General features: G+C 40.7%; 3 protein-coding genes and 1 pseudogene across 3 annotated transcripts; all 4 read right to left on the reverse strand.

Moving 5' to 3' along the window:
* Positions 1-5: 5 nt before the first annotated feature.
* Positions 6-14,118, reverse strand: LOC124104943 (polyunsaturated fatty acid lipoxygenase ALOX12-like; annotated as a pseudogene).
* A 2,500-nt stretch (positions 14,119-16,618) lies between these two features.
* Positions 16,619-22,176, reverse strand: LOC124104939 (polyunsaturated fatty acid (12S)/(13S)-lipoxygenase, epidermal-type-like). The gene is made up of 10 exons (XM_058584858.1): positions 21,644-22,176; positions 20,967-21,221; positions 20,026-20,169; positions 19,709-19,918; positions 18,612-18,698; positions 18,239-18,408; positions 18,016-18,138; positions 17,452-17,551; positions 17,179-17,346; positions 16,619-17,066 (listed from the first exon to the last, which is right to left on the reverse strand). Exons 2-10 carry the CDS (start codon positions 21,135-21,137, stop codon positions 16,887-16,889), a joined length of 1,353 nt encoding a protein of 450 aa, XP_058440841.1. The 5' UTR covers positions 21,138-21,221; positions 21,644-22,176; the 3' UTR covers positions 16,619-16,886.
* A 17,842-nt stretch (positions 22,177-40,018) lies between these two features.
* LOC124104941 (olfactory receptor 3A2) lies at positions 40,019-40,978 on the reverse strand. Its single transcript, XM_046461980.1, has one exon. The coding sequence runs from the start codon at positions 40,964-40,966 to the stop codon at positions 40,019-40,021; it is 948 nt and encodes a 315-aa protein (XP_046317936.1). The 5' UTR covers positions 40,967-40,978.
* Positions 40,979-53,794: 12,816 nt separating this feature from the next.
* On the reverse strand, positions 53,795-54,751 carry LOC124104940 (olfactory receptor 3A1). The gene has a single exon (XM_046461979.1). The coding sequence runs from the start codon at positions 54,740-54,742 to the stop codon at positions 53,795-53,797; it is 948 nt and encodes a 315-aa protein (XP_046317935.1). The 5' UTR covers positions 54,743-54,751.
* Positions 54,752-72,089: the final 17,338 nt, after the last annotated feature.

Consider the following 72,089-nt stretch of genomic DNA (forward strand, 5'->3'; position numbering starts at 1 on the left):
ACATCTTCCTTGGTAGTGGGTGGGGGCATCCGCATTGAGCATGGGCCATTAGGAACCCAGTAAAACCAGTCCAGCTTGAGGGGTGGTGGGGAGAAAAGAATCTGGAGTCACTCAAGGACTCTGAACTTCAGGACCCCAAGCTCCAGTTTTCCCCTTCAAGCATCCCGCTAGTCTAGGCACTTGGTTGCACCCACCTAGACCTCAGGGACCGTTGCTGTCAGTGGTCCCTACCTAACTATTATTGATGGCTGTGTGTTGGGCAGTGCATGTGAAGATGCACATGGTAAGGAAATGACAGAGTTGAAGCCAAGACTGAAAAGAGGCAGGGAAACCTAGGAGAAGAAAAAAATTTTTTAGAAACAGAGCCCCAGAGAGGATAAAGAAATGCAGACTTAACTATTAGTATGTGTTCATGCATTCATTTATGCATTAATTCAAAAACCCTGGAACTCTATGGACCAGGCACTGTCAAGCCATTGGGACTACACTGGTAGGTACAACACATCAATATCCCTGTCCTCTTACAGCTTAGATTCTAAAATGGAAGGAAAATAAAATAACAAAATTATGTTAGATAGTAGTAAGATTAGAAATAAAACAGGGAAATGGTACGTGAAAACTCAGGAAGGGTTTTTCATAATTTGATTGATATATATATCATGGAAAGACTATCTGAAAATCACCTGTGACGTAGGGAGTGCTGTGGTCCAGAGCACAGGCTGTGGCATAAGCCCTGGGTCCCAGTCCTGGCTCTGCTGCTGACCAGTTGCATCAGTTGGACCAATTGATTACCTTCCTTGAACCTTAATATTTTTCTCTGAATATGGCAATAATAATAATCAACAACAACAATAATAACAATAATTACCTTATTAGTGAGATGATTACATAAATCCCCCCAGTACATGGTAGTTATTGCTCTTATGGTAAGATTTGGAGAGTAAGGAGGTAGAAGAGGTTCTTGGTCAAATATCTCCTTTTATAAAAGTGGATAAAAGTCAGTAGGATGAAGACAGATAAATCTTAGGAAAATGGGCAAACGCTTGAAAAAGCCTTTCAAAGAAGAGGATATCCATATAGTTACTAATTCTATGAAAAGGTACTCAGCTCCACTATTCATTGGGGGTAATACAACTTAAATATAAAATGTAATAAGACTACCTACCCACTAACATGGCTAAAGAGGAAATAATAGAATTCTCTGTGGTACACTTAAGAGAAAATGAAATGGTTATAACTTGTCCTAAGCTAGAAGGAATTAATATTGGTACAATTGCTTTCCCAAACTGTCATAAACTATTTAAAACAATTTCATTTTGTTTATATAAATTTCCAGTTTTCCCAGCACCATTTGTTGAAGAGGCTATCTTTTCTCCAATATATGTTTTTGGTACCTTTGTTTAATATAAGATGACTATATTTATGTGGGTTTGTCTCTGTGTCCTCTATTCTGTACCATTGGTCTACAAGTCTATTTTGGTGCCAATACTATGCCATTTTTGTTACTAGTTTAAGGTCTGGTAGAGTGATGCCACCTGCTTCACTCTTCTTGCTAAGGATTGCTTTAGCTATTTTGGTCTCTTTATTTTTCCAGATGAATTTCATGACTGCTTTTTCTCACCATGCACAAAACTCAACTCAAAGTGGATCAAGGACCTAGGGATTAAACCAGAGACCCTTCACCTAATAGAAGAAAAAGTAGGCTCAAATCTCCATCATGTCAGATTAGGCCCCAAATTCCTTAATAAGATTCCTATAGCACAAGAATTAAAATCAAGAATCAATAAATGGGATGGATTCAAACTAAAAAGCTTCTTCTCAGCAAAAGAAACAATCAGTGAAGTGAATACAGAGCCTACAGAATGGGAGCAAATTTTTACCCCTCACACATCAGATAGAGCACTAATCTCTAGGATATATAAAGCACTCAAAAAATTTAACACACACAAAAACAACAACAACAACAACAACAACAAAACCCACAAATAAGCCAATCAATAAATGGGCCAAAAAACTGAACAGACACTTCTCAGAAGATGATATACAATCAATCAACAAATATATGAAAAAAATATTCAACACCTCTAGCAATTAGAGAAATGCAAATCAAAACTACTGTAAGAGTTTATCCCATTCCATTCAGAATGGCAGCTATTAATACAAACAACAATAAGTGTTGGTGAGGATGTGGGGAAAAGGCACACTCATACATTGCTGGTGGAGCCAATATGGAAAACAGTATGGAGATTCCTTGGAAATCTTGGAATGGAAACACCATTTGACCCAGTTATCCCTCTCCTAGGACTATACCCAAAGGACTTAAAAACAGCATACTACAGGGACATAGCCACATCAATAGCAGCACAATTCACAATAGCTAAACTGTGGATCCAACCTAGACGTGCTTCAGTAGATGAATGAGTAAAGAAAATGTGGTGGTATATATCCACAATAGACTCTTACTCAGCAATAAAATAGAATAAAATCATGGCATTTGCAGGTAAATGGATGGGAGTTGGAGAATATAATGCTAAGTAAGCCAATCCCAAATCAAATGCCAAATGTCTTCTCTGATATAAGGATGCTGATTCATAATGGGGCTGGGGGAGAACATGGAAGCAATAGATGAACTTTAGTTCGGCAAAGGGGAGGGAGGGGAAGGCAGAGGGTGTGAGGGTAGGAAAGACGGTGGAATGAGACAGACATCGTGACCTTAAGTACATGTATGAAAACATAAACGGTGTGACTCTACTTTGTGTTCAACCTGAGATATGAAAAATTGTGCTCTATTTATGTAATATGAAATGAATTGCATTCTGCTGTCATATATAACAAATTAGAATACATAAAATAAAAAAAAAACTATTTCAAACAAAACATGCATGTACTCTATGATTCATTAATCTCTCTCCTAGGTATGTACAAAGAAAAAACCTATTCAAAAGTGTTCACAGCAGCATTAAGATTAATAGCTACAAACTGGAAACAACCATAATTTCTATCAATAGCACAAATGAAAAATAAGTTGTACCATATTCACATAATAGAATATTATACAGGCGTGACAATGAAAGAAGTCCATGCTATATGCAACAGTATGTGTAATCCTCACATTGTTCAGAGAATGAAATAAGTGAGTTCAAGCTCATATTTCCATTTATATGAAGTTACAAAGAAATCAAACCAACCTGCATTGTGAAAAGTCAGGATGGTAATTGCCTCTGGATGGGTATGACAGGAGATTTTGAGAGAGCGGTAAAGTTCTGACTCTTGATCCAAGTGGTGATTATCCCCCTGGGCCACCTTAGTAAAAGTCCTTAAGTTGTATACCTATGACTTAGATCTTTTTTTCCTCTTGGTCTATTTGATTTCAATAAAATTCCCATCCCCCTAAACAAACACAGAAGCATGCCTTCTAATTTTCAGGCAGTTCTTATAGATGGCTGAATAATAATGCTAGGAAAAGAGAAGTTATTGTCTCATTTCAGATACAGGAAGTAGCTCAAATGTCAGCTATCTCACTCCACTCAATTTACAGGTGAATATTTGAAATATAGTTTCATTATTTATTTTATTTTAGTTTTTAAGTACTGGGGATTGAACTCAGGGCACTTTACCACTGAGCTCTGTCCTCAGCCCTTTTTCTTTTTTATTTGAGACAGGGTCTTACTATGTTTCTGAGGCTAGTCTCAAACTTGTCATCCTCCTGCCTCAGCCTCCTAAATTGCTGGGATTACAGCTATGTGACACCATGCCCAGCTATTTTCATTACCTTTCAGGTATGATGAGGCTAACAGAGAAGAGACGAATGCCATTGAAAAGATGGTTTATTATACTTACAGGTTCCAAAAGAATGGTACTTGCTATACCTTAGGGGGCCACACAAGGAAGCACAAGAGCCTGCCAGGGAACAGAGGGAGTAGAGGGCAACTGGAGCAAGAGCCTTTATTATGGTTTTCACAATAAGGAATGGGTAAGATAGAATAGGCAGTTTTAGGACTGGTTGCTTTGGATAATTCTGTCACATTTGAGGTGCAGTGGCTGTCCCCAACTGTCTAACAATCCTCTGGAATTCAGGCCTGGAGTGTGAGAGCTCCCTAGAGGAAGTGATTAGGAGTGTAGGCTCAGAATTTAGGCCTGGAGTGTGAGAGCTCCTAAGAGGAAGTAGTTAGGGGTGTGGGCTCTGGGATAGTTGGTTAGCACAGGAAAGACATGCACACAGGGAGTTAGCTAGCCCTGGGAAAGGCAGTACCTTCAGGGTCAGCAAATCCCCAAGATGTCAAAGCATCAAAATTACAGAATAAAAAGATAAAATTAGTATGGTGAGTCAGGGTCAAAAAACTTAGTGATCATCCCAAAGTCATCTACTGTCTGTCAGAGCCTGGATTCTCCTGTTCCATGCTGACCATATTGGGGAGGTATTTTTTTTTGGTGGCGTGGAGCCTATGATTAAACAACTCACAATATGCAGTCGACACATTTTGGCATTGTCACACATTTCATTTGCATCACAAAAGTTCGGTCAGGTAAGTAGTGAGGAGGGAATGAAAACAGTATGTGCATTTTAGAGAGAAATAAACCAAAAGTCAAAGAGAAAAAAGAATAAATAAATTGTTCAAGGTTGCATAACTAGGAAGAGGAAGAGACCGAAATTAGTACTTTAAATTTTGTTTAGCACATAACCTTTAACTGATGAGGTAAAGAGAACACTGAAAGATAAGGGAGAATAATGGGTGAATCAGAAGTTAAAAAATATATCTAAGTGTGTATTGTAAACCCTCTATATTTCATGGAAAGAAGAGAGCTATGGAAGGGAAGAAGGATCTCGATCCAAGAGGGGTGGACAAATTGGCCAAAGAATCTTGAGTCCCAAGGATAAGGGCATTGAGTCAGGTTTGAGCCAAAGCATGCATGGTACTGAGGTTGCATCTGGAAATGCCCTTGCACTCTGGCCTGGGCCTCTCTGCATGGTGGATAGTCACAGGCAGGAAGAGAAGAGAGGGGAAGCCAGAGGGGGTCCTTATAAGCTTTGGTGTGAAAATTTTCCTGTTTATATCTTCAGGCAGGAAAAGAGGGGACCATGAAGACAGAAGGTGAGACCCAGAATGAACTGGACAGAATCCTTCACTGGCTTTGGCCTGGTTGGGTCCCAGGACATGGTAGGTTATGGGCATCTGTGAGTGGGATGGGGATAGGAGTAGGCTTGATGATCAGGGTCTCTGAGGAGACAATCCTTGGGGTCTAGAATTGTTCTGAGCCTTAGGGAGCTATGAATGGAATTCAGATGCTTTCAGGTATGGTGGGAGTGGTGTCAGGAGAGGTTGGGGTTCTGTCTCAGAGGAGCAGAGCTGGGAAGAGGTTCTGGCAGAGTCTCCAAAGAGCTCCTGTCTCTGAGATGGATCTTACCTCTGTCCTGGGCATGGCACAGCCCCACCTCCATGATATCCCAACACCAGGCCTGCAGCTCAGGATCCCTCCTCACAACATCATCCCTCTGGTAGAAGAGGTGGACCATCCCCTCCACACACTTGCTCAGAGAAGGGAGCTGATATCTGTGATCCCAGAAGGCTTCAGCCTCTGACCTCTACTACTCTAATCTTGCCACTAAACCTGGGTCAGGTCCTAGTAGACTTGCCTTTTGGAACATTCCCCAGGTTTATGACACAATTGTGTAAAGGAAGTTGTAAGTCAAGAGTTCCAGGAATTCCCTACACTGCACATGGTTGCCAGACACTCTTCTTTAAATAACCCCTGATGCCACCAGATCTTATGATTTACTCACTCACAGCTCTCCTCACCTCCATTCCATACCTCCCTCCTACCCTCTTTGCTTTTGCCCTATGCTGATCTCAAGCCAGAACCCCACCCTCCTTCTCCCACTCCCACTCCCCATTTCTTAGCTGCTTCTTACCTACCGGCCAAGGCATCATGAGCATAGAGAGCACTTGGGATTCCCAGAAGACCCCGGTCAGCCAGGCCATCAGGAGGACAGAGGGAGCAATAGGTCAGCTGAGTCATTGCCCGACGGGCCAAATCTAGATGACCACCTCCACCTGTGCTCACTGCCTAGGATGAGAAAGTTAACAGGGCTTGAAGAACAGAATAATTGCCTATTATACAGGGATTCAGAAATGGGTTGTTCAGATTTAAAGTCATCTATGTGATGGAACAGGGCTCACGAGTTTAAGGATCAGGCCATTCATGCAGGTTGGTCTGGGGTCTTGAGGATGTCAAGAAGTTTTAGAGAGATGGATGATTAGGCACACCCATGTTCAAGTTCCTCTTTACCTTTGCAAATATTCCTTCATCTGAGTTAAACTGGATCTGGCCCCTGGTGTTGATTTCCATAGTGTTGTGGATATGGGGCGCCAGGAGCTGGGGTGCAGGAGATTGGAGGGGTGGTTAATGGAGGCCATGCTTGGGTTATTTCTTGTAGGGTCTGGCACACAGCATGGTGTCTTGCTCTCCTCTTGATGCTTTTTTCCCCTCTACTATTTTGATAGTCTGGTCTCCTGCTCCTCTAACCACTCACTCCCATATCCTCTAACTTCTATGACAGTTGGGCTTTGGAGCCACACAGAGTGGGGTTTGAGTGCACATTTCACTACTCACCTTGATACCTGAGCAACATAATGAACCCTCTAAGTGTCAGTCTCCTCACTAGTTACCAGGGTGTCTTATCTCAGATGCTGCAGTACTGCTTCTGAGAGTGACCGAGCAGCAGGTTTGGAACACTACCTGGCACACAGAAGTTCTTGAGATCATTGCCTTTGTTATATTCACCTTGAACACAGTTGTATTTTAAAGAATCTGCCCCTTAACTTTTGATATAATTGTGTTCTTTCTCTATATTTCACATCTTCATAACTTAAACAAGCCTGTGCTTATTTCAAAACCACACATCTAACTACTCATCATTTTCCTTTTTTTTTTTCAGGTCTTAATCAGGACTGAAGATGTCACATCAAGCTACCTGTTTAAGCCATTCCTAATTAGGCCCTATATGTCCCCTCATGAAGGCCACTTATCATTGACACATGCTTATTTTTATGCTAAGTGGGGGTTTCCCCATTATAACCTGATTGATATACAAGATTCACATAGTTTTCACATTTTAATTGTTTGATACTGGGCCAAGGGCAAGATTGAGGAGATACTCCTGGTTTTAAGGCATTAAGGCCCCTCATAACGGTCTTTTCAGAAAATTCATGGAAGGATATTGGCATCACAGAAAACATAAGACCTCCAAAATAAGGGAACAAAGAACCCAAATCAGAGCCCCTAACAATGAGGATGATGATGATAATTAATTATGATAACCCATATTTTATCATTTAATGCCTTACAACCCCATGATGGAGATCCTATTATCTCCATTCAGAGATGAGGACCCCAAAGCACACATCTGAGTAAGTACTGAGGCCAAGATTCATTATTCAGATGCTGGTAATCTGCATGCAAAATCTGCCCATATGACCTTTAATGATACCTCCGGTGGGTCCTGATAACAATGCAGCTGTTTGCCATGTGATGAAGTTGTTATATTGAGGTTAGGGACATATGGAGGGGCCAAACCAATAAACAGGGATTTTAAAGTATAAAAATGTACTTAAATAATTTAAGTTAAGAACATGGTGATGCAAAATATCATAAGATCATTAAATAAAGTTTCCATGAACTATATTAATAATTACTTTGCTTTTGTCACCTTAAAAAGCAGAATTACTACAGCCCAGATTAGGATTGGGGTGGGAACTCCAAGCAGCAATACAACTCAATTTCCTTTGTTTATTTTTGTACTGGGGATTGAAAACAGGGGTGCTTTACCACTGAGTTATATCCCCAGTTCTTTTTATTTTCTATTTTGAGACAGGGTCTCACTAAATGGCTGGGTCTGGCCTGGAATTTGTGATTCTCCTGCCCCAGCTCCAGAGTTACTGGGATTACAGGCATGTCTCACTGCATCCACCTACAATTCCGTTGTTCTGCCTGCCAAGTACTCACTCGTATATCTGACCAATACTTCAAACTCCCTGTATCTAAAACTGAAAAGTTCATCTTGGTCTCCAAACTGGCTTCTTTACCTGACTTTGCAGTTTCTGATCATTGCTCTGATGCCTAAGCATGCACATGTTTGCTGCCTTCTTGGCTATGTTCCCTGTATCAAAGTGACATGATTTCCAAAAATTTTTAAAGCAAGCACGCATCATTTTTTTCCTGCATTATGCTCAGCAATAGATAATCAGACTCACTCTTTTTAAAAATAAGGTCTGTACAACTCACCCATATTGAGGACTCCCAGGTGTTTCAGAAGCACAGACCTCTAACCTTGCCTCTCCAGTTTTGCACTCAGGCATGCTGCAGTTACTGTTTCCCACGATCACCATTCATTGGTGTCCCTCCCTCCCTTCTTCCCTTCTTTCCTCCCCTGCTCCTGATACCACCATGCAAATGCAGCTCTTTATCCACCTCACTCTTGGGCAGGTTCAAGCGACCTGTCAGGCTTTGCTCTCCCTCTGCTCTCTTTGACTCTGCCCTTTGATCTTCTGCTTATCTGACTACTTCAGTTATGGTGGAACATCTCCACTAATATTATAGCACCTCTCTATGTCTCTCTAATTCCAGAAATTGTTGTCTGCCTTTCCACACAAATGATAAATCTCCTAAGGCAGAACTAACATTTTGCTTTAACAAATTATATTCCTACTCTATTCCTGACCCATTGCCAGAAAGTTTCAAAGAGCTGACTTACAATGTGTACTTAATTGCTTGGCAGGCAGAACAACGGAATTGTAATTAATCCCAGTATTTGACTTCATAGTGTATTATTTCTTAACTCATGTATATCTACAATTATCTCAAGATAAAAATAATTTAAGCATTAAAATAAAATCAAGGTCAAGGTCTTGCAATAGTTATCTGTCTCCTTTCTCTGCCTCTGTTCATAAGACACTATGAAGATTCTGTTCATAAGACACACAGAATCTTCATAGTGTCTTATGAACAGAGTGCCAATCATCAATGTCATGGTCATATCTTGAAGACTTAGGCTTTTAAATCCCATACAGCTGATGATTTTTTCCTCACTCTGAGGTACAAGATGGGACCTGGAGGGTGGAGCTTGAAGACAGGGTGCAGTCCTGGGAGGCACCTCATGGTGGCAACAGCAATGACCTCACCCAGCAGGTGAGTGTTCAGCAAATGATACTGGAGCTCATGCAGTTGGAAATCTGAATTTCAGACCCAGGACTTGGCCAGGAGCCAGGCAAGTGGAGGATCAGAGGGCAGGAACAGTGTTGGGGTAGGAGAACTGGAGGTGGGAAGTTGGAGCTAAAAGAAAGAAGAATCAAACATTCATTGACCTCTTGCCACATGCAAGACACTTTGCTCAGTATTTTGAGGGAAATGGAAATGACTGAAATCAAGTAATTTCTTCTGAGAAAGTGAAAACCAAGTAGGAGGAAGTAGGACACTTCCACATTGCCTGTCACTAGCCATGGTTCCATGTAAGTGTCATGATAGTTTGTGTGAATGCAGGTGAAATGGAAGGAAGCGATCAGTATGGCGGCTCTAACAGTGGTTTGGGGAACACAGGATGGGCGTCTGAGCTTTGGTGGTAGAATGGGAAAAAGAAGGTGAGAATGAGAAATTGACAGTATGTATCAATGACTGTGCAAACAGCAATGAAGATATTAAAATTAAGGAAGAAAAGATGTTTAAGAAAGAAGGGATATCCACCGCATTGAAAGATCAAAAGAGATTGAGTAACTTCAGCATGAAAACCAAGAGAGGCCATTGTGATTCTCAGGTATGCCCAGATAAGTAGTGACCAATCTGAAAACTAGAAGGGAGCCATCAAAAAGATATGAAGATAGTTCTCATTGAGTGAGGTCAGGGGTAGAGATGGAAAGAGAGAAAGAGCCAGGTTTCTCTGTTCTTGGGCAGCAGGTAAGATGAACAGAGAACAGTATTAGGAGTACTTCAGGGTACCTCACCTGGATGACCATAGGTAGCAGCTTCCCATTGGGTTCCATCTTCAGCAGCCAGGTACTGCTTCTCTCTTTGGATCACATTGGTTGGAATTCCATCCAGCAAGATAAAGACAGCCTCAAACAGTGAACCATTCTGGGGAAAGGAGAAATGTATGCATGGTTAAGATTGGAAGACTGGGGCTGGGGTTGGGCTCAGTGACAGAGTGCTTGCCTAGCATGTGTGAGGCTCTGGGTTCGATCCTCAGCATCACATAAAAATAAAATAAATAAAATAAAGGTATTGTGTCCTACTACAACTAAAATAATAATAATAAAAAAGATTGGAAGAATGCCCCCACAGCATCAGAACAAAGGAAAAGAAATGTAAAGATGTTCAATCTATCTTCATGCCATTATCTTATGACACTATTGAAACCTTAGTAGCAGACCAGAGAAAGTATCAAGAATATCTAGTCCAAATCATCTCACTTTACTGTGAAGAAAGAGGCCCAGTGAGGGAAGGCTCCCTAGGAACAAACCCTTCATTGTGCAGAGGTAGTTTGGGACCATACCTGTCCAATCTACTGTGAACCACAGGCACACTAAGTTCTCCCTTTGTCCAAATATCCAGGGTCTGTTTCCCATCATATCCTTAAACACCTGCTACCTGTATTTGGCTCTCACCAGTTGTCAAATGTTTTTTTCTTACATATTTTATTCTCTCTAGATCTTTCCAGCACAGTACTCTGCACCAAGGACAGCAGGTTAAGACAGCATTCCTCCCTCTGACATGCATTTGGTCTCTTAATTTCACTACATCTCTGGGCCACACTGCCAAGGATAGATCAACTGAGTATGGGAGGAAGTACCTGGAGTTCTTTTTTCAACTGGGCCCCCAGTTCCTCTGTCCCTGAGGGAAGCACCAGCCTAGAGGGCAGAGAAGTAGAGCGTCTCAACAGTATGGGGTTAGCACCATTGAGGAACAGGTAGCCAAACAGTTCATCCTCTTTCCAGTGCTGATGAACCTTCTCTGTGGGGTGGGGATGGAGAATGGGAGGAAGATATTTACCTGGATATTCCTCTCTTACAAGTTCTATCCCAAGAATTCAGGCATATGATCATACCCTACCCAGCCCTCATGTTTTCATCCTCAGGCCTCTCTTAGATGACGAGTTATAATTAATTCTCATCTGGCAACAAGATATGGGAGACTCTCAAGTGCAAAGGATGACTTTGGAAAAAAAAGACCTCAAGGGGTCATGAAGGCCTGGGGGAACCACTGACCAGCCAGGGCACTCTTCTGGCCCAAAAATATCTGATCAAATTCTTTGTTTGAAAACCACCTCCAGGGCCCTAGGACAGCATCAGAGGAAACAATCAACTAACCAAATCCCTCCTGATTTGGGATCCACTAGCCCCCACTCCATTCTGACCTTCTCTTTACCCTGTCTTTGTGTCCATTCATAGTCCAGCTTCTTGCCCTCATGGAATCTCATGTCTGGGGGCAGATCATTCTCTGTGTCTGCAGCTATTTTCAGGGGTATCCCTTCCTTCCAGATGCCCCAACTAGCAGATGGGAAAGAGTTGAGGAAGAAATAGGGTCAGGAATGGAGCAGGAGATAGGAAGATGTGGAACAATTAGGAGGTATAAGGGTGGGTGTTCACCGGTAGGTCTGCTGTCTTTCCTCCAGTTCTTTCTTTCTATGCTTCTGAAAGATGTCCAAGGCATTGTCTCCTGCCAGGTGAGCTAGGGAGATGATAGATCACAGCTTTGTCCAAGCTGGTGCCATTCTTGGTTTGTTCTCATCTCTATTCTTGATTGTATTACAGTATACTGTCCCCTTTTTCTTTGGCTCCTCCTCCTCTGATTTGTCTGTGACATCATTTATCTATTTTTGTTCACACCTTATTCCTGATTTTCACCAATCTCCTAAAGCAAATATCCCATGTTTACTATACTTTTTGTTCTTTAATTCACATTCGTCTACCAGTCCCTACTCATCATTATCTCTGAATCCTCTGCTTAATCTCCTGCCATGTCCATACCTAGCCTGCATAATCACATATTAGTTTGGTACATTTAGCCAGTCCTGGCCTTTCCCTGTCCTCATCTTCCCCTCTCTCCTAAATGACATATTTCATGTTAGCTCTACTTATATACACTACCCTTCTCCACCTCCACCCTTAACTGTTCCTGATTACAAGAATTTCTGTGCATGTTACTTTCAGCCTCTTATCCTACCTGTGAGAACAAAAGGTTCCAAGAGTCTATCAGTCTCCCCATCCCATAATTTATATAAAACTAACTTGTTTCTGTTCTCACCTGTATTTAACTTCACTTGTTCTTTTTTTTAAAGGTATTTGTTAATTTTTTTAAAATTAATTAATTAATATTTTTACAGTAGAATGCGTTTTGACATATTGTATGCAAATGTGAACAACTTTTCTTTCTTTTTTAGAGAGAGAGAGAGAGAGAGAGAGAGAATTTTTAATATTTATTTTTTAGTTTTCGTCGGACACAACATCTTTGTTTGTATGTGGTGCTGAGGATCGAACCAGGGCTGCACGTATGCCAGGCAAGCGCGCTACCGCTTGAGCCACATCCCCAGCCCCTTCACCCCCTTTACTTCTTCTTCAGAAGCACATATTCCATGTTTCTATTCTTACCATGTCCATATCCCTAATTGTGTCACGATGTTTTTCTCCTTTTTTCCCATGGTAACAATTTCAGCTTTTGCTGTCCTCATTCATCCCCATCTTCTGCCTTGTCTCCGCTCCCCACAGTTGAATTCCCTGTTATTCTACCCCAAACAGCTCTCCAACATCGTTGTCATTTGTTTCCATAGCTGTGTCCTGCTCTCAAGTTACTGACCACCTTTATTCCATGGGCCCCTTTACCTGTTGCTGCCCTAACATAGAGGTATCCTTTCTACTTTGCTTCTCTGTTTTCCTTCATTGCTGCATCCCACTCCCTATCCTCACCTTTTTGGAAGAGAATCTCCAGAATCTCCCTCTTCAGCCTCACTCACACCATCACTTATTCTGGGTAAAACTTTGGGTCTTCATAACTTCTTCCCTTTTCCTGTCATGCATCCTGGAATCCCTGCACTCCACGTGCCTCGGGGTCTATCCTTTCTCTAAGCACCACCGACCTTACTCAGTCCTTTTCTGCTCCTCTGCCCCCAGCACTTCCTGAGGAGGACTTGCTCCCACTTCCCCAACGCTGCCGGCTCACCAGTGCCCTCGGGCAGGCTCAGGACGCCAGTGCCTTGCACCCAGCGGTAGCACGGGAACGCGGTCTCTGCGGTCTCCGCGGAGGTTCCCGGACCTTGCACGGTGATGCGATCCATCGCAGATCACAGAACCACGCGCTGTCCACCAGTGAGTGCTGTTTGCGCAGCTTCACGAACTGCAATGGCCCCAGATCCTCTGGAGTGTCCAGAACAAACTCCTCCTCCTGTGGGGGCCAGACCCGCCAGACTTAGCTGAAGGACCTGGAGAAGCCGTTCTGAGGGCAGAACGGGCCCTTCGTGGAACTTCAGTTTATCAGGGCCTCGGAAGACAGTATCACCTCCCTTCCTCCTCCGCATGACCTGTCCCAGGGGTCTCTGTTAGGCTCTATTTCAGCGCGAGCAAGCGGGGGCCCGCAGTGCATTGCAAGCAGTGACTTGAACTGACGATGGAGCATCATCCTTCACTGAGGATCGTGCTTGCAGGAGCTTCAAGGCTGACCACTGGTGGCATAGTTACACTGACTCTGGGGTCATTTGGAGATGGAGTTGGAGGCCGCCAGGACCAGGGTCGGAGAAATGAAGAAGGGGGTTGAGCCTAATCCGGAATTAGGACTCCTAACACTACCCGCTTCTCCGGGGACCCCCTTTCTCCCTACGCTGCGGAAGTACCACCCCGGGCTGTCCTGTTGGAACTCTCCCCTAGTCTCCTACTGCTCGCCCACATCGCTCTGCAATCCTAGCCTGGCTGATGGCAGGTATCCGGGCTCCCACCCACTGACCTCGCCCCGCCTGGGTCGCAGCTGCTGCTCCAGCTCTGCCTCCCGGTGAGCCCCCACCAGCCACAGCTGCACGCGGTTATGCGACCCTGAGAAAACCCAGGCCCCAGGGGCCAAGCGGTTGCGGTAGCAGCCCATGGTACCCCCGGCCTGCTGCCTCTGTAATAGCTGTCCGTTAATAAGCCTTGGGAAAGGTCTAGGGGACCTGCTTTTGATGCGTTGCCTGAAGGACCAGTCCCCAGCTTAATAAAGTAGGGTTTTGTGTGTCCGCCCACTGTAGGATTGGGGCGTTTCAGGTACCCACCCCAGACAGGCCTGAACCTGCAATTATCCCCATGTGGAGGTGGAGGTGGCTGCTCCTCTCTGTGGACAAGAGCGACTTTGAGGAAGGTGAGGGGCCAAGCGAGGGGGCACGAAGAAGGGGAGTGGGGACAGGCTGAGTCCATCAGAGTTTCTCTCCAGGCCTCTCTTCTTCCCCTCCTGTTTTGATACTGAGTAGCACAGAGTGAGCATTTCCTGAAAGATCTTGGGTGCCAATGTCCATTCTTTACAGCCTTACCTTGTGCCCATGTCAACTGTACCCACCTTCCTTTCTTCTACCAGATTTTGCCTCCTGAAGGGCATTGGGATTGTCCTTTTTGGTCACAGAAGGCTCCTTTTGAGGGACAATCAAGAGTTCAGGGGGAAATTATAGTCTTCACTGTAATATGATTTTATATGTTGATCCACTTAGAGAGGAGCTGATTTTAAAATTTTCTATCCTTCATACCCACCCCAAGAGAAGTCATTTTTTTTCAGTAGTCCATTTCGATTCCTTATTTCCACTCTTTCCCGTTCATAGAATTACTTATATGTTGTTTTGTATGTAAACATGAGGTAACATTAATTTTTTTTTCTTGGAACTTGCTTTTCACAGTACATGATACAAATAACAATGCATGATGGGAGAGAACTCCATGATGGAAATATTCAGATCATTAGGTAGAGATCTAATTGTATTCACTAACTTTTAGGATTCTCCTCTTGGTGAATCTTTATGGTGTTATTAGTAGTTATAACCATGATGAATGCTTTAAAACACGCATACATATGTGTGTATACACATACACATATTTACAGATATGTATTCTGAATACACAGAGCTTTTATATTATAGGTTCTCAAAAATGGGATTACTGAGTAATATGGCATCCACATATTTTATGCTCATATTGTAAATTTGTTTTCCAGAAAGGTTATTATATGGTATCAAAATGTCCTGAGGGGGTATGGGGGGTAGGAAAGATGGTGGAATGAGATTAACATCATTATCCTAAGTACATGTATGAAGATATGAATGGTGTGACTATGTACAACCAGAGATATGAAAAATTGTGCTCTATATGTATAATATGAATTGTAATGTATTCTGCTGTTACATATAAAAATTAAAATTTTTAAAAAATGCAAAGTTTTTTCCTAGCATCTTTACCAACACAAGGGGTTATCACTTTTTAATTTTTACTTGGTAAAAAGTGAACAATTAGGTGGATGGAAGGGTCTGGAATTTTACATTTATAAGCTAATGAGTTCATTAATGGGTTAGCCCATTACCAGTTGGAAGAGGCTGACAAAATACCCAAGACCCCTGGTTCAGAGAAAAAGGATTGAATTATTCATTGCTTCATGTTCACATCAGCTCCCCCTGCCCGCAATTCCATGGGGTGACACAGATGGGCCTAGATGATCTGTGTTATAGGAGAGGACCACTGAGTTTGAGGGACTTGTAAATAGAAGCAAGTAGTAAATAGAAGCAAGTCTGTTCTGTGTCTGGGAGAAATCACCTCATTCTCCAGGTTTCTTGCTGCAAACACAACTCTTAGACACATCCTGAATAAAGTTGACACAGGGCATTGCATTCCTGGCACAATCAAAAAAATATGCTGATTTGAAACTTGGGAAAAGGTGCCACTACCCATGTAGAATCAACAAAGGATCTTGAGTAGGGGTGATGGGAGATGTAGAAAAACACAAAGAAAACACAGAGACATTTTTAAGTAAAGATGGGGCCAGGTGGGACATTGTCCTCTGATGGAGGAATAATGACATAGCATATTCTAAGGATTGAAACCATTTAGGTCATTTAATAGCTGTTTTGCAAAATTGGAAGGAGATGACATAGGAATCTTACTTTTCTGTATGACTTGGATGTAGTGGTGCAGTTGTAAGAGATTTAAACTGTATTAAAGGAAGAGTGAGATGCCGTGAAAAGGGACAGTGGCAGAGGGATGCAGGGTTGGGGAAGTCACACAGAAAATGTTACTGTAGGTGGCCCAAAGGTCATGTGATTGAGGATTTAGAGAAACCTCGAGCTAAACACCACTGTTAAAAGCCAGATCCCTCAGCCCCATGGGGCTCAGTGGGCCAAAACTTCTGTCATTTAGGTTACGGATGCTTAAGGAAAGGCTAGAAGTAAGTGTTGATTCCTGGAAGAATTTTTTTTTGTTTCAGGAAAACGCCTTTCTTTTATCCCTTGGAAACTGAATAAGAAGGCAAGAAACAAAGAAACAAAGTAAGGTATTTTCTCTCACCTTCACTTACCACATAATCAACATGACAATTTAATCAGGTCTTTTATTTATATATAGACCAGCTCTTTTGGGAAAGGGAAAGAGGTAAGAGGGATGAAAGGTTAAGGAAGCATAGAACTTGTAGACATTAAGGTAGGCAAGTACAGAAGGTCCCAGGTTTCAATGTGCAATGGGAACAACATTGTTTATTCCCCAAATTGTGTAATGGGCAGCTTCAGGCACCTTGATGACACAGCTTTTGGGGGCAGCTGTTTAGCAGAGAACATGGGCATGGAGAACAAGAGTACAAGGGTGTGTGGGGACAGTGAGCTTTGGGACTGAGATGGGCAAGACCTCTCAGATGGTCACACTGTTTTCCACCATGCTAGGTTGAAGGTATTCATAGGGAAGGTCCAAGCCTGCATTCCGGACCTTAATCTCCCTGTCCATGACAGCCAGCTCCTCCTGGAATTGCTGCAGCACAGCCTGGGGCCCAGGGCCTGAGAAATATTTCTCCTTATGCTGCCCCAGGACCACCTGGGGAGAGAGAGGGGAACAAGATGGCTCAGTTCCTTGGGCCTCTCAGCCAAGATTACTGCCCCTCCCTCTAGCTATCACCTCCCCCAGAACCCAGGCATCTGTTTCTAACCATGACTGGCTGACATCTGCCAAGGAACTTGATGAACGTCTTCTGCATACGGGCCTGGTGGAGATCAGGCAGTGAGTCTACTATATCCTTCTCTGTCACAGCCTTGGAGATGGGTGGAGGCTTCCTCATGGTGCATGGGCCATTAGGGATCCAGGAGTACTCGTCTAGCTACAGGTAGAAAAGCCACTCAGAAACCCAGGTTAATGGCCCAGGCATTTAACTCCCCTCATATTCTAATCCCAGGAGTCCGTGGGGGATGATCACACAGATTACCTGTCCCAGGTGGGCCGAAGCATGCTGACCAGTGCATGTGAAGATACACATAGTAACAATGTGGCAGAATTGATCCAGGGACTCCAAGGAGAGGGGGAACCTGGGTGAAATGAGAATGAGAGGATTTGAGACCAGGACATGGGGCAGATATTTGGACATGAGGGAAAGATATTTGGAGATACATTAAAGAATTTCCTATGGACCTGGACTCTGAATTCTATGATTCACATAAAATGTGAACTCAAATAGGATATACTTGGGATAAACTTTAGAGCTATGGGGGAAAGAGTAGAAACAAGTAAGGAAAAAATATCTAAGCGAAGTCATGTATCTGATTCTGGAGAAAGTTCTTCGTGCATAAGGAGTAAAAGAGTATATGAGAGGATGATAAAGGAAAGGAACTGGGAAAATCAGGAGTGATCATTAAGGTTTCTGGATACTGTGGAAAAGTCCAGGGAATTCTCAGGGTCCTCAAGGAAGGGTGTCTTATGATGTTGTGAGGCAGGGAAAGTTGACAGGTGGGTGGGTGTTGACACAGGTTACTGGGGAGGATCCAGGCCTTACCCCCGGTCCTGGGCACCCTGCAGTCCAGTTTCAGTGATCTCCCTGCACCAGGCCTGCAGCTCTGAATCTTGCTTCACGGCTTTATCACTCTTATAGAAGAGTCCCACCATCTCATGCACATACCTGTTCCCCATGGAAAAGGTTGTTGTGACTCAGCCAGCCAACGTAGGACCTTCTGTACCTGTGGTCCCCCTCGTTCTATCACTCTCTATATCACCCTCACCTACTGATGATTTCCCACAGCCTGAGGGCATCTTGGCCATAGAGAGAAGATTTCACATCCAGGAGCCCATGGTCAGCCAGGTCATCAGGAGGGCAGAAGGAACGATAAGTCAAACAAGCTGTGGCTCTCTGGAGAATGTCCACATGGCCTCCACTACCTGTACTCACCACCTGAGGACAAACCTAGCATTAGCCAAACCAGGTGAAAAAGCGAGGGAGATTTAGGACCAGAAGACTCTTCAGGTATGATTCAGATTAGGGAGAGGCCTTTGGTAGAGAAAGCAGATTATGGGGGAACAATGAAAGAGGGATACAAACCTTGGGATCCTTCCAACATCGAACCCTCCTCCCTCTTCATCCATCCCTTTCCATACCAGATCAAAAATTCCATATTCAGAGACAAGATTGTTCCGGGCCAGGATGTTGATCTCCATGGTATAGCGAAAGTGGGGGATCAGGAGCTAATGGTAGAGAAAAGACATGGAACGCAATCAAATAGAGCTCCCAGTGTCCATATCTTCTGGAGAGTCATGCGATGTCTCTACTTTCTCACCTCACAGTTTCCGCTCAGCCCACACCAATCAGGGTTCTTGCATCTCTGCTTCCCTGAATAGCATTTTTCAGTGATTAACCATGTTGACACACCCAGATATGCCTTCTCTTTAACCATGCAGACCTCTCAATAGCATCGGAAACATATAATCCTACCTCCCTGTTGAAACCCTGTCCTCTGATGGCCATGAGTTACACACTTTTCTTTTTTGTTTCCCCCCACCTCAGTGGCTGACCCTTCTCTTGCTACTTTTCTCACTCTACTTTTTCCTCTGAGTTTCTAAAGGTTGAAGTAACCTAGAATTATATTCTGGGTGAAATGTTCTGCTGTGGCTACAAACCACAGAGAATCTTCCCTAGTATGATGGATTTAGAGACTTTTGTTTCCTAATAACCCTAAAATCTATATCTTCAATTTTTTCCAGGAATTCCAGGCTCACATATCCATTGCCCTCCTGACATTTTCAAATGGATGGATACCGGGATTGGAAACCTTGCAGGGTCAAAACAGAGCCCTTGCTTCTTCTCCCCATCAAGTAACATGGCTTCCTTGCTTATTTTTTCTCACTTACTTGTTCTATTACACAACACTCCAATCATTCACAACCCATGCTCCTTTCATTCCTCTCCTTTACAGATCAGACTTGAATGTCCCCATCCCTTTCTACCCTTGACAACCTCCTCAGTCCAAATGTAAACTCCTTTGTAAAACCTATTCTTACCTTCCCCACCTTATAGCAAGTGTGTGTCCTGGGTATTTCCATAGCAGACTGTGTGTGTGTGTGTCCGCGCGCTTGCGCGTATAAACTAAGATTGCTTCTAATATAACATGCTACAAGGTTAAACCCTGGGCCTCAAAGGCTAGGATTGTGAATTACGAACAACGATCAAATGCAGAATGACACAGATGCTGAAATACCTTGTAGATAGGATGCAGACTGGGCAGGCTCCTCATTGTGGCCACAGAAATAACCTCAGCCATCAGATGTCCCCTTAACAGATGTGACTGTAACTGGTGCAGCTGGAAATCAGAGCTACGGACCCATGTCTTGGCTAGGAGCCAGGCCATGGGAGGATCCGAAGGCAGGAAGAGCAGAGGTGGGGGGCATCCATGTCGAGGTGGCTGGAGCTAGAGAAGGAGGGAGAATGGGAGCTAAGAACTATGTATCTAAGTCCCTAAATGGATCAATTCTAAATGGATCAATGTCTAGGAGAAAGACACCTGGGTCCTCTTACCTGGATAACCATGGGTAAGAGTCTTCCATCAGGTTGTAGTTTCAGCATAACCAAAGGGACTGCCACATATTGTTGCTTAAAAATGATGATGTTAGGCTTGACCCCATCTAGCAGGGTATAATCAGCTTCAAACAGAGATCTAGCCTGTAGGGTCAATGTCAAGGACACAGAAAGGGGTTGGAGTCATCCTGAACCTGCCCTTCTCTCATTTCCCAAGGTGGATCCTTCCTCTATCCATCCAGGCTTTTGCTTTAAGCACCAATCACTTTCCCCAGAACCAAAGGCCCGAATGAAAGTTTTCATGACCAGTGTCTTCCACCAGACTCCAAATCCCCTGAATTGACTCTCCACCATGTGCCACACTCTCAACTATTGTCTTCCTGCTTGCTGGCTTTAGTCAAATGTGGCACAAAATATTTCCTTTATCCCCTCTTTTAAAATGTAAGTCTAGTTCTTCAAGGCTTTGGTCAGTCTTTTTGCTGTTTCTCTTTAGATCAAGCTCCTGCCTGAGACTGAGGCTCAGGTCCATCTAATGAAGTAGGAAACCAGGAAGGTGGAGATGGAAGAGAGGAAAGAAAAGGAGACACAGGAGATTATACAGATCATGGTTCTCAAGCAGGGGTGATGCCCCCCTCCCCTAAGAACATTTGACAATGTCTAGGGATGCTTTCAGTTGTCATAACTACCAGGGCAGAGGGTGCTTCTGGCTTCTAGAAGGTAAAAGTCAAGGGTTTCTACTAGAATCCAAAAATGCACAGGACAGTCCTCTACAGCAAAGAATTATCTGGCTTATAATGTTAATCGTGTCAAAGTTGAGAAATTCTAAGTGTACATGAAAGAGATAATGGAGGTGAACATGAAAGAGATAAGGGGAGGAAGAGATGGCAGGAATGGGAGGCAAAATGGTAGGGGGATGGCTGGGGTGGTGAAAAGCACAGTACCTGGAGCTCTTTGTTCAGTTGAGTTCGGAACTCTTCCATTCCTGGAGGCAGCACCAGCCTGGCTGGGAGACTCGTAGAACGCCTCAGGAGCATGGGGTTTGCACCATTGAGGAACTGGTATCCAAAGAGGTCATCATCCTTCCAGGAATCATAGACCCGCACTGAGGACATCAGTTTGGGACATGTTGTGTGCTCCTCATTGCACTGACATCAGTTTTCTACCTTCTGTCACCGCTCTTTTGTCAGATCCCTGAGCTGGAAATATATATACAGGTTTTAGCAGGTTGTGGTAACTGACCCGCCAGGGCAATCTTTCCACGTGGGAATATTTTTTTGTAATCTTCCAGTCTATGTACGCAATTTGCAAGATCCAATATCCCCTTAATGGCCAAGTTCTTCAACCTGTGTAAAGAATGACATGCAAGAAGAGTAAGAAAAATCTCACCTTACAGCCTGGGAAGAAAGTGCCTAACCTCAATCCAGCACTCTCTTTTGAGATACCAGGGGATTGAATTCATGGTGCTTTACCACTGAGCTACATCCCAAACCTTTTTTATTTTTTTGAGACAGGGTCTTGCTCAGTTTCTGAGGCTGGCCTCAAAGTTATGATTCTCCTGCCTCAGTCTTTGGAGTAATTGGATTACAGGTGTGGGCCACCACCCAGACCTGGCACTCACTCTTTTGTTAGAGAGAGGGTGAAATCCAAATCCTTATCCTATAGAAATCGTTCATTTCTGGGAAGGTCCCTCTGCGTCTTCCCTGCTACAGGCAGGATTAACCCATCCTTCCAGGAGCCCCACCTGGAGGAAGAACATAGAGTCGGGAGTAGGTGGAGCAAGAGGTAGTAGGGATCAGAAGCTTTCTGGGACTCACCGATAAGCCTTCCTTCTGTCCTCCAGCTCCTGTTCCCTATATTTCTTTAACAGGTTCTGGGGGTCATCACTCACGGACCGGGCTGGGTAAGGGGGAAACAAAAGACAGGCGTCCTCCCTGGAACCCCCTCTCACACTCAGCCCCACGGCAGGGCCTTTCCATCAGTTCTCTTCCTGAATCCCATTCTTGCATTTCTTACCTCTGCATCTTTCTCCTCTTTCCCTTTTATATCATAGCATCCCCTATCCCGACTCCTGCTTTCTGAAGGAGTCACACCCTTTACCCAGAGCCCTCACCCGTGCCTTCGGGTAGACAGAGAATCCTGTCGTCCTGGATCCAGCTGTAGCAAGGGAAAAGGACCTCTCCTTGGTTCCCCGGGCCCTGCACCGTGATCCACTTGTAGAACCAGTCAAAATTCAACCGACTTTTGTGCTTGTGCAGCTTCACCAGCAGGAGGCACCCCAGGTAAAAGGGGACATCGATCTCCACCTCCGTTTTCTGTGGAACAGAACATTCCGCAGAGGCGGGTATGAGGTCCTTAGCGAGGACAGTGGAGTCTGGATGCTTTCGAAGAAACTTGGCTCTGTTTGTCCCTCCGGGGACACCCAGGGAGAGACCTGAAGCAGGCAGCCGTGAGGAGGAACAGCTAGCTCTGCGGGGCTCCAGCCTCCAGCCTCTAGTCGCATCTTCCCTACTCCTTCCACCCAAGCAGAGAGATACTACTCTATTTTCTCTCTTCTCACTTTCCTTTTTTTCTATCAGGCACCCAATCCTGCACCATCTCATTCCCCCCCCCCCCCCCAGCTTCTGGCCTAGAGGCTCCAGAAGGTGCGGACTGCTCCTCCTCACCCTGGCTCCCAGGCTCTGCACTCACCTTTTCCCGCAATGGCAGTAACAGCTTCCCCAGGTCCGCCTCCCCGTGCTCGCCAACTAGCCACAGCTGCACCAGGTTGGTGGAGCCCGCCAAGAGCGAGTCCCCTGTGGCGACGCGGATCACATACTTGCCCATCTTGCCTGAACCAGGACAGGAACCTGGAAGAAAATCAGCACTTACGAGGATCTGAGACCCAGCTCCCAAGGCACCACACCCAGAGGAAAGCCCCTATTGTGTGTGGGTTGAAAGGGCTCCTCCTCTCACCTCTCTCACTCAGACGCAGGTATCGGGTTCACTATGGTTTCTGCACCCAGGGTTTCTTCCAGCTATCTTAGAAGGTACAATGTTACCTTCATTCACTTTGCAAGCATTCCCTAACGCTCAGCCATGCAGAAGATAACAGCTAAATACTAAAACACCCCCAACCTAATTGTGATGTGAAAAATCAATGAGAAAGCAATGGATCGTACAGAAGAGAGAGAGAGAGAATATCTTGAAGTGTGGGAGTATTTTTCAGTGGAAAGTGAGTAAGCCATCTTGGCAAAGATGCAGAGCTTTGTGTTGAGGTGGAATACAGGTAGTGTTGCACAGGTGAAATAGATATGTTTGTTGTCCAGATTCAGGAGCCAAGAGGGGGAGTTTGGAATTCCCCTTCAGGTTTAATCATGAAGTTTCCATTGGGTTATCCTGAAACAGGGTTTATTTGAAGCCTTCACCACAGGCTGAGCACCCTTAATGTGCCCCATGGGTATGCTCCCTTCAGAACTAATCCTTTCCCAGCCTGGGTCCCAGGATTTGGCCCTCCTCATTCTCACCCTGGCAAGTGCTGCCCGGGTACACATCTCAACTATTCCATCTTTGCATGTCCATGCCTACTCTCCCAGCCCTGAGCAATCCTGCTCATCTAGGCTTACTATTCCCCGAACTTCCTGCCCTATAGTGAGCAAAACTCCTTGAATCTATACCTTTTTGCATAGATGCTCCATTTCTGCATATTGAAATAGTCATTCAAAATAGGTAACGGAAGTGGGAATCTGAAAGTATTCAGATGTACCTTAAATATTTGTTTTAACTCTGACATCCTAAATGTAGAGTCATTCATGAATTCTTTTCTATAGGGCCAAAGTATTTTCTTTGAGTATGGGTCCATAACAAGCTCCCTTAGTTCTTCCCTACATAAACCACATCCAGGTGTGTTTACATTTATTTAAAATGGAGCTAAAACCTAGAGGTTGTTGTGGGGAAAAACACCAAAGGCAGCATCTGTCTAGACCTTTTGCAGTTTTCCCCAAACCTTTTAGCAGTTATCTTGCCTACTGCTAGTCCATAATTTGACAGCGATTTTTTTAATGGTTGCTGTTTATATGGTCATAAAGTATTCAATTTGACTTTAATAAAAAGAATACCTGTAAGTTTATATTGCTATTCCACCATTATTTCCTCTATAAGTTGCATAATAACAATAACCAATTTAACTGATGTAAAGAGTTTTGAAAGCTTACATGACTATTCTTGATAAACACAAACTTTCAACTTGTGGAGTTCAAAGTGCTGAGGTTGTCATAAATTACCCTCCTTGTTATCTGCATTTGGCATGCTGTGAGCATGCCAGGCTTTCTGGAGGGCATGTACCATGTCAGTCACCTGGTAAGTGGGCTAAGTGCAGCCAAGATTTGGAAACTTCTACTGTAAAGTCTGGTTTTTCTCTGATGCCTCTCTGTTCACGCCCACATCTCCCAATACTCAAGAATCCTGGGAACATAAGTGGTCACAACTCTTCCTGCTCCCCCAGCAGCCATCTGTTAGTGACCCTCTTGTGAAGTTCACACCGTTCACCACAAAACCCTCTTTCCTTCCTCCTCACAATGAGAAACTCTCCTACGCTCCCCATGGACCCCAATCTCTCACAACCTTTGACCTGCCACCGTCTTCCAGAGCCTCCATTTCTATTTGAAAAAGACCCTTCTTACACTATGGCAACATATTCCCTCCATGATTCCCTCCCTGTGAATACCCATTTTTCACATTTCAGATGCTCAGAGTCCAATCACAATTCAGAATTCATTTCTTATCACTTAAAATTCACCTGTAGTATATTGTACATACTGTGATTTATCTACTCAACCCATGAGCCATTTTCCCTTTCCTGAAGATTGTGACTAGAAAGAGAAACTGAGTTCCTGAGGATTTTCCAGGTCCTATGAGACCCAGTTCACTTCTTCTCCTTGGGTTCTATGAGACACCTAAGTGTCCTTCCAATACCCCCCCTTTATTGCTTAAGTTAGCTTGAAATGGGTTTCTAGAACAATCAATTCTGCCATATATAAGATCAAAATTATCCTATTGGGAGTAGACTATTAGTAGTAGTATCTCAATTCAATTTGTAAGATTATTTCTCTTAAAACTCCCAACTCAGGACCAGCGGGACAACAGCACGCTGCAGCAGGCAAAATTGAGCGCTATGGAGTTCTGGCAGCATAGAGAAGCAGAGTTTCAGATCCTGTGGAGATCTGCCACCCACGCCTCCACAGGGTACCAGACAGAGAACTGAAGGGGGGACTTAGTGGAGAAACGGCCCATGTCCATCCTCCTCACCAGACACCCTGGTGTGGAAAGGGGCGGTCACCATCTTGGAAAATCGACTTCAGCAGCTTTGGGTGGATCTCATGGCAGAGAGTTTGGCGACAGATCAGGTGTGTGACCCCCAGCCCCCCCTCCACCCAGCTGGGATAACTCAAAAACTTTCTCGCCAGCTCTCTGTGGGCATGAATATCAGAGCTGAGGGAAACTGAAAAGGCACCTGACCTCCAACTCCCCCTCCCGCCAGCAACAAAAACCGAAACCTTTCTCGCTAGCTCTCAGTGGGTGTGGCTATTAGAGGGAATCAGACAGAACAGGTTGCCAGTGTCCAACTCCCTCTTTCCATAGCCATGATGACTGGGTAACTAACAAAAATACAGAGCGCTCAGTTATTCAAGAGGGCAGGGCGGCCAGGGCAGTGCATGCCCAGAGTGAAGCTAGAGCTGTGGACAGGAGCCCCAGTAAGTGGGGCCTGGTGGGCAGGAGAAGTGAGGGGGCTAGAGACTGGGAGCAACCCAAAGTGATCGGGATTGGAGAGTCACCCAGCAGGGGAGGGAGAGCCACCTCACACGGATTGCTTCCTACATCCTGAGGGCAGAGACTTAGCCTGGAAAGCACAATGCTACCTACTGGAAGAGAAAAAAACAGAACTCTAAAAGTGCATTTTTTCTCTTTCTTTTTTCCTTTCTTTTCTTTCTTTCTTCTTTTCCTTGTACTTTTCTTTCTCCTTCTCTTTCCCTCCCAATCTCCCAAGCATTACTACTTCTATTATGTGTAATTTACTAAATGCAAATAGGTGAATGTTTCTAGGCTTTTTATAGTCCTCCTAAGTACTTAGCTACCCCCAAATACTCCAGTCTATTCTCCTGTTAATGTCTCCCTTCATTAGAGCTCTCCTCCAAAGCAGCTAAGATATACTAACCCCCAGATCCTCACATCTTTCCCCCTAAACATAAAGTCCTACAACCAAACCTCAGTTCTCTATATGCCATCAGAATCTGTATGCCTCTTAGGAAACTAATGAATTTACTTTAAATTACAATTGAACCCAACATATCTAGACATTGTCTCCCATCACAAAGGAGAGATCTCGGAGCTATACAAAAGCAAAACAAATTTATAGGAGAAAATAATAACACAGCAGTCACACAGAGCTGGAAAGAAACATGAGCATCATGAAAAGACAAGGAAAAAAAGGAACACAAACAATGTAGGACAACTCAACAATACAGGAGTTTGTAGCCACAGCAGAGAGATTGTCAGATAAAGATTTCAAGATATATATATATATATATATATATACTCAGATGTTATGGAGTCTTAAGGAAGACCTTAGACAGCAAATGCAGACAATGAAAGATCACTTTGACAATGAATTACATAAACAAATCCACGAAGCAAAAGAGCAACTCTACAGGGAGATAGAGGTTATACAAAAAAATCAAACAGAAATCCTGGAAATGAAGGAAATTATAAACCAAATTAAAAATTCAAATGAGAGTATCACCAGTAGAGTAGACCAATTAGAAGTCAGAACATCAGACAATGAAGACAAAATATATCATCTAGAAAAGAGTCTAGTCAACTCAGAAAGGCTAGTAAGAAACCACGAGCAGAACATCCAAGAGATTTGAGATAACATAAAAAAACCAAACTTAAGAGTCATTGGGATAGACCAAAGTATAGAGGTCCAAACTAAAGGAATGAGCAATCTGATCAATGAAATAATTTTAGAAAACTTTCCAGGCATGAAGAATGAAACGGAAATCCAAATCCTAGAAGCCTACAGGATGCCGAATGTACAAAACCACAAGAGACCCACACCAAGACACATTATAATGAAAATGTCCAACATACAGAACAAGGAGAGAATTTTAAAAGCCACAAGAGAAAGGAGGCAGATTACATTTAGGGGTAAACCAATTAGGTTAATGGTTGATTTTTCAACACAGATGCTAAAAGCTGGGAGACCTTGGAACAATGTATTTCAAATGCTGAAAGATAATGGGTTCCAACCAAGAATCTTGTATCCAGCAAAATTAAGCTTCAGGTTTGACAATGAAATAAAAACCTTCCATGATAAACAAAAGTTAAAAGAATTCGCAGCTAGAAAACCAGCACTGCAAAGCATTTTGGGCAAAACACTACATGAAGAGGAGATGAAAAACAACAATGAAAATCAACAGTGGGAGGTAGCACAGTAAAGGGAAAAACTAATCGAAGAGGAAAAACAAATCAAGTCAAATAACAAAAATAAACAAATATGGCTGGAAGTACAAACCATATATCAATGTTAATGGCTTAAACTCACCAGTCAAGAGACATAGGATAGTAGACTGGATTAAAAAAAATAGATCCAACAATATGCTGCCTTCAGGAGACTCATCTGATGAGAAAAGACATATACAGGCTGAAGGTGAAAGGTTGGGAAAAATCATACCACTCACATGGACCTCGGAAGCAAGCAGGGGTGTCCATACTCATATCAAATAAAATTGACTTCAGCCAAAGTTAATCAAAAGGGATAAAGAAGGACACTATATACTGCTAAAGGGAACCATTCACCAACAAGACATAACAATCATTAATATATATGCCCCAAACAATGATGCAGCTATGTTCATCAACAAACCCTTCTCAAGTTCAAGAGACAAATAGACCACAGCACAATAATTATGGATGACTTTAACACACCTCTCTCACCACTGGACAGATCTTCCAAACAAAAGTTGAATAAAGAAGCTATAGAACTCAATAACACAATAACCTAGACTTAACTGACATATATAGAATACATCAACCATCATCAAGCGGATATACTTTTTTTCTCAGCAGCACATGGATCCTTTTCAAAAATAGACCATATATTATGCCATAGAGCAACTCTTAGCAATTATAAAGGAGTAGAGATAATACCATGCATCTTATTGGATCATAATGGAATGAAACTGGAAATCAACAATAAAAGAAGGAAGGAAAATTCCTACATCACATGGAGAATGAACAATATGCTACTTCTGTAACAATGGGTCACAGAAGACATCAAGGAGGAAATTAAAAAATTCTTAGAGGTAGGCTGGGGATGTGGCTCAAGCGGTAGCACACTCGCCTGGCATGCGTGTGGCCCAGGTTCGATCCTCAGCACCACATACAAACAAAGATGTTGTGTCTGCCAAAAAACTAAAAAATGAATATTAAAAAATTCTCTCTCTCTAAAAAAAATTCTTAGAGGTAAATGAGAACACAGACACAAAATATTGAAATCTCTGGGACACTATGAAAGCAGTACTAAGAGGAAAATTCATTGCTTGGAGTTCATTCCTCAAAAAAAGAAAAAGCCAACAAATAAATGATCTCACACTACATCCACTACATCTCAAAGCCCTAGAAAAAGAAGAGCAAATCAACAGCAAGTGTAATAGAAGGCAAGAAATAATTAAAATCAGAGCTGAAATCAATGAAATCGAAATAAAAGAAACAATTAAAAATCAACAAAACTAAAAGTTGGTTCTTTGAAAAAATAAATAAGATTGACAGACCCTTAGCCATGCTAATGAAGAGAAGAAGAGAGAGAACTCAAATTACTAGCATACGGGATGAAAAATGCAATATCACAACAGACACTACAGAAATACAGAAGATAATTCGAAATTATTTTGAAACCTTACACTCCAATAAAATAGAAGATAGTGAAGACATTGATAAATTTCTTAAGTCATATGATCTGCCCAGATTGAGTCAGGAAGATATACACAACTTAAACAGACCAATATCAAGTGAGGAAATAGAAGAAGCCATCAAAAGATTACCAACCAAGAAAAGCCCAGGACCGGACAGTTATACAGCAGAGTTTTACAAAACCTTTAAAGAAGAACTAATACCAATACTCTACAATCTATTTCAGGAAATAGAAAAAGAGGCAGCACTTCCAAATTCATTCTATGAGGCCAACATCACCCTGATTCCAAAACCAGACAAAGACACTTCAAAGAAAGAAAATTACAGACCAATATCTCTAATGCATATAGGTGCAAAAATCCTCAATAAAATTCTGGCAAATCAGATACAAAAACATATCAAAAAGATCATGCACCATGATCAAGTGGGATTCATCCCCAGGGTGCAAGGCTGGTTCAATATACAGAAATCAATAAGTGTAATTTACCACATCAATAGACTTAAAGATAAGAACCATATGATCATCTTGATAGACGCAGAAAAAGCATTCAACAACATACAGCATCCCTTATGTTCAAAACACTAGAAAAACTAGGGATAACAGGAACTTACCTCAACATTGTAAAAGCTATCTACGCTAAGCCTCAGGCCAGCATCATTCTAAACAGAGGAAAAATTGAAGGCATTCCCTCTGAAATCTGGAACAAGACAGGGATGCCCTCTCTCACCACTTCTATTCAACATAGTTCTTGAAACACTAGCCAGAGCAATTAGATGAAATAAATTAAAGGCATAAATATAGGAAAAGAAGAACTTAAATTAGCACTATTTGCTGATGACATGATCCTATAACTAGCAGACCCAAAAGGTTCTACAAAGAAACTTCTAGAACTAGTAAATGAATTCAGAAAAGTGGCAGGATATAAAATCAATACCCATAAATCAAAGGCATTCCTGTATATCAGTTACAAATCCTCTGAAATGGAAATGAGGAAAACTACCCCATTCACAATATCCTCAAATAAAACACTTGGGAATCAACCTAACAAAAGAGGTGAAAGATCTATACAATGAAAACTACAGAACCCTAAAGAGAGAAATAGAAGAAGACTTTAGAAGATGGAAAGATATACCTTGCTCATGGATAGGCAGAATTAATATTATTAAAATGGCCATATTACCAAAAGCACTTTACATATTCAATGCGATTCCGATCAAAATCCCAATGGCATTCCTTGCAGAAATAGAAAAAGCAATCATGAAATTCATCTGAAAAAATAAGAGACTCAGAATTGCTAAAGCAGTTCTAAGCAGGAAGAGTGAAACAGGTGGTATCGCGATACCAGATTTTAAACTATACTGCAGAGCAATAGTAACAAACACAGCATGGTACTGGCACCAAAACAGGTTGGTAGACCAATGGTACAGAATAGAGGACACAGAGACCAACCCACGAAATTACAACTACCTTATATTAGACAAAGGTGCTAAAAGCATGCAATGGAGAAAGGATAGCATCTTTAACAAATGGTGCTGGGAGAACTGGAAATCCACATGCAACAAAATGAAATTGAATCCCTTTCTCTCACCATGCACAAAAGTTAACTCAAAATGGATCAAGGAGCTAGGAATCAAACCAGAAACTCTGTGTCTAATAGAAGAAAAAAGTTGGCCCTAATTTCCATCACGTGGGATCAGGCCCCAAATTCCTTAAAAAGACACCTATAGCACAAGAGTTAAAACTAAGAATCAACAAATGGGTCAAATTCAAACTAAAAAGTTTTTTTTTTCTCAGCAAGAGAAATAATATGTGAGGTGAATAGGGAGCCTACATCCTGGGAACAAATTTTTACCCCTCACACATCAAATAGAGCTCTAATCTCTAGAGTATACAAAGAACTCAAAAAGTTAAACAACAATAAATAAATAAATAAATAAATAAATAAATAACCCAATCAACAAATGGGCCAAGGATCTGAACAGACACTTCTCAGAAGAGGATATACAATCAATCAACAAATACACGAAAAAATGCTTACCATCTCTATCAATCAGAGAAATGCAAATTAGAACTACTCTAAGATACCATCTCACTTCAGTAAGAATGGAAGCCATTATGAAGTCAAACAACAAGTGTTGGCTAGGATGTGGGGGAAAAGGTACACTCATACATTGCTGGTGGGACTGCAAATTGGTGCAGCCAATTTGGAAAGCAGTATGGAGATTCCTTAGAAAGCTGGGAATGGAACCACCATTTGACCCAGCTATTCCCCTTCTCGGACTATACCCAAAAGACCTAAAAAGATCATACTAGAGGGACACAGCCACATCAATGTTTTTAGCAGCTCAATTCACAATAGCTAGACTGTGGAACCAACCTAGATGCCCTTCAATAGATCAATGGATAAAAAAATGTGGCATTTATACCCAATGGAATATTACTCAGCACTAAAAAATAACAAGATCATGGCATTTGCAGGGAAATGGATGGCATTAGAGCAGATTATGCTAAGTGAAGTTAGCCAATCCCCCCAAAAAACAAATGCCAAATGTCTTCTCTGATATAAGGGGGATGACTCAAAATGGGATAGGGAGGAAGAGCATGAGAAGAATATTACCACTAAATAGGGAAGAGAGGTGGGAGAGAAAGGGAGGGAGAAGGGGAATTGCACGGAAGATGGAAGGAGACCCTCATCGTTATACAGAATACATGTATGATGATGTGAGGGGAAAAAATAAAAAAGAAGTGTGCCACATTAGATTGGGTAGAGAGAAGTGATGGCTGGGAAGGGGAGGATAAGGGGGAAAGGGAAGGGCAGCAGAATAAAATAGACACTATTATTGCTGTGTGAATATACGTGACTGCATGACCAATGTGATTCTGCAACCTGTACACTCAGAAAAATGAGAAATTATACTCCAGTTGATTCAAATGTATGATATGTCAAGATCATTGTACTGTCATGTGTAACTAATAAAAAAAAGAGAAAAAAAACCCTCCCATCTCAAAGTTCATTCTTTTTTTAGCCCCAAAGGACTTGATACTTTATTTAGAACAAGGTATTTATATGAAATACATATGATATATGTAAAATTAAATATTCAACACTTATTAAGGCTTCATCTTAGTGCCCAGCACCATTTTAAGTATATACCCTTTAAAAATATGTTATTGGTTCTTTTTAGTTATACATTAGTTATATACATAACATTAGGATTCATTTTGACATATTATAAAAGCATAGGATATAATTTGCTCTAATTCAGTCCCCGGTACTTCTCTTTTCCCTCCCCTCCTCCCTCCACCTGTTCCATTCCCTTTACTCTATTTACTTTTTATTTTTATCATAAGTGTCTTTACAATCTCACATGATGGTGAGATTCACTGTGGTATATTCATTCATCTATGTACATAGGAAAGTTAGGTCAGATTCATTCCACTCTTCTTCCCTTATCCCATCTTTTCTCCTTCCCCTTTAATCTCCTTCATCTAGTTAATAAAGCTTTCTTCTCTTTTGATGGAATACTCACATCCTTCATCTCCCCCTCCTTCTTTCCCCCCTTATTGGGACTAGCTTCTCCATATCATAGAAAACATTCAACCTTTGTTTTTCTGAGTCTCGCTTATTTCACTTAGCGTGATAGTCTCCAGTTCCATTCAATTACCAGCAAATGTCATGATTTCATTCTTGTTTATGGCTTAGTGATACTCCATTCTGTATATATACCACACTTTCTTTATCTATTCTTCTGTTGAAGGGCACCTAGGTTCATTCCATAGCTTGGCTAAACTGGAAAACCATATATAGAAGAAACTGAAACTTGACCTCTATCTCCCACCCTGCATAAATGCCAGATCAAAGTGGATCAAAGACCTAGGAATTAGACCAGAAACTCTGTAACTTCTAGGAGAAAATGTAGGCCCAACCCTCAAACATGTTGGCACAGAAACCAACTTCCTTAACAAGACTCCTAAAGTGCAAGGAATAAAACCAAACACCAATAAGTGGGATGGTATCAAATTAAAAACTGCACTGCAAAGGAAGAAGCTAAGAGCATGAAGAGAGAGCCTACGAATGGGTGATCCTTGCCACCTCCTCCTCAAATGTGGCATTAATATCCTGAATATATAAAGAACTCAAAAAACAAATAATCCAATTAATAAATGGGCAAACGAACTAAACACATACTTCTCAAAAGAAGAAATACAATCGGTCAACACAACACATCAAAAATTGTTCAACATCTCTAACAGTCAGGGCAATACAAATCGAAACTACGTTAAGATTTCTTCTCATGTCAGTCACAATAACAATTATCCAGAATACACATGATAGGAAGTGTTGTCGAGGATGTGGGGTAAAAGGCACACTCCTACTTTGGTGGGACTGCAAATCAGTACAACCACTCTGAAAAACAGTATGGAGATTTCTCCAAAAAAAAAAAAAAAAAACAACAACAAGACTAAAAATAGAACCATGGTATGACCCAGCTATCCTTCTCCTTGATATACAGGCAAAATATATGAAACCAGCATACTATAAGGGTGCAGCTGCATCAGTGTTCATAGCAGCACAGTTCGTGTCAAAGTGCATTCACACCACTTCTCCTGGCCTCCATCCTCTTGTGCCACACTGTGCTCCTTTCCACCTGGCCTAACACAAGCTACACCCATTGTTGGACTTAGAGGCTTAGCATAAATGAGAGAGCTGATTTGCTCCTCATACATTTTCTCTCTTTCCCTCTCCCTCCCTCTCTCTTCAGGTATTTATTTTTTATTTTTAACTGATACACAAAACAAAAATATTTTCCATAATGTCATTAGGAAATTTCAACTTAAAACTATAATGAAAATCACTATGTATCTATTAGCATGGCTGAAATTAAAAAAACAAAAACAAAAACAAAAACCTGCCAATACCAAATGCTGACCAGGATGCAGAGCCAGAGGACTTTTCATTCATGGTTGCTGGGAATGCAAAATAGCACAGCCACTATGGAAGACGGTTTGAAAGTTTCTTACAAAACTAAATGTACCTCTGCGGGAGTGCGGTGGTGCATGTCTGTAATCCCAGTGGCTCTGGAGGCTGAGGCAGGAGAGGACTGTGAGTTCCAAGCCAGCCTCAGCATCGGTGAGATCTTGCTTCTAAATAAAATCTAAAAAGGGCTGGGGATGTGGCCCAGTGCCCTGGAGTTCAATTCCTGGTACCCCACTCCCCCCAAGAAAAACTAAATGTACTTTTGTCATATGATCTGGAAAAATTGCATTCATAGGAACTAAACTCATTATGTCCACATAAAAAACCTGTATGAGTGTTTATAAAGATTTTATTCATAATTGTCAAAAATTTGAAGCAAACAAGATATTCTTCAAGAAGTAAGTTTCAGGGAACTCAATCTTCCATGGCTGAAGGTCTTGTCCTTGTCTTAATTGCTTTCCAATCTTCCCCTGGTAGACCACATTAGATTCATAAAATATTACTAGCAGAACTATGAAACTGCCCCCTTCAACTCAGGCAATAGAAGACTCCAATCGATTTAATTCAGACATTCTTAAATATTGCAAAGATCTGGTAAACTATATCCACATTTCTAAGCAGCTCAAGGCTCCTTTTTGTTCCAGCCCTTCCACCTAAACCACTCCACAACCAAGATGTTGGAGATTTTGTTCTCTGGAAATGATATCGTTGAAAAATTAACTCTAAACCCTGTTTAGAGGGCCCTGTGCTGCCCTTCTTATGGCTAATACAACAGCCAATCCTGAGCGGATTCGACTCTGGATGCATGTCTCACAATTTTAAAAAGCACAAGAGCTACTAATAATGAAAATCTACTCCAGCTGGAGATCGGAAACTGAGGACCTCTCCAGATCCCAATAGCAGATAATTTCCTGAAGTAGACAACATTTCTAAGAATTTGAGGTGATGCAAATGACATCATGAGATGGTTACTTTCTACCCAAGACATTGGAATAAACACACACACAGGATTTTCTTGTCTATTTCCTTTCCTCATCCTTACATCCTTCTCCTCCATTCCTTCCAACATCATTCTTCATATCAACTTAATTCTACCCTTGCAACCAAGCAGCCTCCCATAATGATTCTCTACTATCTATCCCTTTGATAATTCCTCCTCCTTTTCAAAAATCCCAGAAACGGGCAGCACGTTTTCTTTTCTTTCATAGCTTAAATTCATGATCTTATTGCTCCTAGATGGCTCTACATCTCTCTTACAGGAGAGTCACTCAGCTTTAACAATTTTTTTTATTGATGCATGATAATGAAACATAATAATGTCAATAATAGTGATATATTCATGCATGTGCACAACATATCTTGATCAATTTCATTCCCCAGTCTCTCCCATTTCCATCTCCTGCTCCCTCCCCCTCATCCATTTCTTCTACTAGTCTCCCTTCAATTTTCAGGAGATCCTCTCTTTCCCCTCTTTTATATCTAGCTTCCATGCATGACAGAAAACATACTACCCTGGATTCTCTGAGTCTGCCTTATTTTGCTTAACATGATGCTCTCCGGTTCTATCATTATATTATCTATCATGACATGATTTTATTCTTTATGGCTGAATAAAACTTCATTGTGCATAGAGACATTTTCTTTACCCATTCACCTGTGGACAGACATCTAGGCTGTTTCCATAACTTGACTACTGTGACTTGCACTTCCATAAACATGGGTATGTAGGTATCACTAGACTGTGCTGACTTTAATTCTTTGAGTATTAAACACAAATGAGTGGGGTAGCTGGGTCATATAGTGGTTCCATTCCTAGTCTACTGAGAAAATTCCATACTGATTTCCATAGTGGTTTGTGCTAATTTGCAATCACACCAACAGTGTGATGCCTTTTTCCCTGTACCCTCACCAGCCTTAAATATTACTTGTTTCTTGAAGATTGCCGTTCTAACTGGAGCAAGATGAAATCTCAAAGCAGTCTGGATTTGTGCTTCCCTGATTGTGGTGAGCCGTTCTTATAGACCGTGGCCGCCATTAGAAGATGGCGCCGGCTTCCACTGTGGCCTGTGATAAACAACTCCTAATATGGAGAGTTTGGCGCGCAATCCCTTATCACCCTATGAGAGAGATCCACGTGGCAGCTTGGGATTGGTATGCGGGAGGCTTTATTAGGCTGTGCTTGGGCGCTCGGCGGGGGGTCACTAGAAGATGATACATGAATCAAGGCCTGAATAAACTGCTGAAAGAAGAATCCTGTGTCGTGTTTTCCCTTGCTGGCGGGGGGTCGCGACACCTGATTGCCAAAAATTTTGAATATTTTTTTCATATATTTCTTTGCCATCTAAATTAATTCTTTGAGAACATCTGTTTAACTCTTTTGCCTAATTTGTAGATTGGATTATTTCATTTTAAGTGGTATGTTTTGAGCTCCTTACATATTTATAATATTAGTTAGAAGAGTAACTGGCAAAAATTTCACTCTTTATTTATTTATTTTAAGAGAGAGAGAGAGAATTTTTTTAATATTTATTTATTTATTTAAAGTTTTTCAGCAGACACAACATCTTTGTTTATATGTGGTGCTTAGGATCGAACCCAGGCCGCACGCATGCCAGGTGAGCGCGATACCGCTTGAGCCACATCCCCAGCCCTTTATTTACTTATTTTTGATTGGTGCTTTCTTTTCTGTATGATTTTCCCCCACACTCATACACTTGTTTATTGGTCCATTATAGTTGTAAACTTGGTGGAATTTGTTGTTACACATTTGTACATGTGCACAACATAACAATATAATTTGGCCAATATCACTCTCTCGCACTCCCTTCATCCCTCCCTTCCTCCAACCCCTGGTCCCTTTCTTCTATTATACTGATTTTTATTTTCTAATTGACAAATGCTATCAAGTAAATGTTTCCATAATCAGGTATGACATTTCTGAAAAATCTTAAAATAAGTATATATACATTTGGGGTACAAAGAGAGAAATCCCAAAGGAAATAGAACTTCTGCACTTGTCAGGAAATATTTTGGTCTAGGAGGATGGGCAGAAGATGAGCAAGGGGTAACTTTTCAGAAGTAGCCACTGCCAAGGCCCTGAGGACCTTTTGGGGTCATATGTAAGATTAGTTGGGGCTGTGTTAAATGCTCCTGGGGTACATGGAGTGATATAAAGGGTGGTAGATAATGCTCTCAAAATGTTTTTTGATGTGCACAGTCAGATGATAATACTCAGATGTCACTAAACATAAAGACCGTGGAGAGATGATCTTGTCCCACTCCCTTGTACAGGAGGGAATGAGCCCACCATGGTCAGGAACCTGCCAGGACCGCAGAGCAGAGGAGGAGCTAGGATGCTGTGAGTACAACCCACATCCCCAGATTCTGTTCACAAGGATTTTTCCTTTTGAGAGAAGAATACTGTCTTCCACCCCAAAGTATCTGGAGACTCAAGAGCGTCAGGAAAGAGACACACTTCAACTTGTGCTTCACACAGAATTGTCAGGTATGGGCCCAAAGGCAGAGAGGCTGATGGCTTTGATGGCTGATGGTCATGGAGGATGATCTCCCGGAACACACATCCTTCCCCACTCTCTCCCTCATGTCACTCTCATGCTGTGTCCTTCTATAATCAACCCCTAGCTAGAGGATGCTGAAGAGGAAAAGTACCCAGGTAATGGCATCACGATACCTCTGTTTTTCTTGGTAGGAAGGTCAAGGCCCAACAATGACCTCAAAGCTGCTGAAGCAGGTTATTAGTTGGTCACACACACTGATGGAAGGGATTCCACACAATGACTTTCCTCCTCTTCCCCCTTCCCTGCCCATTCTTCATTTATTCTGTAGTCATTTGTTATCTCATTGACATTCCCAAAGTATCTTGTCTGATTCCCCAAATCCCCTCATCCCTTCTCATCTCCTGTTCCTTCATGTTTTTTCCCTCACCTCTGACCCTCCTTCTTACCTCTTTTGCACACCATCCCATCCTCCACTCTCCTCCTTATAGCCTCATATTTAATTTCCACTGCTCTACTCCAAACCATTCTACCTCCCACTTTCAGATTGTTTGCTTTGCATCCACTTCAGTCCATCCTTCAATCTCTGGTCTCTGAGAAGAAATCACAATGAGGCCAAGCCCCAGGTGCAGCCAGAGGATGGGCACAGGGACGACACAGCGGAGAGCCAGAAGAATCATCAAGAGAGTCAGTGATCCTCCCAGGGAGACTGGAGAGAAGACAGGAATCAGGAACAATGGGCTAAAGTTTGGCTTAACATCAAGATGAGGAAATGTTCTGAGTTAGAGCTGTGCTGATGTATTAATAAAAAAAGTTAGAAGCATCACCAAAAGTTGAATGATTAGAAATGGGATAAAGAAAAAAGAAGGACAGGCAAGGAGGCAGGGAAGATGTGGTGTATGCTTGTTAAACATATTTAGGAAATGGAAGGGAATTGTAATTCAAGCACAAATAAGAAGATGTATTTAATGGCAAGTTTCACTTGTATGCCTTAAATTAAATATTCAGATTAGTCTATGAAAGAAAGAGAGAAAAAGATGAAGGAGAGAGAAAGTGGTGGGGAGGAAGGATGTGTGGAAGAAAGGAAGACACACAGCACACAGATAGACATCGCTATCACCCCCAGGGACATTTAATGATATGTAAAATTTCTGAGCAAGGAGGTTGGAGAGGGACCACTAAAAAGAAAGGAAGGTTGTCTTGGGCGTTTCACATTGAAAAGGCTAAGGAGCTGGCTGGAGTGTAAATATTCTTTAAAAGGCTTTGCCATATGTGTGAGGAAGGTGACCTATCAAATAGATAAAAGTGCCGCAGTCTGGCTGGGCATGATTCAGGAGCCACTTGTCAAAAGAAACAAACTTTATTTTTAGAACCACACATGCCAAACAAAAAAGCTCCTCAGGAAAACCTTCAGAGCCCAACTGCCACCACCGGCTTCCCACAAGCCTCTCCCCCCACCCCAAGCCTCTCCACCTCCCACAATCCTCCTGCTCTTGAGGCCGATTGGCTGGGTCGTGTGGGCAGAGCCAAAAAAGTCCCCCAATGAGCAGCTCCATGGTCTGAAAGGGCAGGGAAACAGCCCAATGAGCATCACGGAAGAGGAGCCAATCAGCTAGAAGTTGCTGGGGCCGCTGTGAGCCAATCATCAGCTGGCAGTCTGAAAGTTTGCTGGGGCCCCTTTGGCTGTGGCTCTCAACATAAAAGTACATGACAGAGGGTGGAGATGGGTCATTATTTTTTTGATCTTAATATGGATCATGTGTACGTTAATGTAATTTCTATTCTGTGGAATTTTTCCTTATCTACTCCATTCCTGTCCCCTAAACATCCATGAGATTCTTATGTGATAATGGAGAAAGGAACTGATCTTGGAGTGAAAGGCTAAGTTGGGTGAGATTATCCCTGGTCCTGGGCTTGTGGTTTTTAAAGAAAACTTTCTGCACTCTGGTCTGAAGGGAATCTCATATACCCACCAGAAGGAAACTTTACAGTGACATTTTTAGATACTTCAGCTGTGATGAACCAAATGGAATTTTCCAATTTCCAATGTCCCCTTCCATTTCCAATGTCCTTTGGGACATTGATCCCAGACATACAGGGCTTCTGGGGCTTCAACTCCACCCAGAAAGTGGGCATAGTAAAAAATAAGGTAGCCATGTGCCCAGGTACCTTGCTTGGCAGTATCTAACTTTATAGCCCTCACACTTGCTTTTCTTTATAGCAGTGTCATTGTGTGATACACTATATGTGGTGTTTAAATAAATCTTGCTGACTTTTACAGCATGTGAGTTTCACAAGTCAAGGGACTTTTGTCTATTCTGTCCACCAATTTCTTCAAAGACAGTCTGAATTATAGAAGTAATTCAACAGGTACTTATTGAATAGGTAAATGAATGAATTATGCAGGGTCTCCTTGTAGGACAAACACATAACACTAATCTTCAGGCATTAGTAGATAGGAGAAATGGTTATGGACCATTTTTAATTGATTGTTGCCTTCATGGGAGAGTTTCCTGTCCAGAAAAGGCAGGAAAGGAGGAATCCTGCCACTTCTCAGGTCAGCGACTGCCTTCCCACAAATACTCGCCTCAGAGCACCCTGCACATCAGGGTTTCTGAGGCTGTAGATAAGTGGGTTCAGCATGGGGTTGATGACAGTGTTAAAAATCCCAACCCCTTTATCCTTGTCTGAAGCCTCCTCTGAACCCAGACACATGTAGTTGAAGATGCCTGTCCCATCAAAAAGGCAAACCACGGTGAGGTGGGAGCCGCATGTGGAGAAGGCCTTCTTCCTTCCCTCAGCTGAGCGGATTCGCAGGACTGCAGCTGCCACGTGGATGTAGGAGCTGATGATGAGAACCACAGGGGTTCTTGCCATTATGAAACCCACAGCAAAGAGCAGCAGCTCATTGAGCTGGGTGCTGGAACAGGAGAGCTGGAAGAGCTGGGGGAGATCACAGTAGAAGTGATTCACTTCTTTGGGTCCACAAAAGTTGAGAGTAGTTAAGGCCACAGTATGGGTCAGTGCATTGGTGAAGGCACAAGCCCAGGATGCAGCCACCAGTATCCTCTGGACTGTCTGGCTCATGCGGGTGCTGTAGGTGAGGGGCTGGCAGATGGCCAGGAATCGGTCATAGGCCATGGCAGTCAACAGGAAGCAGTCCATTCCAGCCAAGAGATGGAAGAAGAAGAGCTGTGTGAGGCAGGCATCATAGGAAATTGTACGTTTGTGGGACACAAGACGATCCAACATGGGAGGAACAGTGACAGTGATGCACCCAATGTCCAGCGCTGATAGGTTCCCCAGGAAGACGTACATGGGGGTGTGGAGTTTGGGTTCCACCAAGATGGCTGCCAGGATGCTAAGGTTGCCTCCAACTGTGACCAGGTAGGCAAAGAAGAAGAGCACAAATAGCATGGACTGTAGCTTTTCTGTTTCCACCAGGCCCAGTAGAATGAACTCGGTGACAACTGTCCTATTGGTCCCAGTTTCTGGATCCATGAGTTGTTGTAGGGAAATATCCTAGGAGGGGGTATTCATTTATACAACATAAATGTTCTAAATCACTTATTTGCAAAGTTCCATGGGAATGTTTCTACCTGTCTATGTGAATATTTTCCCACCCCCAACCACACCTTACTGGTCAACCTCCTCCATCACCTCAACACCTTCACTTTGCTCTTGTTAGAGATGCCTAGTGCTGCCCCACTTCCTACCTCCCATAGTCTTCTAGCTGAAAGGGTCAGAATACTTGCAAAACATATTAAAAGCAGATTTCCACTAATGTAATAAGGTTTCGTTGAATTTCCCTACCTTTTTTTTTCTCTGAGGGATCAGCTCAAACTAATAAGCATATTTTTGCAATAGAAAAAATAATATTTTCAGAGAAACTAGAAAACATTTAAAAACATAACCAAGGTTTAAAAACTTCTCTAAAGAATGAAGTCAAGTAAAAGTATAGCAGGAATCAGAAGACACCCATGATCGTGATTGTCAGACCCACCAAGTATGTTTCTCCACAGTGAGGGGCCCTACTCTGAAGTGTATGTTCAAAATCTCTAGTTCAATAAATTGCTAGTGTTCTTGTTGTTACTTAAGCCCTTACATTGACTTTGGATAGCAGCTTGATTTAAGGTTATTTATTCTGTTAATATGGCCAGCTAGTCCCCTCCAAAATCAAAGCAGTAAGCATGCCCCAAATGTTGATTGCTTCTTTGTGCAATTAGAATTTTGTATTGCATAGCAACTTGTTTTCCACTTATTCTGCACTCAGCCAGGCATGGTAGATTGACCAATGAGACATCAGTTTAAGGGGATATCCTCCAGTCAAGCAGGCATGTACCCAGAGAGCCATATTGAATTGTCTTTTACATACATCAAACTCTGGATCAAAAATATCATTGTCTCTATTGCCCTTGGAGTAAACAAAGCCAGAGCTTAGTTAAAAGTAATGTCATTATATAGAAGCTACAGAGAAAAAAGGAAAACAAAGTTGGTGGGGTGCATCTCCTAAAATCAAAGGGCGATAAGGAGAGGAAAGGCAATAGGGGTGGGATGCAGGAAGGGGGGAAGTGCTGGGGAGGGATATTGGCCAGATTATATTGTTATATTATATGCAGGTACAAATCCCACCATTATGTACAACTATCATGCACCAATAACAAAATGAGGAAAAGAATGTAATGTCATTCCCTTGCACAGAAAAGAGCAAAACCAGAGGCTAGAAAGTTGCCGGAGTCTGGCAACTCACAGAAGGGAGTGGGTGATCATTGAGGCAGTGCAATTCAAGGCAGGAGTGGTTCAAGAGAGATCTCAGAAATCAGAGATGTTGTAATTCATGACTGATATGACTGTCTGGGGATATAATCACCAAAAAAGTTTTTAAAAGCTCTTGGTCATAAAAAAAGGAAAAATAACACAGGATGGTGGCATGGCTGGTCTTGGATCTGAGATGCATGGGAAGCAGGACTGAACGAGAAGCCCTCGGGGGAGACCTACTGTACAGTCTTCAGGTGAGACCAGAAATACAAAAAGACTGCATGGTCAGCAGTTCCATGGCTGTCTATCAGCATTGACTCTAGAGAAATAAAGATAAGACATATACAGAAGCAATCATGAATCAAGTGTTTTGTAGGAGTCTTAACCTTGGTTGTGTATTATAATTATGTGGGAACTTTAAAAAACCCTGATATCCAGACTCTACTTCCAGGGTGCTTACATCAGAACCACTAAAGGTGAGACCTGGGCATTAGTATTTTTCAAAGCTCCCTCCTGATCGCTGCTGTCTCGGAATTCCACTCAATGAGTATTTCCAATCAGCAACTCTTTCTTTCCATTTTCTTAAATTTAAGGCATAGTCCTGTCTCCTTTTACTTTGATAGTCCTTAAGAAGAGACAATTGTTTAAAAGCTGACATGCAGAAAAGTTATAGAAATTTGAGATGTCTTACAAAGGTTTGGTAACCAATATTTCCAGCTACAATTCCTAACCCTCTGTTAGATGTGATTTCCATTCCCCATGGTAATTGGAATTATTTGGGATGCTTTAAGAAGAAAAAACTGATGCCCAGGCCTTTCACCAGGAATTCTGATCTAATTAGTTTAATTGATGGCAATGTATCAGTGAAGTCACAAACCCAGGATGCAGCCACCAATATCCTCTGGACTGTCTGGCTTATGCAGGGGCTATTGGTGAAGGGCCAGCAGGTGGCTGGGGCTACCAGCTCTCCTAGATTATACACACCTTCTGTAAAGGACCCTCCACTTGCCCTGAAAGTACCCATGAGGATAGGGATGGCACCAACATCACATCATGGGGTGGCCTGAGGATTTTGCGAGTCACTTTATTAAAGTCACAGCATGGAGTATGAGTGTGTGTGTCTCAGGTGGTTCAAATGCCCAGCCAGGATGGAGAATCTGTGACATATTTGCAACTTGGGAGGTGTGATTATGGCTTCTTGCTGCCATTTTCCTTGCTTCACCCTTACAGGGGATGGAAGGCCACCAGACCTTCTAGGTTATATAGACCTTCTGCAAAGAACCCTTCACCATACTTGCAGTGAACTATATAGACTGATTTATATTTCAATTTCATCTCATTGGTCATTTTTTTTATAACAAGAGGTCAACTCCAATGTGAGGCTACTTCAGTGACCAGTCTTCCCAGTGAGGTCTCCATCCTGTGTGTTCAGGACATGTGGTAGGGATAGCTACCTGATTATCACTGATGAAATTGGTAACTGATAAACGCTTTGCAAATCAGTGAATAATAACATTTTTTGGTAACATACATTAAATTAAAGTAGTTAACTGCTACCTGTTTTCCCTCTTGGATTCCTTTTAAGCAGTTAATTATGACTCTGTGATTTCCACCTCCTTGCTCATGTTGCTTTTGCTGCCTGCAATGACCCTCCCTCAACTCAGCATGCCAAAATATTTCAAGACTAGACTCAACGGCTTGGCTGCTGAATTCATCCTTCCTTGGAACTCCCCCACCTCTTTCCTAAACTCCAACTACACACAATTTCTTGGAACTCATTTCTGTTTACCTTTTGGTAGAATCATTTCTCAGTTGTGCACACCTGCCCTCCTTCTCTGTGACTTGAGGACAGAACACAAGTCTAATTGACTCTTTCAATGGAAAGACTCATCACACATTCTACACATAGTAGGTACCCAATATCACTTAAATAAACAAGTGGATGGTTCAAATGTTCATATAATTCCAACAAAAGAGAGCATCGGTATTAGCTGGGTCATCTTGGAGGACTTTCTGAATACACTGGAATTAGTCTAAACTTTCATGGATTAGTGCAAATTAAGGGAGGTGATGGGTGAGGGTGGGGTGCAAGGTGGTTGCAGGGCTGCCATTGTGTTGATGAGACAAGCAGGTCCTGTAGCAATTCACATGACACATGATCTTACCCCAAATAAGTCTCCTATTATTAGGAAGGGTCCATCTTACAGACAGATGAGTCAGAGCCAGACAGAAGAGCCCCAAGACAGCTGCTGCCAACCCTCAGATGGCCTGACATTTGCTTGCTTAGTCCATGTGGGATTCTGACCCTCCGAGTTATCCAGAGAGTCTGACAGGCTCACCTGTGGCCTGCTGAGGAACTCTCCTGCATGACCACACAGGGGGCTTCCCTCATTGAGCAGCAACAGTCCCTGCTCTGGAACTCCACCCAACCCTACTTGCTCCCAGTGGCGAAAAGCTTGACCAGGACTTCAGAGGAGGGAAGCCTCTGGGATTCCAGATGCAGGAGACCCTGGAGAGTGAACTGGAATCAGCAAATCCCCTCATACTCTCTCCTAAAAGTAACAGAGTGCACGCTTCATCCAAGAGAGAGGGTTCCGGGCAAAGAAGACCAGGAAAGGAGCCAGGATCTCTGGCCCATTATCCCAACTTTCCCCCTACATCATTTTTTCTCCCTTTCAGGGACATCATTGCGCCCTGGATAATATCAGGTTTGAGCTGATGGCCCCAGAGGCCCCTTCTCTGTTTTGTAAGAGCAGAGGAAGGACTTGTGAGAATACTCACCTGGAATGGGAATAGAAGCCAGTTAGTTTTCTTCCAGAAAAGAACTGCACCCAGAAAGCAAGTGAACGGCTATATGTCAGGAATATAACTGAGGGAAGAGCAAGCAGACATCGCCTCTGTTGCTATCCTCCAGGGTGTTCAGACTTAGCTCTCCCAGGGAAGAGGAGAAGGATGGAAATCAAGAGACAACAAAGGGTAACATACAAGCCCCTCATACACATGGAAACATCTCGCACTTTCTGGAATTTAGGTTTTCTCTAGCTCTGGCTTCATGGGCAGGGAGTAGTGAGGGCAGGTAATGCAAGCTCTGCTTAATGGTGGGGTTGCTGAGGCCTGGAAGCCTTGCCCATATCCTCACAGCCCCCCAGGGAGTTAGAGGTGTGACTGGGACTAGACTTGGGTTTAGTATAGGAGAGTTTTCTTTCCTAGCTGTTAGACCAGGGTCTTGAATGGAGACAAGTCAATACCAGAACTTCCTTGGATCTGGGGAGGAGGAGGAGGAAGCCCCAGAGAAAAGGCATAAGGAAAGGGAAGCTTTTTCAAACCCAGCTTCCTAATGACCCCTCGGGAATGTGGTGCTTTACCTCTTTCTCTCAGGGCCTTGTTAGTGGGGCCACTGGGACCATGACTTGGGGATCCTATAATGACTCTGGAAGAGGTGGCTCAGGAGCTATCTCATGGTAGGACTCCTGGGAGGCTGTCTACCAATATAATTCTCTAAGCCAGGCACTTAGAAATTGAGAGACCTCGTGAAGATCACAGACAAATGAACTGAAGATGTGGGAAGGTGAAAGGGTGTTCCAGCAACACCTATTCCCACTAATAATTCCTTACCCAACACCCATTCTCTGAGAGAGTATTCTCTCTTCTACCAGGGAGATCTGGTGCAGTAGGGAAAATATTATAGACAGATAGGCTCTTTGGGGTTTTAGTAGTTTTATTTTGTGCAAGCTGCTGAACCCTTTTGGGCTGCAGTTTCTTCATCCATGAAATGGGCATATCCTCTGCCATGGATCATGCTGTGAACCTTAAATAAAGTAAGATTCATCAGTCATCTAGAAGGAATTTGACAATACATCGACCTATGCATTGATAATACAAGTGTCTGTTATGTACATAGTTATGTAACTAAGAACTTCACAGTCTTGAAGTCCCTTTCAGGCCTCACAATCTATGAAGTAGGTTGTAGCGCATACATCTGATGTCCTGACTGACATCTGCTTAGCCTGTCTTCTTATTTCAGCCGTGACTGGAGTGGACAGTTCCCTGTAAGCTTCTGGTCATCACAAGCCTACAGTGTGGCCTCTTCCCTGGGATCCTCTAATGCCAGAATAATCAGGGAGTTTATTCCATCTCAGCACAGGTGGGGCTCAGAAATGCAGACGCAGCTTCACAATGGGACTGGGAGAGAATGGATAAATGTTTACCTGCTTCTTCACACAATCCCAGGAGGCACTCTTTATGTGCTTGCACAATTAAGTCTCTGCTGTACATAGCAGAGATTGGGGAAGTGTGCCCCACAGTAAGGCATGGGTCTTCTTTCTCTGTCTTCCTGTCTTCGTAACTCAGTCTTATACCCTGGGAACCATCTTTCAAATAAATAACCCCAGCCCTGCTCCCTGAGATGATTTACACACACTCATACACACACACACACACACACACACACACACACCTTGACAATCTTGTGCTAGACTCTGCTTCGGCAGCACTGGGAGTAGTCCTAGGAAGCATATTCTTGAGGTGGAATTCCAGAACATATTCACTATGGCTTGGGGTAGATGGAGTTGGTGACAGTATGTGATAGATAACATCATAATCACTAAGACTCACTGGTGGCAGGTAGGGGTGAAGGACAGGTGGAGGTGAAACACTGATTAGCTTTAGCATACTAATGTTGTGAGAACCACAGCAATGATCAAAACTGTGGAATTTTAAGAATAGGGATGGAAGACTGGAAGAAACAATACTTGGCTCAGGTTAGCCAACTATCAACTCAGGGTACATAGTAAAAGCCAGAAACCTTCCAATGGAACATTTGGTGAAATATGACTGTTCTGCAGTTATAGGCACATGGTGCTGAAAATCAGGCCTCAGACTTAGTTATAGGATGGCAGAGATACAAGGGAGGCTGAGTGTATAGCTTGGGCAGATCTGCTATGCCCTGGCAGGGAAGATGCAAGACTCCGAGTCCTGGGATGGGCATGTATGAGTGAATAAGCAGAGAATTTTCCATCCCGACTCCCCTAAATCCACTTCCTGAAGTCAGAGTACCTTCTCCCTTGCTAGAGGAGAGAAGCTTATTTTTGCCTGAAGACCAGGATAAAGGTTATTCTTGTCTTCCTCAAGAACTTCATCCACTTCCCTCAGTGCCTCCAAAATAATTAAGATCAGGTCTCAGCATTCTATGAGAAGGGAATCCCATTCAATAAATCAAGAGGAAATAATTTACTGTCTGCAAAGGGCCTCTGAGTGGCAAACCGCTTACCCAGTAGGCATAGCTCTAGGTGTGAAACCGTGTGTTGCAGTCCCTGTCCTTGCCCCAGGCCTGCCCCTCGATTGGTCGCTGCAAGGACAGATGGCCAGAAATTGTATTGGTGGCTGCCTGTAATCTACTTAGCTACTGCATGAGTGTATATATATATATATATACTAACTGCAGAATAAAATCAGACTTGCTTCCTGCTTGGTCTCTGGAGGTCTTGAATAACGACTCCGCAGCCACACTCTCCTCTACCCTGTTCTGTGGACCTCCTCCCTGGATGAGAGAGAGCCCATGCAGTTAGCGATCTTGAGATGGAGATATTATCTGGATTAGCCAGGTGGTGCCTAAGTGTCATCACATGTGTTCTTAGAAGAGAGAAACAGTGGGTATTTGACCACAGATGAGGAGAAGGCAATGTGTTGATAGAAGTGGGAACTGGAGTGATGTGGCCACAAGTCAAGGAATGCTAGCAGCAACTAGAAGCTGGAGGAGCCAAGAAATAGATTCTCCTTGAAGCCTCCAGGAGCTGACCTTGCTAACACTTTAAATGAGTTTTATAGGAGTCACTTCAGACTTTTGGCTTCCAGAACCTTGAAAGAATAAGTTTTGGTTGTTTTAAGCTATTAAGTTTGTGATGATTTGTTATAGCAGCAGTAGGGAGCTGATTCACTGACTGATACATCCTGCCCTAAATTACTCTTTTTTTGCAGAGGAACAACTATAAGAGTGGATCATGAGGTCCAAGGGATGGGGTTGAATGTAGAGATACATAAGGAGAATTAATTGACATAGGAACACGTTTTCATGGCTCAGGATTTAACCTCCTGGTAAGAATGCCAGGAAATGTCCTAATAAACTGCTGAGATATTTCCTTGAAGCTTGGAAAGATGATGGTGGAGAAGTCAGCATGGCTTTTGAAGAAGACTGAGGAAGGAGTCAGAAGGCTTGGAGGAGTACTAGAGATCTTATAAAGGATCAGAGGAACCATTGCCTGATTAAGTTAGCTGGGAAGGTCTGGAAAAACATTCTATTTACTGAAAAAAAAATAAGAAATTTTCTGGTGAGGGGAAAAAAGACTCTGACAAACAGTGTTAGCTATCTTATAGTTTAATTTTCATTTATCACTTGACTGGGATTTTGAGCATCTTTTTCATACTTACTGGCTATTTCTATATCTTCTTTGCTAAAATGTCTTTAAATGTCTTTTGTTTCATTTTTACTGAATTTTTGTCTTCCCGTTATAACTGTGAGAGGATCAGAGTTTCCATCTAGTATCATTCACCTGAAGAATTCCTATAGAATTTGCAGTTCTTTTAGCAATAAATGATAAATTATCTTAGCTTTCTTTGATCTGGAAATGCCTTTATTTTTGTCTTCAATCTTAAAGGACACTGTCCCTGGGTATATAATTATATTCATCAGTATTTTTTTTTTTTTTATTTTGGTACCAGGGATTGAACCCAAGGGTGCTTTACCACTAAGCCATATACCCAGTCCTTTTTATTTATTTATTTAATTATTTAGATTTTGAGACAAATTATTGTAGAGTTGCTTAGGGCCTTGCTAAGTTGCTGAGGCTGGCTTTGATCCTTCTGCTTCAGCCTCCTGAGTTGCTGAAATTACAGGTGTGTGTCACCATGCCCACCAGTATTTAAAAAAAAAACAAAACATTTTGAAGGACAAGGACAGCTGGCCTGTAATCTGATTAGCTACTGCCTGAGTATGTACTGCCTTTCCTCTGTTCCATGATTTCTCATGAGCAAATGAGCTGTGAATTAGCTCATTGTACCCTAGTATGTAATATGTCTTTATTACTTAGATTTTCAACACTTTTCTCTTTATGTTAGGATTTCAACAATTTGACTATGATGTGGCTTAGTGTGGACTTCTTTGTTTTGATTTTTTTGTTCATTTGTTTGCTTTTGCAGCACTGGGGATTGAAGCCAGGGCCTTGCACCTGCTAGGCAAGAGCTCTAGTACTGTGTTATAGCTTAATGAGCACTTCTTTGTGTTTACTCTGTTTTGTATTTGTTTAGTTTCTCATAACATGCATATCTTTCCTCAAATTTGGAAAATTGTTGGCCATTATTTTCCCAAATAATTTTTTATGCCTCATTTTCTCTCTCCTCTCCTGGTATTCTAATTCCTCATGTGCTGGACTTTAAAAATATTACCTTATTTGTCCTTTCAAAAACTTTATTTCTCTTTGTGCTTCACCTTGGATAATTTTTTCTTGATCTTCCAGTTGGCCTATTCTTTCTTCTGTCATATCCATTTGACTGCTAAATATGTTCATTAAGATTTTATTTAGGAAAGTATGTTTTTAGTTTTAGAATTTCCATTTTATTATCTCTATTTCTACACTAAGATTTGCATTAATTGAAAACATGGCTTTTTAATAACACGGGGTTTTAGGGTAGTTATAATAACTGCTTTAAATATTTGTTAGTTTCAACTTCTAGTTCATTTCAGAGTTGGACTTGATATATTTCTTTTTCTAGAGATTGTGTTCCATTTTCTTGATTCTTCATATGTTAGGAAATTTGGGGTTGTATTCTGGACACTGTGAATATTAAGTTATGGAGATTCTAAATTTGGCTTTTTATGACTGTATATTTCAGCAGTTAATTCTCTTGGCTGGGCTTAACTACAGACTCACTTCTTGGGTGGCAGTTCTGGTTTTAGTTCAAATATTTTTTCTTTGGCTAAATAGATCATGTACATTATATATGTGATCAAGCTTGCATTTTACTGTGATGAGACAATTACTACCAACTGAAAATTAGAACACACAGAAAATAATATTTAGATACATCAAATATTTGACATTTAGACACATGTAAAAGTACTAGAAAAATATCACTGACACATATTTATACACAGCATTTCAATGGAAAAGTCTTTTTTTTTTCCTAAGCATGAAGTGGAACAAATAAGGTGAAGTTCACAGAAATGTGAAACTTAATTTGGGAAGTAGATGCTCTAAACAAAATTAAATATAAATGGGAAATTGGGGACTATATTTGCAACATATATGGTTAAGAGTTACTATCTTAAAATCCAAAGAGTTTCTCCAATCATTATAAGCATTGTACAACATATACATATATGAAAACATTTACTTCACTATGTACAGTTAAAATAAATTTAATTGAGATAAAAATTCAAAATTTAAAAAAGTAAACTAGCCTAAAGTGGGGGAGGGAGCTACAGACAATTTGCAAAGAAGAAAAATACAGATATCAGAAACATATATAAAAATCTATCTAACCACACTAAAAAACAAAGAAACTCAAATCATAAAATTATCCGATATTTTATCTAATTTCCAAAGATAAAAGATATAACACCCATAAAGTCAGAGATGTAAACTAATAGGCATTTTCATACATTGCCATCCAAGATGTAAAATGGTGTGTATTTTTTTTTGGCAAAAGAGAGCCAGAATACTTACCCAATTTTTATTTTGCATTGTATTTCCTTTATCATACATGTCATCTGTTCTTTTCAGTTGTATGGAGATAATTTCAGATGTACAGAAAAGTACATAAGTATTGATTTCTTATTTTTAGCAATTGCAAAAATAGGATGTAAGTTTAATTGCATGGATGGAGTTTCGTTAAATATATTAGCTTATATATAAAATGGAATATTAATCAGCTTTTAATATGGATAAGACAGATTTGTAGGTTTATGTAAAGAATTATACTATGAAATGGAAGAGGTAAAAGTAAATTGCAAAACACTATGATGTTTGAAAAACATACATGTGTGTCATATCCATTTAACTGCTAAATATGTTCATTAAGTTTTTATTTAGGAAAGTGTGTGTGTGTGTGTGTGTGTGTGTGTCTGGTGTATGATTGTGCATGTGTGTGTTCTGGAAATTTAACAACAAATTCTTAATAGTAGTTACTTTTTTGTTGTGGCTATGTGTAGGAAGGTGGCGATGACATTCTGTAATGTGTGAGTTTTTCCAACATGTTGTATTTCATATTCCATGAAAAACTTAAGTCTTGAGATATTTTTACTTTGGAATTAAAAAAAAGAGAAGAAAACAATTCCAAAGGAAAAGAAATCTCTTGAATGGTTAAAGAAACCCTATGATCCTGGAAGGTGAATAGAGAGCTGGAATTTTCTTTGTGATGCTGAACCCAGTTACTCTGCTTGGCTCTAGTGATGATGGTGGAGAGTCATCCCTTGAGGCCCGAGATGAATGGCTGATGAAAAAAATGCTAGAGGCATGAGGCTCTTGCAGGCAGAGAAGACACTCCCTTTCCTTGCAAGGCCAAATACTGGTGGGCAGACGTGATGGTGGAAGGCATGGCGACTCTCAGCGTTAACAGATTGAGACAGCCCTTCTGTTCACTCAGGGTAGTGCAACCAGAGGACACCAGTGAACCAGAGAACCGTGATGATTACCTCGTGCCTTCTGCCAGGTACAGGCCCAGAGAAGGGAAAGAACTTATTCAGAGTCACAGACGTTGTGGATGGTAGAGGTGATGACCTGGGAACCGTGTCATGTCACAGTTCTGGCCCAACACTTTTCTTGACCCTTGAAGGAAGCTCACACTTTTGTATCCTTCAAGTTTATCTGATGACTCAGAGAATCAGGAAAGACCCGTGTTTTCCCTGTTCTTTGACACTGTTGGCAGGCAAGAATTGTAATTTGGGAAGTTGGTTGCAAACCTTGATGATATTAAAGATCTAAGTTGGGTAAAAATATCCAGGACAAAATATTCTTTTCTCATCTTATAATCCTTCCTGACTTTCTGAAAGCATCTTTATCTAGAGAAGTGGAGAATGAGCTCCTGTGCATTCTTTAGCACATTCAGCAAATATGAAAATGTTATTTTCTTTGTAGTAAAAATATGGACTACAATGATGGTTTCAGGACTGCCAGAACTGGTTATTGTTAGATAACGCAGTATGGGAAACCCACATCTTCCATCCATTTTCTCTCTCTATTGATCTTTTAACAGTCTTAAGTCATCTTTTCCAGTTCCCCAATTCTTGCTCATTCCCCCACCTTCTCTCTACTTCATTTGGTCCTCTCCAATACTTCCTTTCTTTCTTCTCAGCCTCCTTTGCTTGCAACTCTATCCTGTTTCCTCCCTATTCCTCATTTTTAATTTTTACTTTATTACAAACTTTCCATCTCCAATCTTGTTTTCCTTCTCTCTTCCATATATCTTGCCTTCTTCTCTTTTTTAATTCTGCAAATCCCTTCACCCATATCCAATCTCATGGAGAAACCAAATCATAGGTGCAGGTTAAAGAAAAGATTTCAAGAAGTGAATAAAGAAATATCAATAGCAGCAGAGAGTTGCCAGGAAGGGGCCATCAGTACTGAAAAGGATGCTGGAAGGAAGATAGAGCTAAATAGTGGCTGGACTAATGGCTGGAAAACAGGAAGCAGGATGAGCCAATGTTCCAGGTCAGAGCCATACTCCCCTACAGACAATGGGAAATTTACAGAAAGAAGTCATCATGTGACTTGCATTTATAGTTATAGATTGTCTCAGCTGTGAGGGTTGGCAAATAAAAGTGAGAATTTAGGGGGGAAATTTCATAATGAGTAATCTAGGATTGTTGAAATATTTAAAAAATGTTTAGATAGTAAATTCTTTTCAAAAGACCCTTCCCTGTATGTGGAAGGATGGATGAGGGAAATCCATTTCTGTATCATAAGACATATCATACATATGAAGGGAGTTTTGGCATTTGGAAATATGTCTGTGAGCTGTACCAAGCTTCATATTACGTAAGTTATTAGAGACTATGTAGCTGCATAGCTTTCCTTTTGCCTCTCATGAGATCTTTATATCATAGGAAAAACTACTTTTTCCATTTTGTTTTACTTTCTAGGATTATATTTCACAAACAGCACAGCCATATCTGAACTTGAGGGAAAAATATGATCTCTTGACAGGGTTGGGTGGGGGAGGGAGTTCTGAAATGCTTTTGGAACCCAAACTATAACTGAGTCTATGTCATTCCCCTTAGGATATGAATCTATAAGCATTTGCAAGTTCTTACATTTCACCTTTACTCAGTAAAGGAAAGTCACAGTAAGTGAAATTATGATTTGTTGAAGGGACTGGCCTGGTGGAATCCATAAACCTGTTGTTTATAACTGGATAGGGCTTCTTTGGGAAATGATAATTATTCCTTACAAAAAGTCCTCAAGTTCAGGGAGATAGAAGTTGTTCTGTACTATTTGGGCTAGTTCTTGGCTCTAGAGGATTTTTTTCTTTAGTCAAAAAAAAAAAAAAACACAGGGAGAAGAGACACTTGAGACTTCCTTAAACCAGTGACCACCTCCCCAGGACCACCCTCCAGAGGGCAGCCTGCACATCAGGGTTCCTGAGGCTGTAGATTATTGGGTTTAGCATGGGGTTGATGACAGTATTAAAAATTCCAACAGCTTTATCCTTATCTGACAGTTTGGCTGAACCTAGTCTCATGTAGCTAAAAATACCAGAACCATAGAATATGGCAACCACAGTGAGGTGGGAGCTGCATGTGGAGAAGGCCTTCTTCCTGCCCTCAGCTGAGCAGATTCGCAAGACTGCAGCTGCCACGTGGATATAGGAGGTGACAATGAGAACCACAGGGGTACCTGCCATTATGAAACCCACAGCAAAGAGCAGCAGCTCGTTGAGCTGGGTGCTGGAACAGGAGAGCTGGAAGAGCTGGGGGAGGTCACAGTAGAAGTGATTGATCACATTGGGGCCACAGAAGTTGAGTGTGGATATGGCCACAGTATGGGTCAGTGCATTGGTGAAGGCACAAGCCCAGGATGCAGCCACCAGTATCCTCTGGACTGTCTGGCTCATGCGGGTGCTGTAGGTGAGGGGCTGGCAGATGGCCAGGAATCGGTCATAGGCCATGGCGGTCAACAGGAAGCAGTCCACCCCAACCAGCAGATGGAAGAAGAAAAGCTGTGTGAGGCAGGCTCCATATGGAATTGTACGCTTGTTGGACACAAGACGACCCAACATTGAGGGAATAGTGACAGTGATACACCCAATGTCCATCACGGATAGGTTCCCCAGGAAGAAGTACATGGGGGTGTGGAGTTTGGGTTCCACCAAGATGGCTGCCAGGATGCTGAGGTTTCCCCCAACTGTGACCACATAAGCAAGGAGGAAAAGTACAAAGATCACTGGCCATAGCTCTGGTGTCTCCACCAATCCCAGTAGGATGAATTCAGTAACTGCTGTTCCATTGGCCCCAGATTTCGGCTGCATGAGTTCCTGCAGGGAAAAACCCAAAGAAGAAAAAAAGAAATCAGTCCTCTAAATTGGCTTATTTAACCAAAAATAAGCTTTCTGTATTCTCAGGCCTCAACTAAATTCCCTCTGTCCAAGAAAGGACTTTTCTATTCCCCACGCCACACTGTACTTAACTCCTTCACTACATCTACTTCAATACCTTTACTTCTTGTGAGGTACCAGGACAGGTGACATTACCACTCTGGACTTCCTTCCCTCCACTAGCTGAAATAATCTATTTGTAGGATTAGGAGGCATAAAACCCTTGAGAAAAATAAATAAGCAAGAAGTATACTTCTGGTCTGAATACATAAGAGTAAATCTAGCTCTTTCTCTTCTCAGATCTCATCCTTTACCAAACCAAGCAGAAGAATAAACATATAGATTCTGTCTTCAAAGAAACAATTAAATATCTAAAACTCCAATCCATAAAACAGAATGGAAGGATTTGAGAACAGTGGATATCAAATAGGAGAGTGGTAAGAAGCGGAGAGAGGGAATCCATGGCCATCAAGAGCTAGATGAGTATAATTCTGTGAAAAAAGGGGGCAGTCAAAAGGACCAATACTGAAAGAACTTGTTTGCAATAACAAGAGTAGGGTACAAAGTTTTGCATCATTTTTTTTGTGTGTGTGTGATTTAGAGTTGTATTCAAGAAGCAGAGGAAGGGCTAAATGAAGAGTCAAATACACAGGCAAGTTGTAATCTAATACACAGACTACAGATAAGGCATAAGATTAAAAGTGAGAGAGGAAAATATACCATACCAGCTCCAAATTATGTGTCAACATAATTTGGAGCTGGTATGGTATAAAGGCTAAAATAAATTCTCTCCAACTTGAAATCACAAAGTGAGTTTCTGCTATGCCAAAACATATTCTTAGACTCTCCTGACACAAGAAGCTTACAAATATTTAGTTTAGCAATAACTCACTTCAGTCAAGGATTCAAAAACAAGTAACCACAGAATAGATACAAGGATTCCATAAGAAAAAGAAAAGAAAGAAGAAAAATAATAAAAAGGTGGAATTCAGCTCATGGGAGGATCTTGCCACGGAATGGATGAAAATGGGGATCAAACATTTCAGTCTATAAAAAAATCTCAAGGAATAATTTTCCTTTATAAAACAAGAAGACAGAATAAAAATATAAGAGCTGAGGGAAGAGGTAATAAAAAGAACCTAAAATATGATCTTGAAGAAGACAAGAAAAATGTTAAAGAAAATTTATAATAACTGCAGGAAGAAAAGCAAAATTAGAAACAGCACAATGAAAAAAAATCAAACAGACTCAGGAACAGCATTTTATAAAAAGACAAATGAAATGAAAATAGAGGAAAAAATGATAAACACAGGGCTAGACAAAGGAGATTCAACAGTTGTAAAATTGGAGTCACTAAACAAGGAAAGATAATGGAAAAGACCAACAATTTAAAGGCAAATTTTAATGAGAAAATTTTTCAGAAATAAGAGTGTATTTGAATCTACAAATTGAAGGGGAAAATTTATACTGAATGTTCTAGGAAAAATTTATATTGAATGCCAGCTTTGTTACATGCCATTGTGTTATTACTGATGATTAAAAACCAACCAAACAAACAATAACATCAACAACAACAAACAAAACAAAGGATAAGTAACTAGGAAGAGACAAAAACAAACACACACAAAAATAAAATCAAAACAGTCAAACTAAAAAACCCACAAACAAAAACCTCAGATCAATTCTAAAGAAAAAAAATTAAGATCATCTCTCTTTGCTCCAAAATAGCATTCAAAAAAATATATAATGGAAAATTGCTAACAATGCATTTTTCCCAAAAAAGGTGATAAAAATATTACAACTATTTAGATTATCACTTATCATTCAAATATAAAATTAATTTTGTGATGCAAGAACTCCAGGACTAATTGTTAACATTAGGAATTGTTCTGACTTTATTCTTTTTAAAAATTTGTTCTTTTCTAGTTATACATGACAGTAGAGTATATTTTGACATATTTGTACAAACATGGACTATATATTACCCTAATTAGGATCCTAGTCTTGTTGAAAAAGGCAGACATTAGAGTTTTCAAACAGAGTTTAGAAAAAACAAACTTTGGTCAACAGAGAAAAATGAAAAATCTACAGTATATGAACTGGTGGTTAATTTTAAATTTCATTAACTATGGGACAAAGATAGTTATAATGGTAAACCTAAAACAAATCTTCCAAATTATGGGAAGAAACTTTCCTGTAAAACAAAGACCTTACAGTGAAAGGATTTTTAAAAACACTATAAAAGCAAATAGGATGACATGAAAAAATAGAACAGAATTAGGATTAAACATACTTAAACAGGAAAGCTGAGCTGAGTGCAGTGGCACATACCTGTAATCCCAGCGACTTGGGAGGCTGAGGCAGGAGAATTACAAGTTCTAAACCAGCCTCAGTGACTTAGTGACGTCCTGTCTCAAAAATAAAAAATAAAAAGGACTGTGATGTTGCTCAGTGGTTAAGCATCCCTGTGTTCAATTCCTGGTACCACCGCCCCCTCCAACTTAGTAAAGCTGAATGGGCTAAACTCATCTAGTGAAATAAGTGGATTTCAGATTGTATCTAAAAACATCTAACTTTAAGCTGAAGCCAAAGTATCTTGCCAAAGCAAAGTTAACTTAAAAAGTTGAAGGTAAAGGAATACCAGTTGATTGCAGTAAAAAATAAAGCAGGGATCATGATCTTAACAAGATCAATTTGAATTTGAAAAGAGGCCATAAGTGGAAAACCAGAAGAGCACTTTGTAATAATAAATGGTCAAAAAGATATAATAGCTATGAAAATGAATGCTGCAAATGTGTAGCATTGATATATAAAGGAAGTTCAAGGAGAAATAACCAGAAACAGGATAACAGTGAGTGTATTTCAGTGACCTACAGTCCATAGAGAGTTAAATTGACAAAATAAATTGAGACTATCAAAAAACCTCAGTATGAGATGCAGCTCAGTGGTAGTGTGCTTGCCTTGCATGCTTGAAGCCCTGGATTATGTTCTCAGCACTGTGGAATAAGCAAACACTCCAGAAAATAGACAAAACCTTCAATATAATTATTCAAAAGGTGGGAGTAATTGATATCTAATTCACATCAAGTGTTGTTTAAAGTCTAATTCCTATAATAAATCGTTTCAAATATTCATAGTGTTTCTGCTTCTTGGATTGATCACTGAATTGATATAATCATAATCAAAAGGCAAAGAACTTGGACAAAATATTTGCAAATGACAGCAGACACAGTGGCCAACTTCCCTAGTAGACAAAGAACTAGCTCATGTGTGTGTGTGTGTGTGTGTATACCAATAGATCCATAGGAAAAAGGACAAAATACATTAACATTTCATAGATAAAATATACGAATATCTCTTAAAACAAGAAAGTATGATTGAGTTTGCTTTTAACCAGAGGAATGCAAATTAAACTACCATAAAATTTTTCTCTTATCAGATTGGAAAAGACTAAAATATTATGATAATTTGTCTAAGAATGATTCCCTAGAGACTGGCCTTCTGCAGAAATTGTCTATAACTGAGGTGTTGACGTGGTTGATTCTGATTCAGGCTGCAGTAGAGCTCATGCCACAGGTTCCACCATATCCTAGAGCTGCAGCTGCCAAGCTTGGACCTCAGCCTCCTGATTATGCCAGGGGTGGGGGTGGGGGGTGCTGGTATTTTTCCACTCATGCAGCCTATGAAAGTGAGGTGGAATCCCAGACTGTGATGGGCATGGAGGACCTGAGTTCCTGATACCATTTCTATTTCTATAAGTTTTCTCCCTATAAATGCTGCCCCAGTATGTTATCCATCTACTCTTTCTGATTTGTTTGACAGGATGTGGGAAAACAGACCCTCTCATTAGTGATCAATAGAATAAAAATGGATATAAATTCAAAAGAAAAAGGGCAATATGAAAATATCCTTTAAAATTATAAACATTTACCTTTTACCTATTTTCCTTTTATCTATTGGAATTTATTCAATAGTTATATGGTCACATGTAAAAGGTGACATATTGTGAGGTTATTTGTTGCAACTTTGTTCTTTCTCTTTTGCTCTTTGGCTTGTGATGATCTGAGTAATTTTGTTCTACTGTGCTCTCTTACCGCATTGTGCTGCTTTGCCACTGACCAAAGAAATAGGGCCAACTGATCATCAACTGGAACCTCAAAAAATGTGAACCAAAATTGACTTTTTTCTCTTTATAAGTTGATTAACTCAGAGATTTTGTTTTAGTGATAGAAAATTAACTAACACACATCTAAATACACATTTCACAAAAGAAGATATACAAATGTCCAATAGATATATAAAAAATGTTTGTTATCAGTAACAATCAGGGAAATGCAAATTAAAATCACACTGAGATATTGCTTCACATGTGTTAGAATCATTATTATAAAAAAAGACCAAAGATACTAAATGCTGGTGAGGTTGTAACAAAAAGCTAACCCAGTACACTGTTAATGGAAATATAAATTAGTACAGCTATTATGAAAATGAATATGGTTTCAACCCCTCCAAATATCATATAATCTAGTAATCTTATTTGACTTATTAAAATCAGTAATGTTGAAGAACTATCTGCACTCCCATGTTCAATGACACATTATTCATAAAAGCTAAGATGTGGAAGCAACTTAGGTGTCCATCACCAAATAAATGGACAAAGAGGCAGTGCATATAATGGAATACTATTCAGTCTTAAAAAGCAGGAAATTCTGTTATTTGTGGCAGCATGGATGAATCTAGAGGACATTATGCCAAGTGAAATAATCCAGGCACAGAGAGAAAAGGACTTTGGGTTATCATTTCACTTGTAATCTAAAAAACATTGAATTTGCAGAAGTAGAGAATAGGATGGTGGTTACCAGAAGCTGGGGAATGGGGGAAGAGAAGATGCAGATCAGACAAGAGGAATAATCTTCACTGATCTATTGCACAGAATGGTGATGGTGATAATTAACAATAATGCAGTGTATATTTCAAAATTACTGAAAGAGTAGAAAAAGTATATGAGGTGATGAGTTTGCTAATTAGCTTGATTTAATTATTTTAGCTTGTAAACAGGTAGTAAAACATCATATTATGCCCTATAAATATATATAATTGTCATTTGGCAATTAAAAGTAAAATAAAGAAATAATTATCCTAGTAGCAATCTTTATGCTCTTAAAGATGTTAAGAAAAGGTCGTTTTTTTTTAAAAAAAAACCCTTTAATTAGTAGAATATCTGTATGCCATATAAACCTCATAGCACAGAGGAAGATTTAAGAATACAAATATTTTCATGTGGTTAGCATATATCTGACAATAAAATCTAAAAATCTTATGAAGAAAAAAACATCATAAGAGAACAATGCTAGTCAGGATTATAGAAACAAAATGCTAAAAGTAACCACAGGAAATTTAAAAAATCAGTATATTTAAAAGAATAATTGATCATTATTAAGTTATAGCCTTCATAACAAATATGTCAGTATAGTTATACAATACATCAGCTCATTTGCCTGTAGACATGTGCTGCCACAGGTCAACACCCAATCTTCCTTTAAAAGAAAAAGTATTCCTGCTGTAGTTACCTAGGAGCGGGTTATTATGGTATTCTTCCTATTAATAACAAATTATCCCATGAATATCAGGAGCAGAGAGGGAGCCACTGTTACATCTGTTTTAAATAACTGTCCTTGAATCATTAACAAAATTAGTGTCAAGAAATAAAAAAAAAATGGTTATTTTTTGGAGAGAGGAAAAGGCTATTTGTCTATAAAAAAGAACCATCAAAATAATAGTGGCACAATAAAAAGGAAATATACAAAATCTCTTAAAATTCTTACTTCCAATATATTGATGGGAAATATAGTGAAAAATATATTCAGAAACACATTTTGGGGGTGGACACCAGGGATTGAACTCAGGGGCACTTGACCACTGAAACACATCCCCAGCCCTATTTTGTATTTTATTTAGAGACAGGGTCTCACAAGTTGCTTAGGGTCTCGCTAAGTTGCTGAGGCTGTCTTTGAACTTGAAATCCTCCTGACTCAGCCTCCTGAGCTGCTAGTATTACAGGCGTGCACCACTGTGCCTGGCTTACAGTGACATTTTTGACTTCAACACTCAGTACACTTTACTCTTATTCTACATGGCACATAACCTTAGCACAGTCATTTAGCTATTTATCCTACTTACTCAGTTCCTTTTAAGGGCAAAATTTGTGTCTGATTCATCTTCAGGAACTGTATGCATACACCCATTTTACTTATGAACACTTTCATAAATAAATGCATGACTGCACCAGCTGAAGAATAGAATTCCTGACAAAGAGGGCATCCTGGTGGCTAATAGGAATTAGGAAAGGGTTTTTGGACAAGTGGAATTTATATGAGGGATGACTCCTTCCTTTTCCTAGTTGGGGGTGCAGGTGTCACAATCCATACACTGACATACAGCTTTTATAAAAGTTACACAAATATTTTTTTTTTTTTACAGTCAGAAGAAATATTTCTTAAAACCAAGTAATTCATGGTCAGAATGATAGATACTGTCTCGCTCTCAATCAATAAGAGACAGAGTATATGTCAGAGCTCTGAATCCTTCACTGGGCTCTCCATCCAGGATGTCTATGGTGGACAGGGTGGCAAGTGATCAGGGATGAGGAAACCCTTCACTTGTGGGGGCCATGGGAGTCCCAGCTTCTTTCATATGCTGTGACCCCTCCCTGCTCTGAGGCTCCAAGAAGTCCTTCATGCACCAGGGCTGGCCTTGGGGTCTGGCCAGGCTGCTCTGTAAGGACTGAATTTTAAGCAGGGAAATTGAACATTGAATCTCCTTCCACACACACCAAACAGAACCTAGAAACAAGCTGCCCCTGAAAAAGAGGGCATTGGAAATGTGCCTGGAGAAAGAGCCTCAGTCCCTGGGAGAGAGACTCTGCTCTTCTACCCACTTGATGTGTCATCCTGAGCGAGTCTCTTATTTTTGCTTTTGAGATTTTGATTGCCACATCTGCGAAACCTGGAGGTCTGTCTCACTGAGAAACAGAAACCCTTTCTTTTGATGTGGGAGCAGAGGGAGGACCTTGAGAGAACTCACCTTGTGATGGCACAGAAGCCAGCAATCTTTCCTGGAAAGGGATGGGAGGGGTCACGAAGCTGCATAAGCTCAGTCAGCTGCACTGAAAGCAAAAGGGGGTTTTATATATATGGAAATGAGATAAAGAGAGGTGAGACCATCTCTACTGTGGGGCTTTTTCATCATAGTGTCAGCCTCTTGGGTCCTCAAAATTAGTCCCTAGGAGGAGGAGGGTATGGGGAGAGCCCAGGGCAAATCAATAATACAAGCCCTAATAAATACTGCAGTGGTGAAGCAGCAGGGCTCACCCTGGTGAGGAGCTAGGATTTCTCTGATGTGTTCATCTCCACCCCCATGTTAGTCTATGGGGATGGTTAGGGGAAATAGTACAAAAACTAAATTTAACAGATGGGAACATCAAAAATCGGGTGTCCAAAGTCACCTGGGAGCTAGAGGTAGAGCCAGGATTGAATCTAGGTCCCCAGATTGAGGGTATTGATCTCCAGGATGCCTGTTCCAAACAGGATTTGGGGGTAGAGATAGAATGACTCATAAACCTGAGGATGAAGAAGAAACTTGCCTTGGATCTGGGAATAAGGGGGGAAACTCAAGAAAGAAGAGAAAAGTGGGAGAGGTCTTTTCCAACTTCAAACTCTTAATAAATCCCCAAGAACAAAGTGTATCCCACCCAGGGCCTATTAGTGAGGGCCAGAGGGACTGTGTCTTGGGAGCCACATAATGATCCTGGGAGAGGTGGGGGAAGCACTGTGCTGTGCTAGGAGAAGCTGGTGGCAGGGGACAGGGGGGAGGGGACAGCTGTGAAGTTGTTCTTCACTGTGATTTTCCAGGCCAGGCCCTTGGAAATTTAGAGTCTGATGACAGAGATGATGAAAGAGGAGAAATTAGAGCAGACTCTCAGCCCCTTCTCAAACAACTACTTATCCACCCAACCCCGGGAGGTAGCATGCTCTCTGTGGGAAACCTGTTTTATAATGGATAGATCTGTCTTCCATTTATTAGCAACTGCTGACCTCTTTGGGACCACAGTTTTCTTATCTGTGAAATGTACTTAATATCCCCTCTTAGGGTTGGTAGGAGAATTAAATGAAGTAATTCACAACATCCCTAGTAGGAAGCCACCAGTAATATAGTACCATCAATAATGTTATTAACAACTGACAGCATATATCACATGCATATTATTATGCACCTGGCACTATACCATGAGATTTATTTATTTATTTATTTATTTCTTATTAGAGTCTGTAAACAAGTCAAAATAACACCTGGCATTTTGCCAGGGGAATGTTAGAGTTCATAAACAAGTCTGGATGGTGCCTGGCAAAATGCCAGAGGGAGTGGTTTGAGAAGTAACAAAAGCGAGCCATTAAGTGTGGAGATTCCTGATTGGTTGACTGCTGTTATCTAGTTTATGCTAATTAGATAAGCTGTGTGGAATGTATAAATACTGCTCCTGTCCTGCAATAAACGGCTCCTACTCCTGCTGTATCAATGTACACAAGTTATTCGTCACCCCCCAGTTATTTTGCTGCAGCCGGACTCCGGCAATTTCTTACATACATGACAATAGTGGAATGCATTACGTTCATAATTATCCATTCACAGCACGATTTTTTGTAACTCTTATATAAAGTATGTTCTTTAGTTGTATTAAATCTCAATCAAATAATCCAACAATTCTATGAGGTGGGTACCTTTATTATTCCCATTTTATAAATAAATAATTGAAGTTCAAACTAATTCAGTAACTTACCTGAGACACACAGGAATTCGAGGAGTAGGGTATATAATCTCAATACCTTTGCCAACCTACTCTCCACATCCTTCCATTAGCCCCTTTTGACCAACGTAATTTTAGCTTCTGATTGTGGTGACCATTGCTGCCAAACAAATCATGGAATATGTTCCAGAATGAACCAAAGACATCCCTATTCAGTAATAGCATCCTGTGTACCATCTATAATAGCGACCTATAGCACTAAATCTGACTTCCAGCGGCTATCTTCAGTGTAATTCTTTTGCTCTTCCATTATATCTGTTACTTACTCTCAGTGAAAGAAATCATAACTGGTAGTGTGGGAAACTACCACACAATTTCCAATCGGTGGAAGATATTAAAAAAGAAAAGAAAAGAAAAGTAGTAAATTGGGAGACTGTGTGGAATTATTTGCAAAATATGTGGCAAAGGATTAATATCCACACAGGCAACAAAAAAATAATGATCCATTAAAAAAGAGGCAAAGGACATGCAAAGACAATTACCAATGAAAAAATTCAAATGAATTACATTAGTCCACTCATGTTGCCATAACAAAATACAATAGATTGGATAGCTTAAATAGCAGAAATGTTATCTTACAATTCTGGAAGCTTGAAGTCCAAGATCAGTGTGTGAGCATAGTCAGATACTGATGAAGATTCTCCTCCTGCTTTGTACACAGCCCTTTTTACTACTTCCTTACATTACAAGGAGAAAGAGAGGGGAGGAGGTGGAGATCTTCTTATGAGGCCATAGCTCTGTTCTATTAGGGCCCTACCCTTATAAACTTGTTCAACCTCAATTACTTTCTAAAGACTGTGTCTCCAAATAAATCATGTTGGGGGTCAGCACTTCTACATGTAAATTTTGAGAGAAACACAATTCAGCCCATATCCAAGAACAATAAATATTTGGAAATACATTCATCTTTATGTGAACATCAAAAATACATATCAAATAATAAAGAGTGATTTTCAACCACTATATTATCAAAATTAGGATAATTTATTTATAACAGCCACAGTTATCAAATGGATAACTTGGAGAAGAAGCAGTTTCATTCATCACTGGAATAATAAAATAGTGTGGAATTTTTATAGGATAAGAGGAAATTATATATTAAAATCTAAAATTTTATTTTATTCAACTTAGGAATTTTACTTATCAGAACTTATGGAAATGCTTACAGAATAATAAAAACATTCTGGTGGTTCAGGAGGCTGAGGCAGGAGGATCTCAAGTGGAAACCAGCCTCAGCAACTTAGTGAGTCCCTCAGCAACTTAGGGAGACTCTGTCTCAAAATTAAAAAGTTAAAAAAAAAAAGGCTGGGAATGTGTCTCAGTGCCCTGGGTTTAATCCCTGGTGCCAAAAATGAATGAAAGATTGAATGAATGAATAATTACACCATTCTAAAGAATATTCTATATGTTATTGATTGTAAATGCACAAAATCTAGAAGCAATTTAAACTTTATCATATGGCTAAATAAATTATAGTTTACTCATAAATTAAATCTGGGTAACCATTAAAATGGAAATGGTAAGTTTTTAGATATTTGACAGGTAAAAGAATCTACCTATCATGTACTGTGTAAACAACAACCATGACATAACATGCCCCTATTTATATGAAATAAATGTAAGCAAATTTTTTATTGATATAAAGATACATTTATATATATATATATATGTATATATATTTAAAATTAAAAGAATAAGCACCAAAATTTAAAAAATACCTTTATTTATTTATTTATTGATGAGGATCAAACCCAGGGCCTTGTACATGCTAGGCAAGCGCTCTACTGCTGAGCTACAACCCCAGCCCAGCACCAAAATTTTTTAAATTTTATTTATTCTAATTTGTTATATATGACAGCAGAATGCAATTTAATTCATATTACACAAATAGAGCACAATTTTTCATGTCTCTGGTTGAACACAAAGTAGAGTCACACCATTCATGTCTTCATATGCGTACTTAGGGTAATGATGTCCATCTCATTCCACCATCTTTCCTACACCCATGCTCCCTTCCTCCCCTTTGCCCTACCTAAAGTTTGTCTATTCCTCCCATGCTCCCACCCCCATCCCCATTATGAATCAGCATCCTTTATCAGAGAAGACTTCCAGCATTTATTTTTTTGGGGATTGGCTTACTTCACTTAGCATCATACTCCAACTCCATCCATTTGCCTGCAAATGCCTGATTTTATTCTCTTTTAATGCTGAGTAATATCCCACTGTGTATATATACCGCATTTTCTTTATCCATTCATCTACTGAAGGGTATCTATGTTGGATCCACAATTTAGCTATTATGAATTGCCAGCACCAAATTTTTAACAGTGGTTATTTTATAAGAATTATGAAGATTGGGGGCAGAGAAAGTAAGGGTTTTGATTTTAATTTTCTATTGTTAAAAGTTTGTTTTGTTTTCATTTTCATAAGTGCAGTTCCTAATGAAAAATTTTAAAATCAATGAACATTTCCATTTTGAAAAAACAACAACAGTGAGAAATCCCCAAGGAAATAAATAGTAATTTATTAATTTCACAATTAAGTTCCCCGAAATCTCACGATGTCAACAGGATAGTTTTCTTTTTTTAAAAAAAATATTTATTTTTTAGTTGTAGTTGGTCACAATACCTTTATTTTATTTACTTTTATGTGGTGCTGAGGCTCGAACCCAGGGCCTCACATGTGCTAGGCGAGTGCTCTACTGCTGAGCCACAATCCAAGCCCTCAAATTGTTTTCTATAATGTCTCTCTTCCTGATTATTTTTCTGTTGGAATGTACACTTTACCCATTCATTTTATTTTAATTGCATTTCATAAATACAGCACTAATACAGGCATACCAGTATTGCATATACAGTAAGTGCTCTCAGCTGGAGAATCAAAATTACTTTAACTTGGAATTCAGACAAACCTGGCAATGCTGGGAGGGTCCCAGCTAGTTCAACATATGTAAGAGGCACATTGGAAAATGATTTGTAGGGTTTTTTTTTCTTTAAATCTGAGTTTATGAATTCCATTCCTAATTAGAGACCTTACAGAATTTCTTGTATGTGTGCACCAAGAGATGTGTACAAAAAATGTTCACAGCAGCAGAGTACCTTCAAACAGAAAAGAAATGACCCACCATGGAACACTGAGCCCAATAAGATGCAGCCATGGAAATAAATGAACAACAGTGTAGGCACAAATAAGACAGAGATAAGCACTCCAAAAGAGAATGGCTAGTGACTAAGGCCCCTCATATAGTGTGTGGGCTCTCTCTCGTTCATCAAGGAGGTCCAGGGAACAGGGTGGAGAGGAGTGTCTCTGCGGAGTTGTTAATCAAAACCTCTGGAGACCAAGCCGGATGCAGGTCTGATTTTATTGTGCAATTACCATTCAGGCAATAGCTAGGCAGATTACAGGCAGCCACCAATGCAATTTCTGCAGTCCTTGCAGTGACCAGTGGAGGAGTGGACCATGGATCAAGCACAGGGACTGCAACACATGGCCTCACTCCTAGGGCTGTGAGCGGCCTGCAGCTCACATGCCTAGCACGGGGGAGTGGTTTTCCAGCATGGGGGAGTTGTTTGCCACTCAGACACCCTTAACGTATGCCATGTATGCAGTACTCCAGGCACTTGTCCCCACAATTTAGACCATTTATGTAAGTTTTGTAACTGAAACTCTTTTCCTTGAATCCAGCGTGCCTTGGGAAGCAGAATAGAGAGGACTGGCACCAGAAGATGAGCTCTCTCTGGTGTTCTATGCCTTGTCACTGGACTTGGGCTTATGAACTCAGTCTGCCTTCTTCAGGGAAGCTCCACCCCCCCCCCCCACCAGGCATGCTGACCCTGGTCAGACCCAGTGTTGCCAGGTCTGTCTGAATCCCAAGGTAAGGTAATTTTGATTCTCAAGCTAAGAGCACCACTGCATATGTAATATTGCTATGCTTGTATTAGTGTTGTATTTAAGAAAAGCATTAAAAATAAAATGAATGGGGCAAAGTATGGTTAGTTAAATAGAAAATTAATCAGAAAGACAGACCTTGTAGAATCTTTTAGCACTACTGGGACCTGAAGTGCGGGCTGGTGGTAAGCTCATGCTCTTGAATAAAATTTACATCCGTATCATCTATAAGTAAATATTATATCATCATCATCTGTTATTGTTACCTTTATAATCACCCTCATAAGTCCTGATATAGATGATATTGCCTAAAAATGGGGTACTAATTAGATTAAAATATATTTCATGTTCGTATAATTGTATCCAAATGAATTCTACACTCATGTATAACTAAAAAAAACAATAAAGTTAAAAAAAAGCCACCAGTCAAAACTCTCTTAAAACAAAGGTATAGAAAAAGAATATGAAGAATATAAGTAGGGGATAAGAAGAATACGTGTTTCTTCTTTCTCTTACATAGAATACAAGTAATTAAGTCATTATTTACTTTTGTCACAAGGTAATAGGAATGTAATCTTGTGATTGTGACTGTTAGTGTATGAGACAGGTCGTGCACAAATTAATGGGTAGTAACTTCTCAGGACATAGGACAAAAATCAGAGATGCAAAGACTTGGTTTCATTATTATTGATAATAGTGAAACATTAGAAATTAAATGTCAATTGGTCAAGTAAATTTTGGCACATGCAAATTATAGCATATCAAAAAGTCATAACATTTTGAAGAATAGTACATTAAATTATGCTCAAATATAAAGATTGTGTTTTAAGAAAGCTGAAAATAATATTTTACACAATTCTTTGTATTCTCTAAGCAAAACAAAATGTTAAAATGCATGTGTGTGTGATGGTTTCTATAGAATGTCTAGAATGCAATATTCATTGCTTCTCAGATCTTTCTTCAGCAGGGAAGAGAAGGCTAATGCTGTTAACTCCGATCATTTGAAATCTTTGTATTTAACAGTTAAAGTGAGTAAAACAGAGTTAAAATAAGTGGGATTAATATTAATAAATGTATTTATTAATGAGACACCTGATTTTTTTTAATTTACAAAGTTAAAATGCTAAAACATCAACTGCCATAAAATTAAGAACTCTTGACTTCTTGAATTCCATGAGGAGATATATATATATTAAATGGTTTTAGTAAATGGGGGGAAAACAGCTTAAGATTGCTTTGTTTCTGTGTCTTCACTAAAAGCAAAGTTACTAAGAGTTAAAATTCAATCAGGTGTAATTCTATATGCAAAGACTACAAAATGTTTCTGTTGTGTTTCAGTTAAAATACTGCGGAACAAAGTATTTTATCTTTTTAAAATGGAATAATTTGTCTAAATTCAGAAATTTTATAATACTTGTTTCAGATTGTGAATTTTAAAAATGATCAGCAACTAGGAGAGAAATATAAGTTCTAGGTATGGAAATATATTTTACTATGAAAAATAAATGTTTCTGGAGGAGAAAGTCTTTATGAAAAGGTAAACAAGTTGTACAGTGTCTAAGTTATACAAGATTAGTGAAGGATAAATTTCAAAACAGGTTTGTGTGTGATTAAGGTAGTTATAATTAGCACAATCAGTTGAAGTTATTTAAGGTTTTTTCCTAAGCTGAAATATTAAGATACTGATATAAACCAGAATTTAATTCTCTATGTGTTGAAATAACAACTGTTTCTTAAAACCTTCATCTGCTCTTATATATCAAGATAAGTTCTTGTGTCTGTTAGGTTCTAACTAGTCTTAAAGGAATTAGAGCTTGAACAACTCTGGTTAAACAAACAACTGTTACTGGTTTCTTTGTATATCAGATGTAGTCATGTCCTCCAAGTATGCAAGTCTTTAGAATACTAAATGGGAGTTCATATCTGCTTGAATCAAATGTATGAAATATGATATGTCAAGAGCTTTATAATGTTTTGAACAACTAATAATAATAAAAAAAATGCAAAAAAAAAAAAAAAAGAATTTCTTTAGAAAACTTAGAATTTCTCTTAAGGAGAAATTGTCCCAAGCTGATGTTCTTCAAACTAAAGTTTTCTGTAGCAGTGATCTCTTTCAGACTTATATAAAAATAACACATTTAGTTGGGAATTCATTTATATCATTTAAAGTTTTGTAATTGAATAAAAATAATGTGTCATCCATAAAAAAAAATTAAAAAATAAAATGCATGTGTGTGAATGTGTGTACATGTGCAAACACTCATGGCATCCAGAGACACAGTGATCAGGGGATAACTCGTTAACACCTGACTTCTTCATGGGGTGGTAAGCTCCATGTGTGCAGGGACCATGTCTGTTTTTGGTCATGTCTTGACTAGCACATGGCTCGACTCAATTAATTGTTGTTCAATCAATGAATGGAACATTCCCATCTCCATTAACAGAGGTAAGGAGTAGCATCTGTTTGAAGGTCAAAGAGCTCTGGGTACTCATTTCTTCACTTTTAGTAGCTTAGCAAGAATTTGGTTCAGCAGCTCAGTGGAAGAATGCACTAATGGCAGCTGAGCTCCACCAGAGCCTCCCTGTTTTAACAAGGTTATACCTTCATCCAGGAAGTACCAGCTGTTGTGCCAGTTGCCTACATGCTCCCACTCCCACTTTCAGTTCTTATAAATATGTGTGGTGTTTGTGGGGGTGGAGTGCCTCTCTACTGAAAAGCTTGCCTTTGTGTGTCCAGTCTAGGGATGCTCACCCTGGACTTCATTCTATGTGGGATAGGAGGAATGCAGGGGACCATTGTGTTCTGTGACCTTTTTGTTTGTAATTTCTTCCACCATAAGTTGTGTGATTCTATTAGTTTGTGTGTGTGCACATGAGCACACATATATTTTGTACAAAAAGGGGACATGATACACTCTTACTTGTTCTTCTTGAGGTCCTTGTGGGTTCTTCAGATAGAAATATCCACATATAGGTTTTAGAGCAAACAGAGTAGTGTCTGGGATGGACATAATTCAGGGTCACCAGTATGCAATTGCCTTCAGATTGCTGTGACAGTATAAAGGAAGATTACCTGGCCCAGACCCCAAAGCTATGGATGGTTTCCTAGAAGACAGAAGACCTGCACCGGATCTTCCTAAATGAGGTTTTCTGAGCTAACAGTGTGTGAGAAATGGAAACGTCTAGGAAGCAAACAAAGCTTGTTAGTCCATTGGAAGGAAATACATATGATGCATTCCATATGGGTTCTGTAACCCAGAGGTCCTCTACACAGATAACTGTCAACAGAAATCTCAACTCATCCTAATTCCTTATTATCGTCTCTTGGCCCATGACAGCCTTAAGCCAGTGGGAAATCTTTATTAATGAACAAGGAGTTGTTAAAAATGTTATTTGCTGCCTAAAGTCACTTTCAGAAATTAGTAAAAATAGGGTGGTCCTGGTCTAGTAGATGCTCTAAATCTTTATCTGCCCTTATGGTGTTGGAGACAGGAGGCTGGAAAACATCTAGAATCAGATGCTACAGGATCTAGATTGTACAAAGGGAGCAGAGAAAAAGGGAAGACATTTGTATGAGACTAGAAGACAAGCTGGATTCGAGGATGGTCATATCATGTGAAGTAAACTTGTGAGACATTGGAGACGACATTGTTCCAGGGATGTACTAGGAGCAGATCTCTCCCCAGACTTCACCTTTCACTTCTCCCCATGTTGCAAACAAAGCTGAAGAGTCTCAAGTCATTTCTTCTTCTGAAATGACAGGCTAGTCTAAACCAGAAACCCCAAATCTCAATTCTGGCCTCCAACACTACATGACTTTTTAGACTTTAAGATTTTGAGATTCATTTTAACACAACAAAATGCTAGGAATAAGAATGCTGATTCTTTTTTTTTAAGAGAGAGAGAGAGAGAGAGAGAGAGAGAGAGAGAGAGAGAGAGAGAGAATCTTTTTTGTAAATGGACACAACACAATGCCTTTATTTATTTATTTTTTTTATATGGTGCTGAGGCTCGAACCCGGATCCCGCCCATGCTAAGAGAGTGCTCTACCACCGAGCCACAATCCCAGCCCAAGAATGCTGATTCTTAATATGTGCACAAAACCACATATGTAAAATAAATGAATTTTTCTATATTCACAAAAGTTGTACTTGGAAATACTGAGAGAGTTCAAAAAAAATTTAAAGTTACTAGAGATCATTATCTGTCTGGCAAAGGCAGATGTTTACCTGTCCCCTGAAGACACTAATTTCTGAAGCCTCCAAGGGGTAACAAGGTGGAGAAGAAAAATCCCAATGTGAAAATGATGTCAGCCAAGTTGTTTGTCTCTGTGTCTATTGGTCCTTTTTAAGCTCTCCTTTTGTGGGGTCCACTGGGCTGGCATGACTGTCCCTCTTCTTTGCCCATGAAGTGTCAGTTAAGTCTTCTTAGCCAGGTGAGTGCCATCCCCGCTGCATACTCACAACTGAGTTTCCATGAAAGTGAAGTTCTCCCTCTGGACTCCGGACTAGCTTTTTCTTCCCCTGCAAA

Source organism: Marmota monax, unplaced genomic scaffold, assembly GCF_021218885.2.
Source record: "Marmota monax isolate L192 unplaced genomic scaffold, Marmota_monax_Labrador192_F-V1.1 WCK01_AAM20220418_F8-fsc00847, whole genome shotgun sequence".
NCBI classification, from domain to species: Eukaryota; Metazoa; Chordata; class Mammalia; order Rodentia; family Sciuridae; genus Marmota; species Marmota monax.

Bases quoted from the DNA above. Each gene is read 5' to 3' on its own strand.
- LOC124104941 (XM_046461980.1), bottom strand. From the start codon at position 40,966: ATGGATCCAGAAACTGGGACCAATAGGACAGTTGTCACCGAGTTCATT.
- LOC124104940 (XM_046461979.1), bottom strand. From the start codon at position 54,742: ATGCAGCCGAAATCTGGGGCCAATGGAACAGCAGTTACTGAATTCATC.
- LOC124104939 (XM_058584858.1), bottom strand. From the start codon at position 21,137: ATGTCCTCAGTGCGGGTCTATGATTCCTGGAAGGATGATGACCTCTTT. The intron at 18,409-18,611 runs GTATGGAAAGGG...GTTTGTCCTCAG, and splicing joins AATATGGAATTTTTGATCTG to GTGGTGAGTACAGGTAGTGG. The intron at 17,067-17,178 runs GTTAGAAACAGA...CTCTCTCCCCAG, and splicing joins GCAGATGTCAGCCAGTCATG to GTGGTCCTGGGGCAGCATAA.